At 41.7% G+C, this 72,089-nt stretch overlaps 1 long non-coding RNA gene across 1 annotated transcript; it reads left to right on the top strand.

Annotated features, from left to right (window-relative positions):
* The first annotated feature begins 25,466 nt into the window (after positions 1-25,466).
* On the top strand, positions 25,467-38,259 carry LOC113919236. The gene is made up of 3 exons (XR_003518903.1): positions 25,467-25,600; positions 36,506-36,663; positions 38,133-38,259. It is a non-coding gene; the product is annotated as an uncharacterized LOC113919236 (long non-coding RNA).
* The last annotated feature ends 33,830 nt before the right edge of the window (positions 38,260-72,089 follow it).

Here is a 72,089-nt window from a genome sequence, read left to right as displayed (position 1 = left end):
GAGGTTAGTAAGTGGCAGCAAGCCTTAAAACAAGCCATAAACTGGAAAGTTGAATTGGGACAGACTCGTATCCATGGGAATTAGGACCATATTGGTAAGCCTGGGGAGCTTGCAAATGCCACACCCTCGCCCAATGGCTTCACATTTCGGTAACTTTCACTTGTGGCATTCTTATTTTTGTGTTGATATGAGTAACATAGCCAATTTAATTTACTTCAAATTCATGCTATAGAGGAGATGCGTGGCATTCTTGGGTTCAATTTTTATTTCCTTTTGGAAGTCATTTGTGTTTTGAAGCAGTAGAATGTATCGATTCCATTTTAAGAAGAAAGTCAGTGGAAAAAAAAGTTTGCTATATAAAACCTTGCTTCACAGTTAACTTTCATATCTGTTTCACATATTGAGGATTTTTAAAATGTATTCTCCTTCCAAAACTTTTCTATAGATTTAGAGAATGTTGAGGATAGGAGAGAAAGAATGCACATTCTCTCTGGTGAAGCAATTAAACGTTTCTGTTTCCAATTATTTTCATAGGATTTCCATAAAATAGTTGAATAAGAAATATTTTTTGCCAATTCTGGTGTCCAATTTTACTAAGTAATATCAACAGAGTTGGGCTAAATCTTATTTTTCCAGGATATGTAACTAATTCTCATTGCTGTTTCTATTGGCAGATATTTTCCTTCTGAATCTGACTCTACATTTTATCTTCAAAGAATGAACTATTTTTCTGTCTACTAAAAACACTATGAGACAGAAAGGCATTTTAAAAAAATTTTCCTTTCCTTATAATCAAAGCTAGACCCTCTCAGGCTGCCAAAATAATTTGTCTCTTTCCTAAATTGATGTTGTTAAAGAGTTATACACTGGGCTTGTAGTTTTTCTTAAAAGTTTGAATAGCTAATTTAGGATTCACAAATCAATCATATAGTAAGTGCTACGAATATTAATAGATACCTAAAGGAGTACCACAGTTGTACAGCTGAATGTGAGGTCAAAGGAAAGATGCTAAATCGGGAAACGGTATATTTCCGAACTTTTGCAAAGGCACTCCTTACTTTGATTTAGGAAAAACATATTTATAAAATCAAGGTCAAGAGATATCATTTCAATTTCTGATTGTTCAGACTGACAATGCTAGTGTGCTTTGCTATAGTGGATTATTGAAAAGATTTCAATTGCTTAATTAAGACCAAGGATGTAAATCTGTTTCTCCTGTATCCTGGCAATGATTTAGGGCATCAAGCCCTTTGCAGTATCCTGGTGCCTAACTCAGTTCTTAAGCCTCAAATCTGTTTTTCATCCATTTTCCTTTCATTAAAAAATTTTATAAGTGATGTGTTTAAATATTTTCCTCCTTATCTTTTTCTGTTCTGCTTTTCCCAATCCTAGACTAAAACTTCCTTATGCTCGTTCCCTTTGGGTGTTTTCTATTTATTAGTTTTTTTCTCTAGTGAGATTCCTTCCAATGACTAGTTAAGGAGCTGCTGACTAAAGACATTTTTATAAATAATTTTTAGTGGTATTTGACTATGGTTTGGATTGGAGTGCAAACATAGGATTTGGAATTTTCATTAACGTTGACTCCCTTGTATGTGCACTCAGGGGTGTATGCTGATGTTTGAAAAATGGAAAATAGGGCGCCTGGGTGGCTCAGTTGGTTAAGCGACTGCCTTCGGCTCAGGTCGTGATCCTGGAGTCCCAGGATCGAGTCCCGCATTGGGCTCCCTGCTCAGAGGGGAGTCTGCTTCTCCCTCTGACCCTCTTCCCTCTCGTGCTCTCTATCTCTCATTCTCTCTCTCTCAAATAAATAGGTAAAATCTTTAAAAAAAAATAGAAAATAATCAGGCATATGGGAAGAATGAGGAGCAAGAGGAAGAGGAAGAAGGGGAAAAAGTGGTAGGAGCCTTCCTTCCTGGCTGTGTCTCAGAGTTACAGGCATGTTTCCCAATCCCAATTGCCTTCAAACAACCTCTAGCAACTGAGGTCTGATGATATAATTTTTAATTAGCCTCCTTTGCTTCACACCCAGAGGCATTGCTTAATTCAGACCTGCATCATTTCTCACCTGAATTTTTGCAGTAGCCTGTTAACTTGTCTTCTTGCCCTGTGGTCTTGCCCTGCGGCAAACCATCTCCTACGTGTCATCAGGAAAACTTGTAACAAATTTGATCATGTCCAGCCCCCTATTAAAAACTTCTTCAGGGATGGGTCGCATCTTCTACTTTCAACTGTGATAAAATTGTCTATTATACATGCTGAGGTAATCAAGAAACTGGTCAGAGAAGGTACAGCCATTTATTAAAAATCCTCAGCCCAGAAACAACCCATTACTTCTGATCACATGCCATTGCCTAGAACTTAATCACATGGTCACACTTCTTTGCATAGGGTGCTGGGAAATGTAGTCTATTAATGTGCCTGGTCATAGGAGATGAGGCTGTATTTGGGGGAGAGCTAGCCTTCTCTTCCAGAGTGTACTATTTTTAGAAACCCTTAGCCATCCACAATAAATATTCATTAGTTCAGAATTTCTCTCACTAGCAGAAAAAAGAGAACTGACATTTATTGAATGTTTACTGTGTGCTTAACATAGTTTTTCTGGGAGAGAGAGTTGGTCTTACTCATCTTTCTATTTCCTGAACTTAGCAGATTGCCTAGGACACAATAAACCCCCCAGAAAATCTTTGGTGAATGGAATTTCATATAAAAATATGAATTTTTTAAAAAACTGAGCTGTAACATCAGGCTTTCAGACCTTATTAATTTTTTACTTTTCTTCTGCTTTTCCCCCCCATCCCTGTATGTTAGTTTTTCCTTTTGTTTCTTATTGTGTTCACCTTGATTATTAATACAGATGGTTCCTGACTCATGATTGTTCAACTTATGATTTTTCAACTTTATGATGGTGCAGAAGCAATATACATTTCGTAGAAACCATGTTTCAAAATTTGGATTTTGATCTTTTTGCAGGCTAGTGATACACCATGTGATACTCTTGTGAAGCTGGGAAGTGACAGTGGCTGCAGCTCCTCATCAGCCTCATGATGACAAAGGTGAACAACTGATACACTCACCACCATTCTGTCCCCATACAACCACCCTGCTCTTCACTTTCAGTATAGTATTCAGTAAATTACATGAGATATTCAATGTTTTATCATAAAATGGTCTTTGTGTCAGATTATTTAGGTGTATCAAATGCATTTTTGACTCAATGGCATTTTCAACTCCCTATGGGTTTATCGGGGTGTAAACCCATTGCAAGTCAAGGAAAATCTGTACTCTTCTGTTCCGATGCTAATGAAAATGAGCTCTTCAAGATCACTTGAAGGCAAGAGTTACTATTCTTCAACAGCTGCCTCAAAATGACTTCTGCTTGGTTCTGCCCTTACTAGAAAGGTGATACAGATGAGCTCACAATTTTCACGATTGATTGCTGATGACTAGGGATGGTTTTTCTGAGTTATTCCTTAAGAAGCACGTTTAGAAAGAAAGGGAGAACTGAAGCCCAAGTCATCCGCCCTCTACGCAAGGAAATTTCTTTCAAATTCCAAAGGAATATGTGCCCACTCACTCCTCCTCCTTATTGTAAAAACAAACCACAGTCATTTAGAGTTGAAATGTGGCTCTGAGGCCCTGTTTGATCTTGATGCCTTTTCTGTGGAAGTGAGAGTGGGAAGGAGGGGAGGAGGAGTCTCATAGCTGGAAGGTTTAGAAGAGAAGTTGTATCTGTAGGCCACAAAGGGTTATAGAAGAGAGGATGCTGGCTTGGGAAGGAAAGAGCCTTCTCATAGCCAGCCAGGTGAGCCACCTAAGCAACCTGACAACCCCATCAACCCCGATAATCAGGGAAGAAATGGGTGTTGGAACCAAATCAACCTCACATCTCAAAGGGAAGTCTTCTGTTTCAAACAGTCACATTCATTCGGTGGTCAGAGGCTAGCCCCAATTTTATCATCAAGAAAGCCAAGGTCTCACATCTTGTTTCCCCTACATCAGTTTAATGCCAATGCCCTTTGTAATCTTGCCTCATGTTTTCTATCATGTTGTCTAGATTAGGTCAGGAGGGGGCTGATTCCCAGGTTTTCTGGGCTGAGGGATCCCAGAGGCTCCAGCATGCCATTCCCTAATTATGCCCACATAATGTGGTGTGCCCTGCTCATCCTTCTGCTGTTAAGCTTATGAGTGGCACCTCCGTGGACCTCTGAGGGCTCTTGAGTACCATGAGTGAGCCAGGCAAGACCGAATTTGCTTTGAACAAAGGTGAGACCCTCACACCTCAATACACTCACCAATAACTAGCCACTTTGGCCAGGGGTACTGGCCTTTACCCCACTTCTTTAGATGGAAGCCACCAAATTTCATGAGACTGAAAAAATTCTGATAGGAAAGTGCTCTCTTTCAATAAACTTTATCTACAGCAAATATCATTTTCCAACTAAGTTCTGGAACTATCTCTACCTTGAAACTTCAATACTAAATTGAAATACTTCAATTTCCTTATCTCTTTCTCAGAATGACTTAGCATTGTCTCAAGTGATTTATTCCCAAGATGCCAACATTTCTCTCTTCTTTTCTCTCATCTTTGAGGCAAGAATCTTACAGAAGGGCAGATCTCTGTAAAGCTGGATTCAGGTTTTTCTGTCTACACCTACCTCTGGGAAGCCCAGAAGGATTGCTTCCTCTGGTTGAGAATCATTGAGAAAAGCCCAGGACAGGGAAACGGGAAGCCCTGAACTCTGAACTCTATTTAGGGACTCAAGGGATAATTTTGGAGGTGTCATCATTTGCGACAATGTTGAACAGTTTGCTCTGAAGAACTCAGTGTAAGAACTAGCTATCAAGTAGTTATTTTCTTCATGTTTTCAATTGCAGATTTTTAAAGCCACTTTATAAGTGTTTCTCATGACTCCACATACAACCAATTAGTTCTGTCTCCAAGCTACACAGTAAATGTTCATCAGGCAGAGAGGTCACACATTACTCCCACTGAAGGATCTGGCTGTGGAATTGAAATGTTTCCATCACCACTACTTTGGACATTCCCAGAGTGACACTAACCACCTTGTAAAGCTGGATAAACTGTCTATATTTGAAATAGTTGGTGATAAAATTGGTCAAGGAATAATTACAATGATACCATATCCGGCAAACCTCTTGCAAAAGAAAGTACTTTTAGAGGAAACATAAAAAGGGAATTTTCAAATACTATTTGACTAGTACAACTATGGAAAAAAAATTTTTTAAGCTAACAGGAAATGCATCTGAAAGTTGTTTACCCTAACTGTCTGAGAAGGCATGTCGAATGAATGAGTCCTGCTGTTCTCTAGAATTACCTCACCATGGATGCTGGCATGGGTACCCACAGCAGCAGAGTGCTGGGTATGCATCTAGTGTGGGTGGCTGTCTCCCCTCTCCCTCAAGCTTGACCTGGAGCAGAGTTCTTCCTCAAATTTGTCAACTTTGGGGTCACTGTATTGTTTCTGTTTACCCTTTCGGCTGGTTTTTACCCCCTGAAGACTAGTCTCTCGGTCTTCAGTTTGACAAAGATCATTCCAAGGAAGACGATGAACAAAGAGTGAGGCATTCATATGACATTATGTAGGCTTTCTTTCTCTGCCTTTGAGGGGAAAAAAGAACAAACAAACCAAACCCTGAAGAATAAAAACCAGGTCAGTACTTTTTTATTTTCAAATACAAAGATGAGGTTACCCAAGTTGGCAGTGATCTCTTGTAGTGAAACAATCACAGCCAGAAAAACATGGAAACCAGATCAGGGCTCCATTTTGGCTTTCACTCTCACTAGTTGTGTGATTTTGGGCAAGTTGCTTTATCTCTCTGAGCCTCAGCCTCCTCACCTATAAAGTCAGGGGCTGTTAATGCCAATCCAACAATGTTATGGTGGAGATTAAATGAGATAATGCGCCTGTCAGAGGGTCCAATCAATGTAGTTCTCTAGATCCCTTCGTTCTGCATGGCCCTTCCCGAAACTATCCGAGCCCTCCTTCTCCTTCCCCTAATATTCATCCTGAGTCATGGATAAAAGAGAAGTGAATATCTGAGCAGGATAATGCTACGCTTTAAAAATGAAGAGCTAAGCTTTTTTTTGTATATTCTCTTTTAACTACGAGATGTGCTTTCATGGAAAAGCTATGTTTTATGCGATATACATCTGGCTCGAAATTACTGAAGTTTCTTGAACTAGCTTCAAAAATATAATTTATTTTTCCTCTATACACTTCTAAGCATTACTGACTTATATAATTTTTCTCCTCCACATTTTTGACAGACTTTCTTTCTCTACATGATTGAAATCTTTGCTCAAGTGGATGCCAGATTGTCATAGGTCTAAATAAAGTCCCCATTAATATACCTCACTTTGATCAAGGACTTGGCTTAATCTAATAGAGCAATCCTATCACCAGTCAACCGCTGGACTTCAATAAAGTCGTTATTAGGGAAAACCCGCATTCCCCTTTCTTCTCCCAACAAGGGGTATGTGTAAGTAGCCAAAACTGATGTCCAAGGAGGGCTTAAAATCTGTCACAGCCAGGATTCCATCCGAGCATCTGAGTTCCAATAACATTGGATCCCGGTTCTCATAACATTCCCTGAGCTCTCCACGGAAGCAATATGGAAAAGGATAATAGGAATCCAGAGCTCTGCTTACAGAAAGGTGACTTAGAATGCCTCCTGTGGTAAAGTGATTGAGAAAATGCCTCAGTTCTCCAACCTCCCTTGAATCTCTGCCCTTTGCAATGTGATTTTACCACTTTTCTTGTCAAAAGTATGATCTATTTTCCTGTCTCTTGAATCTGAGCTGTACTTTTATGTACTTTGGGCAATGAAATGGGGCCTCACCTCTGACCCAGGCCAGGCCTCATGAGGTCTGGCACACCTCTACTCTCTCATGCCTGCACCATGAGAGGGAGCCTGGGCTAGCCTCCTGGAGGATGAGAGACCATATGGAGCAAAGCCAGTCATCTCGGCCAAGACCATCCTATACTAATCGTGGAAGTTCCTGGACTGGCCAAGATTTGCTGCTTGTGGCAGAAAAGGAGAGATTCTGGTTTAATCTGTACTAGATGCTAGACCTTCATTTCCTGCTAGTATGCCTGCAGCAAGTCCTGTGGTTGAGGCTTAATGAGGATGTGGTCAACCTTTTTGTCCAGAGGGCAACTCTGTTGTATGAGAGGGCGGTCAAGACTTGGAGGCCTGGATTCTCAAGCTGGGGCACAAATAATCCAAACGTGGAACTGTAATGCCAGGGGTCAGGAAAAGCTACCCACTATGCATCATGTATCTCACTGGAATGTGAATTATCTTGAGGACTTGGGGGACAAATGAAACCTACTTTTAAAATCAAAGGGTGGGTGGGGCACCCGGGTGGCTTGGTCAGTTGGGCAGCTGCCTTCAGCTCAGGTCATGGTCTCAGGGTCCTGGGATCAAGCCCCATGTCGGGCTATCCTTGCTCTGTGGGGAGTCTGCCTCTCGCTCTCCCTCTGCCACTCCCCCTGCTGGTGCTCTCTCAATCTCTTTCAAATAAATAAATAAAAGCTTATCAAAAAATAAAATAAAATCAAAGGGTGGGAGATAAACGGGTGATGGGTGTTAAGGAGGACACTTGTTGTGGTGAGCACTGGGTGTTATATAAAAGTAATGAATCACTAAACTCTACCCCTGAAACTAACACTACACTATATGAGAACTAACTTGAATTTAAATGAAATCTTGAAAGAAAAAAAAAAAAAGAAATATATCCTAGAACAGAATGTAAGTTTCCAGTACTTTTTTTTTTTTTTTTTTGATAAAACACAACCATCCATTTCTCTCTCCTCTCCCAGCCAGGGGTTCACTCTCCTTTGACATCAGATTCATATTTTTTGAAAAGTTTGAAAAGCACTACTCTGGGCAGTGGTTTCCAAATTCTTCTTTTGTGTTTATTATTCTGCCATTATCAAAAGTTTTATTATGTCCTTGCCGTGTCAAAGAGACATTTTTTTTATTTTTTGAAAGATTTTATTTATTCATTCATGAGAGACAGAGGGATAGAGAGAGAGAGAGAGAGAGAGAGAAGCAGAGGGAGAAGCAGGCTCCCAAGGAGCAGGGAGCCCGATGCGGGACTCGATCCCAGGACCCCGGGATCATGACCTGAGCCGAAGGCAGACGCTTAACCATCTGAGCCACCCAGGCGCCCTCAAAGAGACATTTTAAACCTTTTAAACATAATCTGTGTTTGATGATTATCAAACTTTACAAATCAGGGGTTATTTAGCATTAATGTTTTTAAAGATTTATTTATTTATTTGAGAAAAAGAGAGAGAGAGAAAGCTCATGAGCAGGGGTGGGGGGCGGTAAAAGGAGAAAGAGAGAGAATCTCAATTAGACTCCACAATGAACATGGAGCCCAATGTGGAGCTCGAGCTCAAGACCTTGAGATCATGACCTGAGCCGAAATCAAGAGTTGGATGCTTAACCAACTGAGCCACCCAGGTGCCCCTTACAGTAATTTTTTAATAAAGCATTAGACACACTTTCATAATCCTTCTATATTCTTTATGGTCCAATTTATTCCCATTTAGAAAAAACAGCCTATCTAATGAGAAGGCTGGTATTTCACATTCCAGGTAATAGGGAGGCTGGAGCCAGTTAGTGGTCTGGCCCCGTGTTCCATTCGTGTGTTTCTCACCCTGACAACTGCTGGCAGAGCCCCACTATTCCACTCTTCTGGGAACCCAGATTGTTCCTTCAGTCCTTCAGCTGGCAATGACTTCAACGGCTATCACAAATGTCTACTCACTTGTTACGGGCTGAGTTGTGTCCCGGCAAAACTTGTACATTGAAGCCCCAATACCTCAGAATGTGACTCTATTTGGAGATAGGGCCTATAAAGAGGTGATTAAGTTAAAATGAGTCCTTTAAGGTGGTCCCTAATCCAACCTGACTGGTGTCTTTACAAGAAGAGGAAATTTGGACACATAGAGAGACGCCAGGGATGTGTGCACACTGAGGAAAGACCACATAGGACATGGCAAGAAGGCAGCTGTCAGCAAACCTAAAAGAGAGGCGTCAGGAGAAACCAACCCTGCAGATACCTTGATCTTGGACTTTCAGCCTCCAGAACTTTAGGAAAATAAGTTTCTTTTGTTTAAGCCACCCAGTCTGTGGTATTTTGTTATGGCAGCCAGAGCCAATGAATAGATCACTCTAGAAAAACAGCTCTAGTTCCTCAGCTGTCTATAATTTTTGGCTTTCTTGAATGTTAAGAAACAAAAAAGTGCCTCTTTTGTTCCTCATTGGCAACGTTTTCTTAGGTCTCCATTATTTTCATAGTCTCCAGGGATGACCCATTGTTGGCAAGTGTTTGTGACCATTTCATTGATCAAAGCATATTGCTGTTGGGTGGAGGATCATCTTGTTCTCAGAGTTCCTAATGATGGGGAGAAAGAGTCAAGGCTTAAGTAAACCCAAGCACACTTACCACAGTGTTTAGGAAACAATGACTGGCTGTCTAATCATTGTGTGTGTGTGTGTGTGTGTGTGTGTGTGTGTGTGTGTGTGTGTGTGTGTGTCTCCTAACAAACTTCCAGTGGCATTGCCTTAGGGATAAAAGAACAGTCTCAATATATTGAGATTTTAGCATGTTCTGAAGTGGGTTCAGGGAGGACAGTCATTGGTAAGCTGTGGAAAGAGGAAGTGAGCAGGGCCAGTCAGGGAAAAGAGCCACTGGCCAAAGGCCCATTGCTTTTTCATCCCTGCTCCTCTTTCACTGCTGTTGGCTTCTGAGCCAGGGTAGAAATCCAGGAGCAACAGGTCTGGGGAGTTTACTTTGAAAGTGGAAAGCAAAGAGAATAGGAGAACAAAAAAGTGACCAAGGTGAGAAATACCCTCAAGAAGGTTAGTGGCAGCATTTTATTTCAGGGGTTCTGGTCTCACTGCAATCTTTTTAGTATAAGTATGTCCCATGCAATATTTGAGACATATTTATGCCAGAATTATTTGTTGTTTATCTGAGATTTAAATTTAACTGGGCATGGGGTGCCTGGATGGCTCAGTTGGTAGAATGCACGACTCTTGTTCTCGAAGTTGTGAGTTTGAGCCCATATTGGACTGGAACCTACTTAAAAAGAATTTACCTGGGCATCCTGTGTTTCATCTGGCAACTTTATCCAAAAGTCAATTCTCCATATAGCCAGAGAGATATTTGTAAAATGTAAACCAGATCAAACTACTTCTCTGAGCTAATGCTTCTAGTCTGCCTCAAACTAGAGTTCTAAGTCCTTGCCATGGCCTACAAGGCCAGCTTATGCTCATTTTTCCAGCCTGCTCTTAGTACCCTCCAGCTTGTGCATTATAATCTGTTCAAGAGTCACCTCCTCAGAGAGGCCTTCCTTGATGACTCTCCTAAAATAACTGGCCCCATCTGATAATATCTAACTCCTCATTCACAGCATGTATCACTCCTGAAATATGATGTATTCATTTGTTATTGAATATTTAGCTTATTAGAATGTAATTCCTGCAGACCCAGGGGCTGCGTTCATCTGTTACAGGATACAAGAGTATTCTCAGCCCCTAGAACTATATCTGATATTTGATAGGGACTCAACAAGTAGTTGTGGGAAAAATAAATGAACTCAGTTGTCATAGTCAATATAGAGCAAAACTTAGTACTTTGTAGCCCACTAGCAATTAGTAAGCTGGCGTATGTTTATAATTCTTAAGTGGATTAAATAAAATTAATTTTGAGGACTGTTTATGTGTCCAGTCCCTTTGGAGAATCCACAAACACTGGAGTTTAAAAACTGTAGCTGGGGGAAATCAGTAAGGAGGATTGAACCGTGCATGACATTGCTGATGTTCAACTACTCTTTGCTGAATGCATATAAGAGTTTCTTGTTTATGTGTGTTTATATTAAAAATAAACTATACCCTTGTTTGTTTCTTCATTATGGTAACTTGTTTCAACTCTATTTTGTAATAGAATTTTCTTGTATTTCTATACATTGGGATAAACATAAAAAATCTATTTCTTATATTTCCAGATGAATAGCTCAAAGTTGACTTTCCACACCCTGTGCAGCTTCTGTATCTTTCAATGCACTTCTTTCTCCTTCCCTGGGCTGGGAAAACATTTCATTTTAACTTTCTCCAGTAAGAAGAAATTCACAAAAACGACTGTCAGATTCCAGGGGAAAGGGAAAATACAAGAAATATTAAAATCTATAATTTGCAAAGTAAGAGTAACTCTCATCTTTAGATGAAAGGGGAAATCAAAAGGCCCAGTCAAAGCAACATGGAAGAGAGAAGTCCCTTAGGTGATACGTTGCAGGAGAGCCTCTGGAACTGAAATCAAGATGAGCCTTCGTAAGGCAGGAAGTCTGATCGGGTCCCGTCTGAATTCTTGTCTTGGAGCCATTGACTGTAACCTTCAAATTATAGTGAATGAATTGTGTTGCATCACAGAGGGTGTGGGAGTGGGGGGGTGGTTGAGGATTTAGGGGAAATGTCAGCCTTGAGTGGGAGCTGAGCCAGTGATTGCATTCATTTGCTTCACACAGCTGAAGACAGCAACCAAATGGAACTGGGGATCCACTGAAAGAAACAGGGAATTATACAGTTCTTGTCTTAATTAAATGCTTCTCGTGTTTTCCTTCCTGGCCTTGACTGGTATTTATTTTTCTCTTCTTGTATCAGAGCAGCATGACATTCTCAATGTGGGGGATGGGGTGGGGAGGGAATGGAGTCTCTTATGGTTGTAATGGAAATATTTACTGGCAGCAGACAAGAATATGTTTCTCTAAAGGGAAGGCTGCATTTGTCAAAGATTTGCTTGGATTCTGCCTTCCTTGCTGGGAATAGTTATTTACTCTTAATTAGCCCTAAATACAATTGAGCAGAGGAAGGGCCTTATTTTAAAACCATCATCGATGTTTTAAATCTGACTGCAATAAGAAAGAAAGATTGACAGTGATTAAAAGGGTGGCTGATGGGCAAGTATTAGAAATCATTGTCAATAATAAAATCCGATGACAGGAACAACATGTATTTTATGTTCCCATAAACATAGATTTAGTGCAAGGAAGCCCACATAATAGTACTTGTGGCATGGGCTGAATTGCTCTGAATTTAATTTAGAACAGCATAAAAGATCCAGTATTAGCTGCAGGCTACTAATCTCGGTCTCAGCTTGGGGGAGGCATCTGTTCTGAGAACTAACGCAATTTCTGAGGTTGTACTGGGCCCTTCCACATAGGAAGAACCCATATCTGGGATTCTCTGAAGGTGATTTCACCTCTCCAGCATGTCGAGAAGCCCAGTAGATCCCCTCAGCTGCCCCATGGCTGTGTTTTGATCACCTTATCTCTGACACACACACACACACACACACACACACACACACACACACACACACGACTTCATGGCTAACTGAATCCTTTTATTATCTTCTGCCTGCCGACCTATATATAAACAAATTATCCCGGACATGCTTTGCCCTTAAGCCACTTTGGGGAATCAGGAAGGAAATGCCCGGGGATGAGAGTAGCTCAGTGATGGTGCTCCCGTGTCTCCAGTCCTTTCCGACGTCCCTGGATCACCTCACCAATCACTTCTCTGGGAAGAGGTACCAAAGCAAGTCTCTCATGCATCACTAGACCCCTCCACGCTTGCTTCCTACCACCTTGGGCCTGGGCCAGTGTCATATTGTTTTATATACGTGACTTTTTTAAACTTCCATACACTGGTTCACTGCCACTTTCCCTGAGCTACATCTCCAACTTGTCTGGATGTTTCTCTGATCAAGACTATGACCCCATCCCGTGACCTCTTTCCCTGAGCTAATAAGAGAGCAGAAGAAGTCCCTCTCCTTTTCAATCCCAAGGGATGCCCACGTTTCCGATCCTGGGATGTGTGACATTTCTTTCCATGGAAATGACCCCTACCACCCCCCACCTCCCAACCCTACCCCCAGCCTCCTTATAAATGCAAACCTCACCCGTGCAATTGCTAGCAGCCTCCATCTAGAGGAGCTAATGAATTTGCTATCATTTAAACCCGCCATTAGGTCAATTAGACCTCTATTCAGGAAAGCTGATCTCATCCCCCAAACCCCAGCCTCCCTGGAGGAAGGGAGGAAGGGAGCAGAACATTCTGGTGTTCTTCAACAGTTTGCCAGCCGGAGTCCCTCCAACACAGTTTTCCTGGGGTGGCCCCTGGCATAAAGTCTGATCCCACCAGAGTGAAGATCTGCATTTTGCTCCCCTGGGTTTTCATACTCTGACAACGTGTGAGTGGAAATAAGGTCATTCTTTTAATTTCCGGAGGAATTAAAAGGTAAGAATTCTTTCACAGAGACATTTTGCAAACAGTGATAATTTCCATATTTGTCTCTCAGTGGTTGACTTCAAAGCCTTAGAGAGAAAAAACAGAGCTGAATAGCTGGGGCGATACTATGTATCTTAGTTAAACCAGAATACCAGAACCCCCTCAAATTTCCAATGTGAAAGTTTTTACCATAATAATTGTTAGAGACTCGCTCTTTGCTACTTGCTGCATGAGATCCTTACCCCCAGGAAGTTTATGTGGAGATTTAGGTCAAACCTGCCACCCAACACAAAATTAACTGCAGGACACGCTTTCCCAAGAAAATACAGGGATGACGAATAAAATACAATCACTATTTTGTAGAACAGCCTCCACAAGTCTTGTTGCGCTGGGGAAATGAGCAAGGTGTTCTTTATGAAGTTCATCCTGATTAAACCAAATGTGTCCAAAGGAACTCTTATGCCTCTTCCATCTTTCTATACCCAAATTCCCGTGGATAAGACAATGCTGCAAATGGCCTAAAATTTACAATCACTATAATTTCAGGAAGTGAAATGTCTGAAATGGCCCTTCGGAGAAATTACAAGTCAAAATAGGTGACTTAAGTGAGAAGCCGAGCCAGTCAAGGAAAGGTTGTCTGGCAGTTATTAATAGAAGAAGTTTACAGAACTCAGCTACCTGGTCTCGCTTTGCCGAATGGCCAGAGGGATGAGGTCCCAATGGACTTGAAACAACGCTGGCTGCTTGTTCCTTGGAAAGTAAATTGGTCTAACTTCTGGAGCTCTCCGAATTGTCAGGGCTAAAATCCAGGATATGCAGTTCCTGAATGTTCATGATAGTAAGGTAAAGGGCCAATGCTCTATGTTACCAAGTTCAATGCTCTAAATTCCAACACAGAGGCATGTGATTTGCGGCAGTACCCATTCTTGCTGACAGCTGAAGTCCTCCCCTGAAATTTCTTTTTCATTAATTTATTCAACACATGTTAATTGTGAATTCACAGTGGACTGGGCACTGTTCTCAGCCCTAGAGAGACATCAGTGAACTGAAGGAAAAGATCCCTGCCCTCAAGGAGCTTACATTCTAGCTGGCAGAGAAAGACAGTGATAAAGTGAACATGGAACAGCTCACAGGTTGGTCACTGTGATGGGGGATAAATAAAGCAGGGAGAGGGACTGCAGACTGGTGGGGGTCAGGGGAACAGAGACGTGATGCAAGCAAGGAAGACAACCACGGGGAAGAGAGGCTAGAAACAGGCATAAAATAATATTAACCCCGTCTCTCATCTCCATATTGTTACAACAAATGGAGGGGCTTAGAAATTCCCTGATGATGATGATGATAAGCAACATTTATTAAGCCCTTAATACGCGATAAGCATTCTGCTAAGCATTTCTCATGCAGCTTCTCAATCAATCCATTCATCCACACAATAACACAGCATAAGGGAGTCCCAGAGAAGTTAGGTGATTGGCCAGAGGTCACAGAGACAAGCCAGTAAATGCTGGACTTAGGACCTGAACCTTTTCAATTAACAGCAAATTTGATAGAAATGGTAACAGTGAACATTTATATTGTGCAAGGTTCTCTGCATATATTGAATAGATGTTGGGGTTTGTAAGGGAAACCTACATCACACAGACATTCATTCCCCTAGAGCTTTCTTTGTTTCTGATAGCATGCCCTCTCTACCTTTGGCATATACTTCTCACAAGACCACGCTTTCTCCCCAAATTTTCCCAGTCTCACCACACAAGCTGTCCAACCGGCCATCAATGATGTACTCTACCTCTCCAGCCTCATCTCCTAACCCCTCCCTGTACTGGCCTCCTTTCAGATCTTTAAAAAATGCCAAACACAAAAAGCCTCAAGGCTCTTGAACCTGCTCTTCCCTTTGCCTAGAATGCTTTTCCTCGGATACCCACATGGCTGCTCCTTTCAGTCATTCAGTTCCCTCCTCAAACATGGTCTCAGAGGGATGCCTTCCTTGACCAGCAGATAGAGAAACATGGAGGCTCTGCGATCTGTCCATCCTTTCCATTTTCCTCACCCTGCTTCATTTCCCTTCACAGCTTTTATCATCTCCTGACCTATTTCACGTTTGCTTTCTCTTGTTGACTTTCTTTATTAGAAGCTCTGTTTTATTTACCTGTTTCCTCAGCAACTAGAACAAAGCCTGGCACAGGATAGACAATCAACTCAGATTTTTCGAAAATTATTGAATCACAGGACTGTACCTTATTAAGAAGACCTGTGCATCTGGAATACAATTGTTAGCTCAACAGAGAAAAAGGTGCAGCGACTTCCATTCTGTCACATTTCTCTAGACAAGGTTAATGTTCTTTACTGAGAGTACAATACAATTCTTTTGAGGCAAATATAAAAGAGAGCCATTTCCTTGGGCTCCTGTCATCAGAGAGTCATTGCAAGGTGGAAGCCGCTGGTGTACCCAGGCCAGGAGCTTTACCTCAGCATAGTCCCAGGGGTATTCTTAGATGATATTTGCAGGAATAGAGGTTAAGTGGTATGAAAGAGTCAAATGTCCACAGAAGTCATAGTTCCTTTTGCTGTCTACAAGTCAGGTGGCTACATGGTATTCCAGGGAAAAGATATTAGAGTTTTAGATGAAGGTGAATGAACAGATGAGAAGTAGAGAAATTAGAGGTGTATTTTGCAGGTGCAACCAACAGGATTTGCTAAAGGATTGAGGGGGGAGAACTGAGGGAAATGGGAAATACAAGTATGATATTTAGGATTTTAGCCTGAAGAAATTATTGACTAAAGTGGGGAAGGCTAGAGGAAAATAGGGGAAATCAAGAGTTATGTTTTTGAACTTGCTAAATTTGAAAACCCTATCAGATATCCAGGTGGAAATGTCAAAGCTTCAGAAAATGCTTTGGAACTGGACTAAGTCTTAGAGCCATCAGCATCAATATGACATTTTAACCCTATTAATGGATAGGTTTGTCCTGCAAGGGAGTCTAACGTGGGAGAGAAATCCCAAGACAGAACCTTCATGTACAGTCTTCTAAAGCTCAGTCATAAAATGCTTTAGCCTGGGTCTGTCTCAGCCTCTCTCCTTCTCTTTCTTTCTCTTTTTCTCTCGATGCTTGCCCTTGGAAACCATCATGTTTTGAGAAAGCCCCATATCCCCAGCACCTACTGCCAGACCTGCGAATAAGTGAACCTCCAGATGATTCTAGTTCCCAGCTTCAAACTGCCCAGCTGACATAAAGGGGAGCAGAGACAACTATCCCTAATGAGTCCACCCAAAGACCTGATTAGATTAATGAGCGGTTATTGTTTTCAGCCACTGAGTGGGGTGCTTGGTCATGCAATCTTAGATAACCACAACAAAGAAGTTACCAGGGAAATGTAGTGTTTGGTAAGAGTGCAGTGGTGGAAGAGTGAACAGGAGATGAAAAGATAGAAATGATGTGCAGACAACTGTTTCAAAAGGTTGAACTGGGAAAGTGAAGAGGGAGAGTGGTAGCATGAGGAAGATGTGGACATAAGCTCCTTTTTCCTTCTAATATGGAAGATCTTAGGATGTTAAGAATAATTCTGCAGAGAGATAAATACTGATTTATAAGACCAAAGAGGGATAGACCAAAAGACTGGAGTCCTTAGGACATTGTAAGAAGCAATTGTGAGAGTGACCTTCCTCGATGCAGGGAGAGAAGAAACAGAAGATGAGCATGTGTGGAAGTAGGTTTGCAGATGTGTTGGTGGGATGATGAGGGTTTCCATCCAGGGGTTTCTATTGTCTTAATGAGGGAAGAGGCAAAGCCATCACTGGAATTTGAAGGGGACAGAGAGGTGGTTTGGGGAGAGATGGGAGGAGTTGGAATTCTCTTAAAAGGCAGAAATATGGTAGAAATGGTGGTAGAAATGATGGGCGGTGTCGAATGCGCAATGGAGTTGACCTACTCAGCCATTCAGTCAGCAGTGTAGAGAAAGCTAATAACAAAGTAAAACCCAGTTGTTCAGAGTTTTCTTTAGAAGGTACATCAGAGAGAGGGGCATGGAATGTAAGAGTATTTGGAAGGTAGTAATTATAATAATGGACCAGGACACAGACACTAAGAAGAGAAAATAAAACAATGAGAAAGTGCTGGGGTCCCTGGATTGGCGGTCTCTATGTTGCCATAGAAATTCTAAAAAGTCTAGAAAAATCTGACCATCATAAGGTTGAGGTACAAGAGTTTAGAAGAGTGGAATGTCTCGGGTGAAGAGTTGTGGGTATTGTGTAGGGCAGCTACTGGGGACAGAGTCCAGGGACTTTCACTAATGAAGGAAGCCTGAGTACTAACAAGTCAACGGATTGGCCTCGATAACCAGACGTGAAGACTTTTCACTCTATTTTGAGAACGGATTGTATCACTTCAAATGTAAAACTTCCCTAGAAGACAAACTGATCCGAAAAATCCTTTGAAAAGTTCCTCTTGGGAATTTTCTTTTCCAAGTACTGTTAAAAAAAAAAAAATGAGTGCAGTGTTTCTTAAATATTAAGGTTGCCGGTGCCACTAAATGTAGAAATAAATGAAAACATGTTGGGAATCTGTGGAATGGAACTGACACACCTGTAGCTGGCTTACCTAATGAATCTCGCTTTGTTTCTTGGTATCCAGCCTCAGATAAATTGTTGATGTAGCCCATGCTCTGTTGCCTTCCATTTGCTGAGTCTTTGCCAGTATAGCTTCACAAATCTTGTGGAGACGAGTACGATGCTCGCCATTACTGCGACCGAACTGGGGCCAGGAGTGCCAACTTAGCACTGAATGCACTGTTTTTCTGTCGTTCTTTTGGTTTCTTTGTTTTGGAGGGGTTGCAGTTCAACAATTTACAAGTATCCGGTTTGATACATGCCAGGTGTTTGGGAGATGAACTGAAATATCGTTGTTCTGTTGAGACACACTCTGGAAAAACCACATGCGCATATCCATGTATTGGTGAATGTGGTTGCTAAACTGTGGGTTTCTACAAGAGTCAGCAAAACGAAAAAAGAAAAAAAACCTAACATATCAGGTGAGAGTTTATAAATATTATCTATGTCTAAACCAGAGGTGGAAGGGGATTATAGAGCTCCTCTTTCCTTCTGCTTCCTCTCTTCTCTTTCCAACCTATCATCCCAACACGGAGGCACCGAAGAGTCACATGGCCAAGACTATGCATATTTAATTTGTTACTGGGAGGGAGTGAAGAGTTTGGAACAATAATCACAGCTATCATATCTATACTTAAAACTCCATGGATTTGCTTAGGGTAATACTTTCTTGGGGAGTGAGTTAATCCTTTTCTTCAGCTGGTAGATTCTCCTTCCTCTTCCTGCTTATCCTAACTTCTGCAGATGGAATCAACTCTCCTTAGTAACAGCAAGGAACAGACAGAGCACTCGTGGGATCAAGTTGCTTCAGTTTCTAGTAACCCAGACCAAATCACAAAGGCACTATGCAAGGAGAATAAGCCTGGAGAATCCTAGGATCTACTTCCACACAGCAACAGCCATCATAGAGAGCAGGGAATCACTGTGGGTTTGCCAAAACTCCCAGTTGAGTGACACTACCTAGGACTATAGCGGGAGAGGAGACATGGGCTCATAGGATCCTAGATGTCAAGAGGCTTGCAGGCTCGGGACAATCTTGACAACTTCCAAGCCAACTTCGGCCCCTTGTCATCTCATTCTTTGTCAACTCCCCAACCCCTCCTCAGACCTTCTAGCAAGGCAAAACTAGTAGGCCTTGCATTGCACCTCTTCTAATTACTGTTTTCTTGGTTTGCAGAGGGGTTTTATGTATTTTATTTTTCTTAAGATTTCATTTATTTATTTTACAGAGAAAGAGAGCAAGAGCAGAGGGAGAGGGAGAAGCAGACTCCCCGCTGAGCAGGGAGCCCAATGCAGGACTGGATCCCATGACCCTGAGATCATGATCTGAGCCAAAGGCAGATGCTTAACCGACTGAGCCAGCCAGGCGTCCCTGAAGAGGGTTTTTAAATCATTCACTCATCCATTCACTTATTCATTCAACTAATATGGAGTGAGGATTGACTCTGCCAGGCAATACGTTCACATCTATAGATAGTGCAGTGAACAGAACAGAAAAATGTGTCTGTCCTCTCATGGCATTTACATTCTGGTGGAGGAAAAAAATAACCAATAAGCAATTGGACAAATAAATCGGTAAAGCAGACCTGAAGGGGGAGAAATAACAGCCGACACCATAGAAATACAAAGGATAATGCAGGCGATGTTATGCAGGTGATGTTTTTAAAAAGATAAAGCAAGATAAAGGGCTTGAGAATGACCGGAATGCTGTCTACCTCACCTATGGTGGTTGGGCAAGTTAGCTCGAGGATACTACCTTTGAGAAAAGACCTGAATGAAGTGAGGAACGAAGAAAATGGTAGCCAAGTGTTCCAGTGCAAGGGAACATCAGTTAGGCGGGATGATGTGCGAGGCCTGTTCCAGGAGCAGCTTGAGAAACAAGGTGAATGGAACAGAGAAGGTGGGGAGAGTAGGAAGGAACGAGGCTGGAGGCAGATGGGGAGCCAGATTATGTAGGACTTTGTAGGCTGGGAAGTCACCGGAACATTCTGAGCAGGGGAATGACACAAATACAACTCTAGAGTGCGGTGTGCCATCCCAGAGCCCTGGGCATGGGGTCCGCCTGCGTCCATGTCCGACCTTCTGTGGGAGCTGGGCTCCAGCCATGCCTTTGCATCACCCCAACTCAGCATTTCTTCTGCTTCCAAGAATAGAAACATTCTGTGGTCTCCCCTTCTTAATCTCTCACATTTCCCAGTATCTCCTCTGAATTCACTGTCCCTTTTCACTCTGGTAACAGAATGCATTTCCCACATTGAGAGAGGAGTGTGGTCAAACCAGCAAACACGTATCATTCACAGGACATACGTGTACCGTATAATTGTGGCACGCACGGTTCTGAACAAGGACCCAAAAGGCTCACATGGGAATTGAAATGGACCTGGCAGTTCAGGAACTGCCGGCCCAATACAGAGTTTCCCAATTGTTTCAAGTATGCAAGCCTCTTTTACCATAAAAAAAAAATCTCAATTTCCTGCCTAATAATACTTTAGTGTATTTAATAGTCATTCATTGAGGAACTATGTAATGACAAGAAGCTATTATACATTCAGTAATACTTTTATGCATTTTTTAAATTAATGCAATGACTTCTATGTAATAGTACGACATAACAGTAATTGTGTGTCTGAAACACTTCACCTCTTCAGTACAGTGGGAGACGTAAGTGTAGATTTGCCATAACCTTGTGATAATGCCATCCCCATGTTATACCTATGGAGCTGAGGAGAAGCGAGGGACTGGAACAGAACCCAGCTGAACCCCGCACCCCTGCTCCATTACTCTGATCAAAGGGACAGAGCTCAATATAGAGAAATACGTTTATAACTTCTATTACAGAAGCTCAGACATTAAGCTTGTCCCAAAGTCAATGCAAACTACCTACGAGAGTTGGCATGATAGCGGCCTCTGGGTTGCTGGGCTCTTGACTTGATTCCAAAATGTGGGGGAGGACCAGCTACATAATTTGCAGGACTCAGGACAAAATGAAAATGCAGGGCTCCTTGTGTGAAAATTATTAAGAATTTCGAGACGGTGACAGGAGAGAATTAAACCAAGTGTGAGGAGCTTCTGGGCATGGGGCCCTATTCGATCCATGAAATCAGCCCTGAATGGGGGCCTGGTATACATCACCGCCTATGCTGCAGACAGCGGACTTTGATGCTAGCCCAACACAATCTATCGTCCCTTGGCAATGGCAAATATAACAGTGGCACCTGCCCTGTGCCAGGCATTCCCCGAAGTCTCTTGTGTGTATTGTCAGATGTAACTGATAACATAGGTATTACCACTATCCTCATTTTGTAGATAAGGAAACCAAGGCCCAGGTGGCTTTAGTAACTTGCTTAGATTGTGCAGCTAGAGAGGTGCCTGGGTGGCTCAGTCCGTTGAGTGTCTGCCTTCGGCTCAGGTCATGATCCCAGGGTCCTGGGATCGAGCCCCACATCAGGCTCCCTGCTCAGTGGGGAGTTTGCTTCTCCCTCTCCCTCTCCCTCTGTGTGTGCACTCTCTCTCTTTCTCTCAAATAAATAAATAAAATCTTAAAAAAAAAAAAAGATTTTGCAGCTAGTTAGGGGTAGGTCCTCCTTAGTCTGACTTCCAAATGTTGGCCTTTAAATCCTAATGTTTCTCTAATGTTTAGATTGTTTGGAGGATTCAAAGAGAAAATGTGGGCAAAATGCTTCTTAACTTCAGAGTATACTTATTGAGCACCTGGTATGTGCCAGGCATTGTTCTAAGCATATGTTAGCTAATTTAATCTTCAAGGCTGCTGTACGATTGTGTATTATTATTAACTGCATTTTAACACTGAGAAAATTAAAGAACAGAGACACTAAGTAACTTGCCTAAGGACACACAGCAAGTGAGAGATTGAGTCAGGATTTCAATTGAGGAAGTAAAAAGTGAGAAACAAAAAACAGGAGCATTGGTTATTATATAGTTATATATATAAATGATATTATATGGTCATAAGAATATTTTGTGGTTCCTTGTAGAAGGGTTCTGAAGCCATTGTCTTTAAAATACTTCTCGTATAATAGAAAAGGAATGAAAGACTCTAGTTAGAATCAGAAGACATAATATAAGTAGGCTCTTGCTTAAGTGGTATCCACATTTTATGGAAAAACAAGCAGCCCTTATCTTTTCTGGGTCTGCAATTCACATCTTATTTATGATCTTGAAATTGATTCCCCAGTAGGACATAAATAAGGAAACCTCTAATTTTTCCCCATGTTCGTCCATTTTCACACTAATTAAATGCATCATCAGGGGAATCATTCATCTTCGTTGGCCACCAGCCACCCTCCCCACTCTGCGTTGTGCAGCAGTCCTACCCTGTGCCAACGCGATCTCGGAAGGCCACACCTGGGGCCAGGAGTGGTTTGTGTGCAGACAAAGAGGTCAAGGTTTTTTCCTTGTGAAAACGAACAGCACAAACCCTTCCTGTCTCCTGCCATGAAGCATGAGTTATTTAATTTGCTAAGACACGGGCCAGAAACCAAACCCCCAGTGGATGTTTTCACTTTTATTGCCCATTAGAAAGCATCGACGAGCTGCTGAACATTAGCTGTTAGAGATAATGGAATTACCTCCTTCTAATACCAGGAGTTGATATCACCCTACTCTTTGTGCTGCTTCCAGCATTCCTGAAAACCCCACCAGAGTGTGTTCATTTAGCAAATAGTGATTGAAAACCTCTTAATGCTTTGTGGGAGAAACAGAGGAATCAAACCTGCAGGGTTGGAGTCTAGTGTCGTGGGCATCTAGATGGAAGTTCAATCCCTTTTATCAGAGGTTTCAAACTAGAAGGAACCCATGCAGCAGTTAGGAAACCTCATGTCTTATGTGTCTTCTGCACTTCTCTTAATTTTCCTAGATCTTTATTAATCAACTTGAAGCTTATCTAAGTATTTTTAAATCAGATTAAAAAATCACTCATAATATTAAGGCATCTTATCTAACTTCTTCAGGAACCAGTTTACAAGAAGAGAAGGAAAAATCAAAGATCATAAGGAAATTTAGCATTATTAGCTGCCAGGTCTGAAGCCCTCTAACATTTAAATTCTCATGGTGACTACCATAGCCGGCCTCCAAGATAGCTGCCATTAAGGACTTTCATTCATGTGACTCATGCAATTTGCCCATTGAGAGATTGGGTCTACTTCTTCCCCTCCCTTGAATCTGGGCTGGCTCTAGTAAATTGTTTGAACAATAAAATATGGCAGAAGTGGTGTTCTGGGACTTCAAGGCTATCTCAAAATAAGCCCTGTGTCAGGAGATCTGTCTTTGGTGTCTTGTAAAACTCTGGGAGTGCTGAGCTACCATGGAAGAGATCCAATTACTTGTGACTGCCATGCTGGAAAAGTAAAGTTTAGGTCCTCCGATGACCGTTTCAGCCAAGTGCAGACCCTCTGGGCATCCTACCCGAGGCACCAGACGTGGGATTTCCGTCTTGGTGCTTCCAGACCAGTGCATCTGCCAGTTAAATACAACTAAGTGGATCTTGTCAACACAACATGGAGAGGAGATGTGCCCCAGTAAGGCTTGTGTGATAGTGATCAATCAGATCTCTTAAAAATTTTTGGTTTCACTTCATGTATATAAAACAGAATAGATGTTACATAAGTGTAATTGATCTCCATATTTTACAGATGAAAAAACTGAAATCTGAAGATTCAAATAACCATCCAAGGTTTCTCTTTCACACTTTCTCTTTCATTACTCTCTCTTTTCATTAATCTTAGTTATTCTCAGAACAAATTAGGAAAGTAATTAATTTTTGTCTCGAACCCATCAATAATGTGAACAAATCTGAAATGACTGGGAAAAGCAAGTGTGGAGGAGTGGAAAAGCTCTGCCTACTATATCTTGCACCTGGCATAGTGATCCACGCAATTTCGATCACTCAGTGAATTATCATTGAATAAGGGAATGAATGAATGAGGGAGGGAATGAGTGAATAAAATGAGCTATTCTCTGTGTGTATGAATGGAGAACTCCGAAACAAGGTGGCTCAGTGTGTGTGTGTGTGTGTTATTTTATCTACTTTGTTTTTTATAAAGAATTCATCTGACCCACCACCTTTTGACAGATGACCCCCAGAGAGCCAACTAGAAAACCGGTATTTGTGTCAGAATCCATGGCTCTCTACCATGGTTTTCTGGAGGCCAGAGAGGGCCTGTTGTCAGCTCCTACAGAGAAAATGGCTTTTCTTGGAGGCTATACATCTCCATATTGTGTGCCATGTTTGCTTTCTATGTTGCCTCTCATTTGGAGGCCCTGCTGGCTAAGGGATCATTCAGATAGCCATTACTCATTTTTTTCTCCTGTGAGTGCATTTGTTCTTTACGATTATTGTGTACCACCTTGGAATCCAGTTATTTGGATCAAAAAGCTTATGGGGACCCAGTGGAGAATAGGGTCCTGCCCAGCAACTCTGTTTGTGCCTGGTATGGTTGGTGACCTATTCGTGTGGTGACTCAGCACAGAAGCCAGGACAAGGGTCCTACTTGTAGGGAATTCAGGTTCCTGGCAGAGGAACAGACTGTTTCTCCAAGACGATTAGCCCTTTGGACGCTGAGCAGCACATATTGAAAGAAGCACAGAGTTCACTGGTCACTGAGCGAGGAGAGTCCCTCGCCCAAGTCACCCTGAGAGATGAGAGAGCTCCAAGCTTACGTTCATTTATGCCATAAATTGTACCATGTGCAACCTCAGAAGCAAGCAGCACCCACAGCCTGGGCAGGAAGCTGGGGTTAGGAGTTGAGAAGGGGACAATTATTTGGCTAGACTTCATGGATTGGGTATCCTTCAACCAAAAGTGACCCTTGACCTTTTGACCTTTGGCACCCCGGGAGCACTGAGTCTGCAGCTGTTGCATCTCCTGGACTCTCCCCCAAGAAGCAGAGCTCTGAAGGCCCCTTGTGAATAGACAATGTGCTCTTATCCAAGAGGGATGGGATTGCCTCTTCACAGGGAAATGGCCCAGAGCCCTTGTCTTTCAGGAAAATTACTGAACCACAGCCAACCCACAATAATCAGCTGCTAAAATTGCCTCAGAAAGCTTTTTTAAAGGAATGGGTAAATCACTTAAAGGGACACTGGAGTTTTTGGAGCCTGGCTCCCATCCCTACTGGCACCCCCACTGCCAGCGGGAGGCCAGGAGAAGAGCCAGTCCTGTGACTGCTATGATGGTGCTCCCCACAGGGTACAGGGACTTGGCCAGCAGCACCCTCACCCTCACACACACCACATCATCACACGGCCAGTGAAGACCACTCTTCTCATCCATGAGGTGAGTACTTACTGAAATCGGGACTAAATGCCAGACACTGTGCTTTGCTGTGGAAGATAGTTTGCCTAAAGAACAAATGTGGTTCTTGCCCTCAGAGAACTTAGAGTCTTATGGAAGAAAGGGACAGTGACCAAACAATCCTATGAACACTATGAAATGATAACTCTGATGAATGTCCAGAGAAGGGGATGTTCAGCCATAGAAGAGGATTGACCAGTTAGGGAGGTCAGGTGAGCCTGTTTGGAGTAAGAGAAATTTGAGCCGAGGTTTTAGAAAGTCTGAGGAGGAGTTAACTAGATGATAGATGGAGGGAGTATTATTCCAGCCAGAGCAAACAGTTGATGCAAAGGCCCTGTGACTAACAGAACATGGTGAGTTTAAGGGATGGAAGGTAGCCAAGAGGGTGGGATGGTAGGCAGAAGGGTGACCATGCAGAGGGAACCCTACAAGCACATTCACATTTGGGACATTTGGGAGTAAACATATGGTTATTCCAGCCAAGTACTATCTACAGATGGACCCTTTGCCCCTGATATAGCTCATGAGGAAAGTGTCTCTTGTACTTGCCCATGATGATTCTCTTCTCTATTCTGGATATCCCTTTGTCCTCTGTTCTAGAAGCAAGAACCTGGAAAAGCCAAAGTCATTCATCACACAAGGACTTTGGTAATAAATCCAAATAGAGTCAACACTGGAGAAAGATGTAATACTGAGAATTCTGACTTACTTTTCTACTCCGGGCTCCTCATTCCCGTAGTCCAATCAAAAAGCAAGGTCGCATCCTGCCCAGACCTCCAGGGTGTAGCCCCCATACAAGCCCTAACACTGTTCTTGTTCCCTCTTCCTCTGCTTTTCTGCTATACTCTTCTCTCTTACTGAAATCTCTGCCCCCTCATTTTCTTGGGAATGCCGACCTCCCTCAGGAGTCAGCAAGGTCCCATATCCTTGGGTTTATTTTTGAGGACTTCCAGGGTCTGCGGTGAGTGAACATCATTGGCTTCTCTGCTCCTGGGTAGAGAGAAAGATCAGCTTCAGATCCTCAAAGTTGGGAAAGAAGAACATCTGGACTGCATTTTGTAGTTTTCTCCACGAATCTACAAAACAGACACACCAAAAACAAGCAAAAAAGAAAACAAAAGAACAAAACAAAAAAAACCTCAAAAAAACCCCCACATTTCTCCCTGTGAAGATTAATGTCTTCCCAAAGATCTTACTGACTCTTTCCTATTTCTCTTTGTCCTCTACACTCAAGTTTGAGCTTATTTTGCTATAGGAGTTTGCCCCCATCCTGATTCTCGGCTACAAGACGAAACTTCTTCTTTGAAGTTGACAGGACTCATCCCCAAGGCTCATCCTACAGGTAGAGGGTTGTCCTTCCATATGAATGTGCCTCTCTCTTCCTCTCATACCATTACTGCTTTCTCTGTGTACCCAAGCCCTTCCCCATAGGCTGATCCTTCTCCTTGGGGAAATCTTCTTTCTTTTCCTTAAGCTTCAGTCTAAAATCACCTCACTGGGGACATCTCTCTTATCCCTCATGGTTCCTTCATTGACCATGATCACAGCACTCTAAGACATTTTTTCTTTCACAGCACAAATGAAAGTTCTAGAAATAATTATTATGTGACTAGTTAACATAGGTCTCTTCTATTTGATTGTAAATCCCAAGAGGGCAGAGCTTCTGTCTTCCTCTGTACCTGATTCCCACACCATTAACACAAAATAATCTTGGTTAACTATTGGTTGGTTATTAGGTACCAGGCATTTTATATAAATTAGCTCATTCAGTCCTCACAACATTTCTGTAAAGTAGGTACCTTATAGAGGAAAGAAAGGGAGGCACAGAGAGTAACTTATCTAAGATTGCACAGCCTTTATGGTGTAGCCAGGATTGGAACTCAGGAAGCCCGGCCCCGAAGACATAGATTACATATATATGGTGAAATGCACATATATATCACTTTTGAAACTTCAGTTTCTTAATATCAAAATAAAATGGATATTTGGGAGAGCTGAGAGTTAAGTATTATAGACTTTCTAAGTGGGTTGCCAAGCTTGGATATTTTCTCATTTTTTTTGTCTGATTTCTACATAAATTACAGTATTCTGAAACTACTCTTAAAATGTGGCTTTTGCTTCCTCGTTCTCATCATTGGTTTTTATTTATTGATGTGTCCCGTTACTGCAGAAACAAGCTAACTTAATAATTTGTTGATGTAAAAACTTATCTCCAAATGTGACAAAGATGGGATTTTCTCAGTGGTGAGATGGGCAAGATCTTAAATACTTAATGGAAATCATCTTCTTATACTTCAGAGATGCTCTAAAAATACGTGTGTGTGTGTGTGTGTGTGTGTGTGTGTGTGTGTGTGTGTGAGACTTTCCAAGATGAGAAGGTGTTATGAATTGGTGTACAAACTACCAGGAACTTCAGGATTTAAGAGCTGGCCAGGTCACTGGCCTCAAGGACACCCTTGGTCAGCTTACTTAGTACTCCAGAATGGTTGTCAGGAACTCAGTAGCCTCAGCCAGTTGTTTTCACAATAAAGCAAAGATTCTTCAACTCACTGTCACAGAAATAGATGATTAGAACATATTCTTGGCCAGATTGCCCAAGGGGATTCAATGTCCGTCATTTCATAAGGGGCTCCAGGTCGTTTTGCCCTTTTAGACTAAGAAATGTGTTTAAGTCATGAACATGTAATTGATCAGAGAGGCTCCACGCCACTTCACCACTGTCTTTGTTTCCTTCGTTCAGCGCAATAAGCCAAAAATGAGTATTAAGTTCATCCTCAGTGGATTTAAAGCTCACAGGGAAAGTCGGAACATCCTTTGATGTCAACAGAACATTGTTCTGAATAATTTTCTAAGGCAGCACTGGCGTGTTTTGTGAAAATGACAACTCAGAGGAGGAGGTTAGGGAGGTGTGGAAGCCCGGTCTTCCTTGAAAGGAATTGACACATATTAAAGAAGAGGCAGGAAAGCTGGTGCTTCGAAGCAAGGACACACCCCATTCTCAGTGCAGAACAGGAAAAAGAATGAGGCAGATCATGGGGGCAGGGTTTGGAGGAGAGATTTTTTTTAGAAGCAAGACTTGTGAAGAGACGGATCCCAGGAACCTCTTTGGGCACTAGAAAGAGAAGTAGAAAAAAAAAAATCTACTTTGGGAAATCAAACAGTAGCTGTACTCCAGAGCCCCTAACAATATTTTAAGGTCATTAACACAGTGTTTTGAGGGCCCACGTCACAGCAAATCTCTTTCACACCACCCTTTTTTTCTATTCTCTCACTCGCTGATCAAGTGTGGAAGAGCTAAATCATTAGAATGGCCAATGGGTGTAATCATATAATAATCCATTTTTATATGACTAATCTGGACATCGGTCCCATTGTGTGGCCTTTATGAAAGAATTCAGTGTCTCCGGAAAGGAAGCCTCAGAGCCCCTGCCTCATCCCGCTGAAATGGGTGGGGAATGGGGATGCTTGTTTTGAATTCAGATTATTTGAAGTCACCTAAAATTGACTGGATTGGAATCTGGGGTGGGGGGTGGGGTGCCACCAGGGAATTTGCATTTTAATAATTTAACTTTCTCAGGTGATGTTTATGCACATTTACTTTTAAGCTCAGAAAATGAGGCCAGATACTCTTTTTTGTTGATAAAATTCACGATTTATCTCGGTGACCTCAAACCACAGGTTACCCCTTGATAAACATCCTCCAATCAGGTTTTCCTTGTCTCCAGGGGTTTCCACTCCCTGGGCAAGGGAATACAGCTCACACCCAAGCTCTCCTTGGCCTACTTTACCCTTTCTCCCAAACAACAGAGCTTCTCCCTCCCAGGCAAATTCGTTCTCATACCCAATGGGCTAAAATGCCGTTTACACAGTGTATTTCACATTATTGATGTCTGAATCCCACAACTGCAAGTATGAAAGCATTAAAATTGCCCATATTTTAAATCTCATTATAACTCTTTAGTAGTTTCAATATAATAACATAATTCTATTAGCTTTAAAAGTCATAACATTTAACAATTCTCCTCTGGTCTTTTCTCAGTATATGTGATTTGCTTGAGTATTAAAATATATGACCCGGATAAAAGACAAAGTCAAAATAAATAGTAAAGCCCAGCATACATGGTCATGAGCTTTAAGGAAATGAATTTAGATGAAAAGTAGCAGCCTGGGCATGGATGCCAGTTTTGTGGATATGGATTTGTCTTTTCATTTCTAGCTCTCTCTGGCCTTCTTTCTTTACTGAGCAAATTTACTTTATCACACTTCAGTATAAGGTGTATCAAGTTTCCTGTTTTTGAACAATCAAGCAGTCTCTTGTCATTTTAAAGCAAACTCTCAGCTGGCAATTTGGCTTTGGTTTCCAGGAAGACATAGTTAATTAGCTTACGAAGATTAGAGTAAAACCAGGCATGTTTGAGTTTATATCTGGTTTCCTTGACTAGGGCAGGCAATATTTGAAATGAGGTTGTCGGGGTGCCTGGGTGGCTCAGTCGGTTAGTCAGTTAAGCATCTACCTTCTGCTCAGGTCATGATCTCAGGGGCCTAAGATCAAGTCCCGCATCGGGCTCCTTGCTCAGCAGGGAATCTGCTTCTCCCTCTGCCTGCCACTCCCCCCTGCTTGTGTTCTCTCTCTGTCAAATAAATAATAAATAAAATCTTTAAAAAAAAAAGAAAGAAATGAGGTGCTCATATGTTTTCAGATTTATCTGAGATGCTGTCCCCTACAAGATCACACAAATGTATTCTGGGAAATGACTATTAATGATGACAGTTAACTAAGAGGGAATTCAAATACCCTGTGTAATCAATCAAGATCTAGGAAATGCAAGTGTCACCAGATAGAACGAGGCCCCTCAGGATCCATCTTGGCACCCAACAGAGCACTGATATGCAGATAACATGGTAACGTCTTTAGAGAAGTCTCCAAGAAACAGCGGAGGAAATCCCAAAAAACTCAACATCAGCTATTTCTTAAACCAGAGTGGCTGGCCCCATCTCTTCCCTGTCTCAAATACTCCTTATCTCCTTTATCTGAATCTAAGCCATGCTGTCCTTCACCTCCTGCCCCTTCCTTTCATCACCCCAGTGTATCTGCCTGCGACAGTGGCCAAGCCAGCAGGGACTCTTGCACTTCTCCCAGACAGGGTCCAAGGCAACAGAGGGAGTAACAAAGCTTCCTTTTACTTTACTCAGATCTTTATTTTCAACAACTTAGCCTTATTTTCACCCTTAAAACTAAAAAAGTAGCATTAACAAGGTTAAAACTTCCATCACTAAATGGTTACTTTCCTGCATGGATGAAATTCATATTTTTAGTCCCCAAGTAATTAATTTTAGTCCTGAAGTAATTTACCTGTCCCCATCCTTATGAGAGTATACCAACACAACAGAAGTAGACTTTTCTTTCTTTCTTTCTTTCTTTCTTTCTTTCTTTCTTTCTTTCTTTCTTTCTTTCTTTCTTTCTTTCTTTCTTTCTTTTCTTTGTAATTTTAATGACATGAGAATGGTACCTGTTTTTAATGTTAAAAATTGCATTGCACAGAAAGACACCCATGCCATACTCTTTCAAAATTCAACCTGATAGTATTTATAGATGGCCAGACTAAATACCTATTTCCCTTGTCTTGACTGTGGGGGGCAGATGGGCTTGATGGGCTTAATGGCCTCATTTAGCTTGTACATACTTCATACTCCCTCCCCAGCACCCACAGCTGGGCACTGTGATGCCTGTCTCTCTCTTGAGTCCTGAGTGCATGTCTTTAGGGTGGTTCCCTCATTGCTAAGTTGGTGTGGTAGATTAGGTCTCTTCTGGGCTGAGATCATTTGTCCTTTTGGTGGCCTGAAGTTTCCTGACTTAAGGAAGATTGAACAAAAAGAACCTGAGGTCCTATAAAAGCAAATCTTCTTGCTACTGCAAATGCATTTCTTGGTTTCAAAAGACAAGGCATATGAGACTAAGTCACAAGGGGCATTAACTGAAACTACATCTTTACTAGTTTTCGTTAAATTAAGCGTAATGGATAACATTACGTTTAAGAAACAAAGGTTTCTCAAGAATTATTTTAATACTTCACTCTGCTTTTGTATAATACATTTGATATACACACAGCATGAACTAACTCAATCAAGGTTTAACTACAACCAAAATATAGGGGTCATGAGATCATTGTTCTATATTTGATTCATTAGGAAAACTACATCATGACCACAACCAACTTTAGTCCTCAGAACAAGTAGCCAAAGACAGCATAGCAATAGAGAAAGACTTCCTGGGATAGAAATTTTGAATCCAGGATTAAAAATAGGCTCTGTCACTCTAAAAAGCTTAAAGTAGAATAGGCTTATGAGCCCTTTATGGAAAGCTAGCCAGCAACCTCAACCTCTTGGTCTCCTTGGTGATCAGCATGAGAGGTTTGGGAATGTTGTTTCACTCCCCACTATGGGGGCTTCACTTACCTGGTCCTCTTCTAAGCAAAGTCAAGCTACTTGGGGGCCTCTCCTGTCTGTTTTGGTTCCTTCCTTTGCCCCTGTGCATCAGCCAAGACTCTTCAGGTCTGACTTCCTCCAAGTTCACACTGGCTGTAGTGACAAGGGAGTTTATTGTAAGAATGATGGGGATAGAACTCCAAATACAAAGAAATACCGAGAACCTATGGAATCCCGAGGGACCTCAGGGTCTGGATCCAGCATATGCTACTTTATTCTGCCTGTTCAACTGGCTTCATCCTCTACAACCCCAGACCGGCCTTCTCCATCTCCATTGGGAGGGACACAGCAGCTGTCCATCCCAGGAGTACATTGGTCTGAGCTGTAAGAGGAGAGTTCAGTACAGTAGGAAGACCTCACTAAGATTCTGGGCCATTTGTGTCAGAAGTCCATCCCCCAGCCAGTTACAGAGGCCAGTGGGATGGAGATGATACCATAGATAATCCTCTGGTCCTGCCCAACCCCTTTCAACCAGAAAAAGGGTTATATCTGTTTTGGGTATATGATTTGTTTAATCTTGCCAAAAGGCTCAGCTGTAGGTTCCATTATTGTCACCATTATCCAGAAGAGGAGGGAGTTTGAATATTCAGTTAGGAAGTAGTCTACCCAAGGTCACATAATTGGTGAAGAGAAGAGGCAATATTTGAGCCCAGACTGGCTAGCTCCAGATCTAGCCACTCAACTGCTACCCACCATACCTGCCTAGTTCTCTCTTCTCCCCTTTTCCTTCTTTGCCCTTCTTCCCCATACTGTAGGATGACTGACAGATGGAAGGCTTTGGTGAGGGTCAGGCACTGAGGTGAAATACTTTTTGCCCCTACTACAAGCCCAAAGCACTTCCTCTGATCTTTCTCCACTTCTTCTAGCAGTTTCTACTGCTATTTCTATTCTATTCAACTACCAGCTCCCAATTGGAAGCAAGAACTAGATTCAGATTTCCTAATTTAGATAGAAGGCAGTGTGTAATATTCTTCACTGAGGCAGAGAACAAATGCCCACTGAACACCAGAAAACAATTTTCCACAAAAAAAAAAAAAAACAACATGTGGCACTAAAACAAAGAAGAAGAAAAAAAGCCATAATATACAGGAATTTCTTCTAAATGATGAATCACTCGTGTTTTATCAGATTACTGTCATACCTTAGGGCTAAATATCTACTAAAATATTATTTAACGCTTGATTGTAAACAGTCTTCTCTTTATTTCACATCTGTGAAAGAGTCTTCAAGATCCAATCCAAATACCATCTCCTTGACGGGGCTCCCTGTCACCGCTTCCCCTAAGGCAGATGAGGGGAACGTTCCCATCTACTTGTTCTCAAAGTCTGGTACACAGGCAGCCCGTTGCAACATCGCTGCTGGTTTCCATAGACTTTTCTCCCATGTATGATTGTGATTTTTCTTAAGAATTGTAACTGGCTTGTGGGTCTATATTTCTCAGTCCTCCCTAATAATGCCTGGTACAAAGTAATTGAAGTAAACTTTAATTCACCAATCTCTCCTGGTCTCCCTTCAGCCTTTCTAGTACATTCTGCCTTTTCCTGCCTCAAGGCTTATGGACTTATTCTAACAGGTTGAGTGAGCATGTAGGACCCGATGAGGTGCTTTCTATTGAGAGCAACTCTACTCCATCCCTCCATTGCCTCTTCAAACCCGCTGTTCAGACCCACTCTGAACAACACCAAAATGAAATCTCAGGCAAGCTTTGCAGTTTTTCTGTTCAGTCTCAGGTAATAGATGAGCAATCTGTTTCAGAGGCAGGAGGAGGTTAAATTACTTGGTCAAAATCACAGAGCTAGTAAGTGGTGGAGCCAGAACCAGTATCCATTTGTCCAGGCTCCAGGCTCTAACCTTCTTGCTTCCAAAGTCATTTGTTGAGAAAAATCCCTTGTTTTAGGAGGGACTTGCCTGAAAAGTCAGTACCTTTAGAGAAGGCTTTAAATTTTAACAGAGCAAGAACCTGCTGAAGAGCCCTTTGGGGCATCTTGCTCTTTGTTGTGTCCGCTTCACATTGACAGCAAGTAAAATGTCAGCTGGCTTTGGTTCTGTCTGATCCTCGGTCACCCCTCAAACATACCATGCTGCCCCCTGCCTTTTCATTTACTCTTTCTGCTGGGGATGCCCTTGCGTAAGTTAGGGGCAACATTCCCTCTCTGTGAAGCTTTGCAATCAGGTCCAGGGACTCTTTCCACTGTGCTTTCATTGAACTCTGTTAGACCTTTGCCATAGTGTGTGTGTGTGTGTGTGTGTGTACGTGCGTGTGTGTGTGTGTGTGTGTGTTCCTGAAAACAAGGATCATGCTTTCTTATCTATACAACCCTAGCATCTAATTCAGTACCTGCTTTTCAAATATAAATGTCATTGAGCTCCTAACAATGTAGCAGGCCCTTGCAGCACACTATGGGTATACAGTAATAGTCTCTGCCCTCAAAAACTTTCAATAATGATGATAATTGTTGCAAGTTCCCCCTGTTCATTTCCCTCCTTCCCCCCACCATGACTGCATCTAGGTTCTTGGGGTCCTATTTTGTGCTGCAGTATTGGGTTGTTGGGCAGGGAAGGGGGCATCTCATCTTCCATTACTGTCCACGAAGGACCCCAACACATTGCTCTGAAGAGTCTTGTCTGGAAGGCTCCTTGAAGTCAGACCTTCTGTGTCCTTATAGCTAGTGCTTTGCACAAAGATTCATTCTTCTCTCCCAGCCCACCCACCCTGCTCTGCCCCAGGAAGATTTGAGAGGCTGACCAACACCTTGTCTACCTCTGGCCTCTATAGGGCATGTGGTAGCTGCTCTTAAGCCCCCCTAAATCTATTGTGTGTGTGTTCTTGTCATGCACCATACCCTCTGGATCATCCCCACCCTCCACCCTAAGGCACAGGCGTTCCTCTTTCTCAGGCTCTGAGAACGTCTTGGCCACCCTTCCCCACACTGAGGGAAGAATTTCCCTTCACAAGGTAGAAGGCTGTTGAACTCACCATAAGCTCTTTTTGCCTCAAAGCCTTTTCATTTCCTTCTGCTGCTGCAACTTCTCCCCAAAGCAGTAGTTTGTAATGGTAATGGCCGAAAGAGGAAAAGAGGGAGAGTAACAGAAAATACCAACAAAATAAATTTCAAAAATATTATTGACGAACAGTCATAGCAATAGCAGCTAATTAGTTCTTAGTTCTTACAATGTGCCAGGAACTACAAAGAGTAATTCATATGCCTTACATAAATTTATTGTCACAACAACCCACGTAGTTAAGTCAAATTGTTATCCTTGTGTTATAAATGAGGTGCAGGCAAGGTTGTGTAGACCCATGGAGCCCACAGGTGTTGGAGTCTGTTTGGAGCCCAGGCCGTCTGGCCCCAGGATCCACTTTTAACCACCACTCCTAAAACCTCCCTACATCTTGTGGCTCACCCTAGACCCAAAGTAGCTGACAACAGTGCAGTGCAACTGAGTCCTATCATAAGCCAGCACAGAGCAGCCACCCAATAAATACTTGCTGAAAGAAGGCAAATGAACAAACGCAAAAATTATGGTTAATAAAACCACACACGGGGGCAATTCATCAAGGAAATGGTTTGGGGGCTGTTCATCATATTCTCCAGTCAAATAAACATGTGATAAGTCAGACATTTTTGCATATTCTAGAAGAAACAATGACTGTTCTGAGCACAGAGCCCTAAATCCTTCTGTGTCCAGACATGTGATGGACCAGAGCCAAAAGCCAATGTGAATCTGAAAAGAACTCCCTCGAATGAATATATTTACATTTATTCCATAAACTTGTGCTTTCTTTCCAAGCAAGGACATCCATCAGCCACTCTTCAAAGTCACTCTTGCTGAAGTAAGAGAGTGGTCATGCTGGAGCTCTATTTGTAGCTGGCCTGTGGGTTGGGGTTTGCAGACATATTTACATATTTACATATTCTGTTTAGGTCTTGATATTTTTCTCTCCCCTCACCCAGTCTTGGAGCCCATGTTTACTTCATCAGCAGTTTGAACTGAAAATCTCGAGGGCCTCCAGCAGGCAAAATCAGTTTCAAGTGTTTTTAAAGCTCAGTTCTTGATAGCATTGGTGCTGGCTCATCATGAAGAAAATTAAGGTGATAATAAAGATTTTCAAGAGACCTCAAAGTGTGTTTTAACTGCATAAAAATTGGTTTTAAAGAACAGTGAGCCATAGGATCTTTAAGCTGGAAGAGATTTTTGGATTTTTTACCCTCAGTGTTCCTGCTTTAATACAGCATGAATATTCAAACTATGATGACTTTGTATAATATCTTATTGATGCGTGCCCAGCACTGTGGTGGGTTTGAAGAAAGAAGTGCTTTTAATAAGCATATGGACTTCTTGAAGGGGCCAGTGATGCACACATATGTGAAGCAAAACATAAGGCCACATAAGATAGACATGCTTGAGAGACAAGTGAATCTCACAGTGAGTGGGAGGTGGTTCCAGGAGGGAGAGATCTCCTGTTTACGGGCTGAGTTGTGTCCCACACCAAGTTCATTTGTTGAAACCTTTATATCTTGTACCTCAGAATGTGACCCTGTTCAGAGATAGGGCCTTTAAAGTGGTAATTAAGACAAAATGAGGTCATACAGGTGGGCTGTAATTCAGTACGAAGAGGAAATTAGGGCACAGACATTGAGGCACAGGGAAAGGCCAGGTGAAGACACTGGTGGGTGGTTGGGTGGGAAGATAGCCACCCACAAGCCAAGGAGAGAGAGAGAAGCTTCAGAAGAACCAACTCTGCTGACTTCTTCTTCTCGGACCTCCAGCCTCTAGAACCATGAGAACATAAAATTCTATTGCTTAAGCCACCCAGCCAATGGTCCTTTGTCCAGGCAGCCCTAGCAAACCAGTACATCTCCCTCAGCGGGAGCCCTGCAAGAAGATCCACGGAGGATGGAAAAATGGAAATGGGCTTGAAGGACAGGTAAGATCTGTAGATGGGAATGGGAATTCCTAGCACGGGGTAGGAGATACTCATTTGAACTCATTGAATTTGGATGAAGTTGCTGGTACCTGACCTCTTCTGGACCATATGGGTGACAATTTCATATGGTTCAGCCCAATATTAGCAATGGGCCTGGAGCAAGAGTGTGGCTCCCTGTCACACTGATGAGTGATGACACACTGTGATAGAGCCTCATGGTCACAAAGTACCCACCCCACTCTGTGACTGAAGACACGTTTCCTCTCACACCTTCAGTTTCTTCTTCTGTGAAACAAGGACAAAAACTTATACCTACTTCACATGATTGTTGGGAGATTAAAAGTAGATGATGCCTATAAGTACTTAGCACAGGGCCTGGGATATATTCAGAGAGCTCAATACGTGTTAGGATAGCTTTAAGGACTCCCCGTGATGCAGGCAATAAGAGCTAAATCAAAATAGCTTAAGGAGAAAAAGAGGATTGTTAAAAGGACACGGTGCCTCAGAGAACACAAGCAAAGAACTTAGCCCGGTGGTTATCTAATGGGGGTGGTTTTGCCCTTCGGGGGATATTTGGCAATGTCTAGAGATATTTTTCGTTGTCACAACTATAGAGGTGGTACTGGCATCTAGTGGGTAGAAGCAAGAGATGCCATTCAACATCCTACGAACCCCAGAACAGCCCCACAACAAAGAATTTTCTGGGGATGCCTGGGTGGCTCAGTTGGTTAAGTGACAGCCTTTGGCTCAGGTCATGATCCTGGAGTCCCTGGATCGAGTCTTGCATCGGGCTCCCTGCTCAGCGAGGAGCCTGCTTCTCCCTCTAACCCTCCCCTCTCTCATGTACTCTCTCTCTCTCTCTCATTCTCGCTCTTTCAAACAAATAAATCTTAAAAGAAAAAAAGAAAAAAGAATTTTCTGGTCCCAAATGTCAACAGTGTTGTGATTGAGAAACCCCCGTCCAAGAGCTGGGGAGTGACCAGGAGGTGAATCAAGGTTGATGTGTCCTGGCCTTTAAGTTTTTGTCTCCTGGCACCAAGCTCTCCTCTCCCCTCTTCTTTGTGATGCTGGGGTTGAGTCTCTGCAAGTCACATTTCTGCTTTGCTGCCATGTCAGGCTCTGTCAAAGGCAGGGATTGCTAGAGTCCGCGGGGGAAGGAGCTTGGCCCTGCCAGGTGGCTTGCTGCTCTGGGCTGTTTTTACCCCAGCACCCAGCTGGGTCCAGTAGTTCCAGTTTCTAGCTTTGTTTTGCACACCTGTAACCTGCCTCATGGTGACCGCTCAGAGATATCAGTGCCAGACAGCTAGTGCCCTCTCCCTGAGGTCAGCCCATGGAGACTTCTCGTGAATTCTAGAGGCACCAGCACTAACAGGACAATCCCCCTTTAGAGGTCTGAGTCACAGCTATGCACGGCCCTCTTCCAAACTTGTAGGTTCTGATAATTCAACTTCTTCCATTTGTTCCCTCAGCCCTAAGGATGTCAGCTACTTCCCGACATTATTCTCGTCATCTGATTTCAGCGTTCCCTTTTTGCCTCTAGAGCCTCCAGATATCTTTTAGCCAATGCTCATTACAGGCAGACCTTGGAGATCTTGCAGGTTCAGTTCCAGCCTACCACAATAAAGCAAATATCGCAATAAAGTAAGTCAAATGCATTTTTTGGCTTCCCAGTGCACATAAAAGTTATATTTATACTATGCTGTAGTTTATTAAGTGTGCAATAGCATTATGCTAAAAAAAGTACTACCGTAAATAAAAAATACTTTATCGCTAAAAATGCTATCATCTTTCAGTGAGTTGTAATTATTGATCACAGATCACCACAGCAAATAGAATAAAGAAAATTTTGGAAATATTGTGAGAATTATCCAAATGTAACACAGAGACCAAGTGAGCAAATGCTGCTGGAAAAAATGGTGCTGATACAAATTATGGAAGCAGCCCAGTGTCCATTGATTGATGAATGGATAAGGATGTGATATATATATATATACACACACACACACACATACACACACACAATGGAATATTATTCAGCCATAAAAAGAATGAATTCTTGCCATTTTCAGTGACATGGTTGGAGCTAGAGAGTATTATGCTAGGCGAAATAAGTCAGTCAGAGAAAGACAAATACCATTTGATTTCACTCATACGTGGAATTTAGGAAACAAAGCAAATGAGCAAAGGAGAAAAAGAGAAAGAAGAGAAATCAGGAAACAGACTCTTAGCTACAGAGAATAAACTGTTGGTTACCAGAGGGGAGGTGGGTGTGGGGGGGTGGGTGAAATAGGTGACAGGGATAAAGGAGGGCACTTGTGATGAGCATCGGGTGACATGTGGAAGTGTTGAATCACTATGTTGTATGCCTGGAACTACTATAATGCTGTATGTTAACTATACTGGAACTAAAGTAAAAAACTTAACCAAAAAAATAAATAAAATCAAATTAAAGAAAGAAAAAAGAAGAAAAATAACACTAAGAGACTTGCTCAATGCAGGGTTGCTACAAACCTTCAACTTGAAAAAAAAAATGGCAGTGTCTGCGAAGTGCAATAAAACAAGGTATGCCTGTATTAATCTTTTGTTAAAATAACTGGTGTGGTTTCTGTTTTCTTGACTAAACTTGGCGGACTGATAGACACACACATTTACTTCATCCTTCTTTTTCTACAGAAAAGAAGGGGCCTTACCCCATGACTCTACAGTGTAGATATTGCAGGTTCAGCCACCCGAGGAGAGAGAATCTCTCTTAATCCCAATTATAAATTCCCAGAGAAGGAAGACTAATTGGTTCCGTCGTGTGTCCTCCCTTGTTCAACAGCTGTGGAAGAAGGCAGGGCCATGTTGCACAAATCGGTAGCCCTTCTCCCCAATTCAGGTCAAAGGTTTAGTAGGAAGTTACTTCCCAGGTCTTTGAAACTCCAAAGTTTGTCCACTTACTTTAGTTATTGTTGGTTGTAGTTGTAAAGTCAAAAGGTGCCCTCAAAATGGTTCTCAGTAAACCAGTGTTAATATTGGGCTTTTGCATTTTCCCATTCGATCTTAGCAGGAAACAGGGAGGTGATACTTTTTAGGAAAGACAGTACAAACTCATTGGTACCCTAAGATATGGCACATGTGATTTACCTTGGAGCCCTCATCTTCCTCTTCTAGATCTAGCCAGATCCTAAAGCTACTCTAAACACAGATTTTAAAAAGACTAAATAAAACCTGGTTTCCAACAGACTGAAAAGTCCCAAATATTGAGTTTTTGAAAGAGTTCAAAATTTCAGGAAGAGCTAGTTAGTGATGAGTCCTATTCTAAAGATTTCCTCTGGCCTTGCGGGTTCACAGAAAAAGCTCTGGATATAGATGCTGAGCCATGGGTTTAATCCTGTCTCCGAAACATATGCCTCAAGTAATATATCTGAACATCAGTTTTCTCAGCCATAAAATGGGGATTTTACGCTCAAGCTCACAGGGTTGGTGTTATGATAAAATAAAATAATACTCGTGAAAGCTCCTAATAGAATGTCCAGAATTTGTTCTTCCGTAACTGTGACTTATATTCGAATCCTCTGCATTGGCCGTTTGTTCTTAAGCTAAAGTGTTTGAACACAAGTCAAGACTTCATCATAGCACCGAAACATAGGCCCACCACACTAAAGAGAGGTGAACTGTCCCCTGAACAGGGCCTTGTTCAGTCTCCAGTCCCCATATCCACAATATCAATGGGACACAGAGACTTCTTGGCAGCTGGGCAAGCAGGTGCACAGGGGCACAGTAGTGTCTGGCTAAAAACACAAATTCTGGAGTCAGGATGAGCTGGATTTAAACTCAGTGTTGCTATATACTAGCTATAGGACTTTGGGCAAATTATTTCCACTTCATCAAGAAAATGAGACCGATAATGACAGTAGCTGTCTATGAGATAAACCATGTAAAGCTCTTAGCTCCGTGAATGCCTGTTACTTGGGAAACATTCAATAACAGTTGGGTTAGCTTAGCTCTTATTATTTTCTGTCAGTAAGCCTTTGGGGGATTAGTAATTTGTAAAGCCTAAAGTCAAAACCGTTCCCATTAGATAAAGAAACCAGGAGGGTTTGAAGGCATATAGACTTCTTTAATTTCAGAGCTCATTCCATTTCTTAACACTTTTCTCCTGTAGCTGAAAAATCTTCCCACTTTTTCCCGCTGGTCATCACGGTGCTCCTTGACTACGCTCTTAAAGGGATCTGTGTTTGACATCAACAAAAATGGCAGGTTCCTCACTTGGCACCTTTTACTTGCCTTTTACTTATTTCTCTTCTTGTGACAAGCTCTTGCGAAAGATTCTTAAGTTTGGGTACCATTAATAGGAAGGTCAGTGCCTGTTTGGAGCCATGGGACCATTAACCCACAGGCCAGAGAGAGAGTCCTCCATGAACTAAGACCAGCCATTTTGAACATACTGCATAGCAGCTACACTAGGACTGCTTTAGGTTTGCAGACTGAACCTAAAATAATCCTCAGTGAGATGGGGTTAAAACATATTTAAAGGAGAAAGGTGATTTAAAAATCATGGCAAATGTTTCATATTAATTTGCAAAGTTAAAACTGTCCAATGGAAAAAAAAGTCTCTGCATATTTAGGATACAAATGACCCATCCATGACCACCAACAGGAGAATACATATAGATTGTGACATTTTCTTAAATGAAATAATATGCAGCACTAAAAATGAATCAACAGTAGTTTTGTTTTGAATATGGATGACCCTTAGAAATCTAATGTGAAGTGAAAAAAGGAACTTGCAAAAAAAATGTAATTCTTATAAAATGGTATAATACAATTTCCTTAAATTCACAAGCAAACAAAACTAAATAATATATTGCTTAAGGAAGCATTCATAATGCAACACATCTATAAAGAAAGTAAAAAGGATGATTTTTTTCCAGTTTGAGAAATCTTTTATTTAAAAAAATTAAATGGTGTGGTGCCTGGGTGGCTCAGTTGGTTAAGCGTTGAACTCTTGATTTTGGCTCAGGTCATGATCTCAGGGTCATGAGATCGAGCCCTGCATCCAGCTCCTCTCTGGGTGTGGAGCCTGCTTAAGATTCTCTCTCTCTTCCTCTCCCTCTCTCCCTCCCCACCCCTCTTTCCCTCTCTCTAAAAAATAAAAATAAAATAAATAAGAAATGGTGTGATATATTCATACAATGGAATATAATTTGGCAAGAGAAAGGAACCAATTACTGATGCTTGCAACAATGTGAATGAATCTCACAGACATTATTCTGAGAAAGAAACTTGTGCACTGTATGATTCCACTTACAATTAATTCAAGAACAGGTAAAACTAGTCTATAGGGATAAAAATCAATATAATGGTTACCTCACTGTGGAGGGTTGGGGTGGTGAATGGGAGTTTGAGGTATTAACTGAAAAATTCACTGGGAAAGAGCCTAAGGGAACCTCTTAGGTGATTCTATTTCTTGATCTGGGTGATGGTTACGTGGGTGTTTATATATGTAAAATTTCACCAAACTGAACACTTAAGATGTATGCATTTTACCATATGGAAGTTATACTTCAATTTAAAAAATAATTAAAATAATTATAATAGTAGAAGGTGATATATATTTTGACTTTAAAGTCCTTTTTGGTAACATAAAAAGTAAGCAATCTCACATATATACCAGAATTTATTTTGACATTATGTCAGCCCACGAAATCACAAAGAGAAACTCTGCTCTACCCTACTGACTTTTCCCATAGCACTTAATCCATTCTCCCTTATTTATATGACTTCTCTCCTCTGTCAGACTATAAAGACCAGGAGAATGGAAGCCATGTCCCCATGGTTCCCCAGCTGTGCACCAAGGCACCCTGTCCTGTGGTATATTTTAAATTTTGAGAGAAACACAGCAACATATCATCAGGCATGACACGAACTTATAGCTTGAAGTAGTTCAGCTTCACATTTACCGTTTACTGTCACGAAAGGCAAGTAAACATGAGATCAGTATGGGATGGGAAATGAAGCAGTGTCCAATCTGATTCCAAGGATTGAGAATTTGTGCAGCGCTCAAAAGGCACACACATCTCATTAATATGTAATTGTGGTTATTTAGAAATGAGATTAAAATAAGCATTTATGAAGTTGTTTTTATCTATTAATTAAACAAAGAACTATTAGTTAGTACTTTCACAAGTCCAGGGATGTCATGAAAATATTACTGAGACATTAAGAGTGCCACGAACAAGGAAGTTTGAGAATCTCTGCCATGACCCTTTATGACATACCCATAAACATAATCACATACCCACACACCCATAATGTCTGATGTATAATAATTTCTCAGCAAATGTGTTGAAGAATGAATGAATGAATGAATGAATGAATGAATGAATGGGGAAGCCATGCTTCTCTGGCCTACGTTCTCATGCTTGGAAGTGTAGTGAAGTTACTCAAATCATTGTGGCACCCCCTTAGTTGACCGAATCCCAGCATCCCGTGAAAAGGTTTGGGGGTAAGGGAATGGAACCCAAGGAGGTTCTAAGAGGACAACGCACCACCTGGGAGGCGTGTAGGAGGGTTTCACCAAGGAAGTGAGTGTTACTGAAATTGCAAGTGTAGGATAGAGAGAGAGGCTGGCGTCTGAGATGGAAAGTGTTTCTGCCATAAGGGTTGTCATGACTGGAAGCACCTGAAAAAATCCGAGCACAAATCTACAAGGGCAGCCGAGAAGGAGCCAAGGGAGGGACTGATCAAAAGGGGGGGGAGGTGTGATATGAAACAAGAACGGGAGGCACAGGCTGGCAGAAGCAGGGAAGTGACACATGGAAGAGTTGGGAGGTCAAGTCACTGAATCTGAATTCATTTAGAATGTACTGAAGAAAAAGAGCAGGTCAGATATTTAAAGAAGGGGCAACATGGTCAGAGACGTGGTAATGGAATGTAATTTTAGTGTCAATGCTTGCAATAAGGCATCGAGGGTAAAGAAGGCCACCTGGTTGACATGTGGCTTTGCAGAGCCCCCAGATGGGCTCCAAGCAGGGTTCTAAAGGTATTCAGAAGCATGAGGGAGCATGCAAAACACAACCCAGGGTAGGGTCCTTGGGGAGAATAATCAGCTATGTTAGAATGGTTGCAAATGAAGAAAAATGATTAATGTTCTCTCTTTAGGCTAAGAAGTTCCACACTGAACACATTCTTATGAATGTGTTTAGAGAACATGATCTAAATAAGTGTCACCTTTTGCCTACCATGGAGGCCAAGGGGGATGTGGTTCGTATATCAAAATCTGCTCACACGTGGATTGCATCCTTGGAACAAAGGCTCCGGATAGCTCACCAGGCCGGCAGTGGGGTCTGCCTGCAAGGCTCGTACCGTGTTTTGTCTTGTTCGGTCTTTAAGAGGGCTCATTCATTTTGTATGACAGCTCAGATTTTTATGTAGATCTCCTATCAGCGTTATCCCTACATCATCATACCATTTGAAATAAAATTTTTGCATCTGCTTCAACTTGGAACGTTTTATAACTTCATGTCAGAACTTCATTCCTAGTTGAGCCATTATTCCCTTGGCCCATGAGATACACTTATTCTAAAGTGCCAGTTATCTTTTCACTAATTCTTCGAGGTTGTATTGCATTGTGGTCTTCTTGATGCCTCTCTTGAAGCAATGGCATCTATGTAGTCAGCACCCTTGAGAAATGCCTGGGAGGCAGATGAGCTTTATGGAAATTCACTCAACTGGGAAACTTGGGATCAAATCCCAAGTTTATCACACATTTGCTGTGACCTCAGTCCAGTCGTGTTACCTTTTGGAGCATGTGCCTCCCCCTCCATCAGATGACAAGAGGCTGTATGTCACTGTGGGCAGAGCATGAGCTGCAGGCTCCCACGAGCATGGGTCTGAATTCTGGGTCCACCATCTGCTAGCATTCTGAACCCAAAGAGGTGACTCACCTGAGTCCAAATTTTATTGTATGTAAAATACAAATAATGATCTCTTTCTCATGGGGCTATTGAGAGAAATAAAGGCAATTATAAGTAGAGTTGCCAAATATCTTGCTTGGAATCTCACCATCTGGTATTTGAGCTCTCCTTTGGAGGGAGGTGAACAGGGACATTTTTTTTTTTTAATGAGGTTTTTATAGTTATATATACTGTAATGGTAAGCGTTACAGCTATCTTGTCATGCTGTGATTTAGGGGCCATTATTCCTGCTTACTCTCTAGACTTATGCCCACTCTGCTGATTTGCAAATTAGATGTTAAGTACGGGACTTGATTCTTTATAAATTCTGGTGCACAAGGCAGAATGGCTCTATGCAGCCAAGCGCAGTTCAGAGCTGTGATCAGGCAGGTAGCAATTATGAAATAATGCTGAACACTTTTATTTTATAAACTTACAGTGCAAGTCAGTCTTGGGTTTACTTTCATGTTATTTATTCAGCACTTTTATTTTCTTGAGTCATTGTCCTTAAACTCCATTTCTCTTTAAATTTGTTTAAGTTCTTACTTTAATTCCAGTTAGTTAACATACAGTGTAATATTAGTGTCAGGTGTACAACAGAGTGATCCAACACTTCCATACATCACCCGGTGCTCATCACGACAAGCGCCCCTTAATCCCCATCACCTATTTCCCTCTCCCCCCCACCTCCTGCCCCTTAAACTTCATTTCTTATTTTTTTTAAGATTTTTATTTATTTATTTGACAAAGAGAGAGACAGCGAAAGAGGGAACACAAGTGGGGGAGCGTGAGAGGGAGAAGCAGGCTTCCCACTGAGCAGGGACCCTGATGCGGGGCTCGATCCCAGGACCCTGGGATCATGACCTGAGCCGAAGGCAGACGCTTAATTTTTAAAATTAAAAAATACAGATGACTTTTTTTTAAAAAACTGTGATGTCAGAGATAACCACCACTAATATTTGGTTGTATAGATTCCTGTGTGTGTGTGTGTGTGTGTGTGTGTGTAGATACAGATGACTATAAATACAATTTTACTGTGAACAGAATGTTGCAATTTATTTTCCTTCAGGTAACATTTTTCTTACTGTAGCAAAATATACATAACATAGAATTTACCATTTTAGCATTTTAAAGTGTACAACTCAGTGTCCTGAAGCACATTTGCAATGTTGTGCAACCATAAGCACTGTCTGATTCTAGAACCTTCTTAAAACCCCAGAAGGAAATCCCATACCCATTAAGCAATCACTCCCCATTCCTCTCTCCTCCCAGTACATGGAAACCACTCATCTGCTTTCTGTCTCTGTGGATTTACCTATTCTAGATGTGTCATAGAAATAGAATCATAAATATGTGATGTTGTGAGTGGCATCTCTCACTTAGCAAAATGTTTTCAAGGTTCATCTGTATTGTAGCATGTATCAATACTTCATTCTTTTATCTGATTGAATAATACTCCATTTGTGTATATACCACACATAGACCTGCCTAAGGGACTATATTTCTAACAACTCCAATTCTCACAACAATCCTGGAAGATGTATGATCTTTTTACAGAGGGAAACATGGATACAGAGGATGTTATACAAGTGCATATGGTATTAATATTGGTGCCAGAGTCCGAACGCAGGTCTGTCTGTTCACAAAGTCTGTACATTTTCCATTTAAATTCTATTTACAGAACTATTTCCTTAGGAGAAAGTTCTAGAAGCAAAGTTTATAAATCACAGGACATGCAAAACTTTAAATTACTAATTGCTAAATTTTTACTTCTTTTTTTTTACTTTTCTTTGTTATTATGTTATGTTAATCACCATGCATTCCATCATTAGTTTTTGATACAGTGTTCCATGATTCATTGTTTGCGTATAACACCCAGTGCTCCATTCAGTATGTGCCCTCTTTAATACGCAACACCAGGTTAACCCATCCCCCCAGCCCCCTCCCCTCTAGAACCCTCAGTTTGTTTCTCAGAGTCCATAGTCTCTCATGGTTCGTCTCCCCCTCCGATTTCCACCCCTCTTCATTCTTCCCCTCCTGCTATCTTCTTCTTCTTTTTTTTTTTAACATATAATGTATTATTTGTTTCAGAAGTACAGATCTATGATTCAACAGTCTTACACAATTCACAGCGCTCATCATAGCACATACCCTCCCCAATGTCTATCACCCAGCCACCCCCTCCCTCCCACCAACAAACCCTCAGTTTGTTTCCTAAGGTTAAGAATTCCTCATATCAGTGAGGTCATATGATACATGTCTTTCTTTGACTGACTTATTTTGCTCAGCATAACACCCTCCAGTTCCATCCACATCTTCACAAATGGCAAGATTTCATTCCTTTTGATGACTGCATAATATTCCATTGTATATATATACCACATCTTCTTTATCCATTCATCTGTCAATGGACATCTTGGCTCTTTCCACAGTTTGGCTATTGTGGACATCACTGCTATAAACATCGGGGTGCACATACCCCCTCGGGCCCCTATATATGTATCTTTTGGGTAAATACCCAGTAGTGCAATTTTGGGATCGTATGGTAGCTCTATTTTCAACTTTTTGAGGAACCTCCATACTGTTTTCCAGGGTTACTTATTGCCAAACTTTTTAAAAGCGAGACACTTTTGGTAACTTCATTAAGCTTGAACCAAGAATTTTAAAGATTTAATTTAGTTCCAGAGTGCCTTTCAAAAATTTATGCTACGATTTTTTGGCATGAAGGCCATATTCAAATTACAGAAAAATGAGTTCTTGTTTATGCATATCATAAATTGACTGCCAAGACACCAATGTGAATTTAAAGAGTCTCAAATTCTAGAAGGAGTAGTTAGAATTCATGATTTCATGCTCTGAATCTTTTGCATTTGGCTAATCGTGATCAATCTTTTGATGAGTAATTCAAATCTGGAGGTTGTCAACATGAAAAAAGGGCTCTTTCCAAATTCCCTTTAGGAAGAGAGTTGGTATTAGGGACATGATGTTCAAATCCCTTGAGAAAACGTCATTCTTTGATAAGTGGGAATGTGTTTTCCAAAGGGAACCTGCTGCTCTGTGTAAAAACTAGTTTTGATAATTGCTCTAACTTCTGTACTAAATACCAGATTGAAAATAATTTTGGGGGCTATGAGTAATCTTGGTTTAATGGCTATAACAGAACCAGTTATGAGTCAGTAGAAACCAAAAGTTGGTTCATTGGAGGTTTTTAAAATACTTTTACTTACTTGGTAAGAAAGAATGTATTGCAGATTGTCATCATTAAATGTTCCGTAATACAAATATTTTTACCTGATAAATTGTTTCCATCTAGTGTTTTGTTAAAATGATATGACAACCTTATTCCAGTTATTAATTTCTATTACTTGTATTAACTTCAAAAAAGTTGTGATATGATTAAAATGTATTTACTTAGGCAACAAATGTTTACTGGAACCTACTCTGTTAAGTCACTAAAGATATATCAATGAACAAAACAAATAACTCTCTACCTTCATGAACATTGTAGAGTGATGGCTGGATGATACAAACCAGATAAACAAAAGTCTATACATCCAATGGTGATAAACCAAGAAAAAGCAAGATGAGGGACAAAATGTGCCAGAGAGGGTAGCTTTTGAACAAGATCCTAAAGAGAGAGAATATGCTATGCAGTAATCTGGCAGGAAAGATGGTTCAAGCAGGGGTATCAGTAGGAGTAAAGATCTTGAGAAAGATTTCAGTTGGAGGATTCGTGAACAGCACAAGGACCAGCAGAACCAGAGCAGAGGGAGTTGGGGGAGGAATGGTCGGCAATGAGGTGACAGAGATCTAGGGCCATGGAGGTCTTTGTAAGGATTTATCTTTTCCTCTGAGTGGGAAACTATTGCAGGCCTTGAGTAGATGTGATGTTCTGATTAAAAGGTTAACTCTGTTTGCTATGTGGAAAAATGATCATAGAGAGGCATGAGTACAAACAAGAAGAACATTTAGAAGTCTAATGCAGTAATCCAGGCTAAGATGGTGGTGACTTGGGTCCAGGGGAGAAAGGGTTAGATTCTGGACTTATTTATGAAGATAGAGTCAGTGGGATTTGCTCATAGATTGGATGTGGAAATGACAGAAGAGCACACTCAGGGATGATTTTGAGGTGTTTAGCCTGCAAAAATGTCATTTATTTAAAAGGAACATTTCAAGAATAGGTTTTTTTTAGTTGTTTTTGTGATTGGTTTTTGCCATGGGATTGATGCATAAGCTTGATTTGGGACATGCTACACTCAAGATAGACTGGTTGGAAATGTCCAACATGTCTAGGAGCCAATTGGATGTACAAATGTGAGCAGAAGATACACACTAGGGATAGAGCAAGTCTAGAGTCAGAGTAAGTCTAGATGGAGAAGAGAGGAAATCTAAGGACTGAGACCTAAGGAGCCCCAAAGGTTTTCAGAAAGAGTGAACAGAAATCTAGAAATAAGACTGACAAAGCATAGCTAATCATGGGGAAGAAGAATCAAAGAATAGTGTTAAGAGAAAATTAAGAGAAGAAAGTGTGTCCTGATGGAGAGAGTGGTAGACTGTTAAATGATGCTGTAGGTCAAGTATTATCTCAGTCAGCTCAGGCTGCTATACCAAAATACCGCAGGCTGGTGGCTTAAACAACAGACATTTATTTCTCACAGTTCTGGAGGCTGGGAACTCCAAGATCAAGGTGCAAGCATATTCAGTTCCTGCTGAGAGCCCACTTCCCAGCTTGCAGATGGCCACCTTCTTACTTTGACCTCAGATGGCACAAAAGAAATGATGGTGTCTCTTCCTCCTCTTGTAAGGTCCCTAATTCCATCATGAGGGCTCCACTTGTATGGTCTCATATAAAGCTAATTGCCTCTCAAAGTTCCCACCTCTTAATATCATTACATTGGTGGTTAGGACTTCAACTTATAAATTTTGGGGAGACACATTCAGTCCATAACAGGCATAATGTGAAGAACTGAGCATTGGGTTTGGCAACATGGAAGTCACCGTTAATGTTGAAAAGGGTAATTTTTGTGGCATGGTGAGACACACCCAATTAGAGCACATGGGAGAAAGCAGGGCCGCCATGAAGAGAATGCACAAAGTCACCCCACTCTGGGGCAAGTGAAGATCAAACTTTCCAGCGGAGCTTCACTGGTCAAGTCCTCCACGCTGGATGGGGTGTCAGCCCAGAAGAAAGGATGATTTTTTTCTGTAATTTGTCTGCCTGGAGTAGACAGAATTCTAAGACTGCCACCCAAATTCTGTTCCTGGGCACACTACTATGTTCTCCCAGTTATTCACTCAATCACTGGTATAAGTACTAAATATTAAGGTACTACTGTGAAATTTGCGGTTGTAAGTAAGTTCTCACATCAGTTGGCCTTTAGGGAGAGTATTTGGGTGGACCCTGCTTAATCACTTAAGCTCCTTAAAAGTAAGAGTTTTCTCCCATTAATAGAAAAGAAGAAATCAGAGAGACACGCTCCAACTTGTCCACATAAAGCAAACTGCTTATCGGGGCCACAGGGAAGGAACTGTGGGTACCTCTAGGAGCTGAGAGAGGTCCTCCAATAATGGCTAGAAAGGAAATAGGATCTCAGTCCTGTGACCACAAAAATCCTAATTCTACCAACAATCAGTGAGCTTGGAAGAGAACTCTAAGCCCAGATGAGACCACAGTCCTGGCCAATACCTTGATTTCATCCCAGTGACCCTCTGAACAGCAAATCCAGCCATGCTATGCCTGAATTTCTGACCTACATAAACTGTGAGATAATTCATTTGTACTGTTTTTACAATCTCTTTAAAATTCACACCATAAGTGCCAGTAGCAGCCCTAAAGGAGAGGAAGCAGAGAAAGCCGGTGTAGACAAATCTTTCAATGTGTTGCTAAAGAGAGAACAGAGAACTGATGATATATAGAGGAGGGGGTCAAAACAGTGCTGTTTTGTTTTAAGTTGGGAAATATTATAGTATTAAATACTGACAGGAAGGACACAATAGCACAGGAGAGATAGAAGTGTCTGCTACAGGGAGAATAATCATAATATAATGGCCTGGGAAGAGGGATGGGACTCAGGAGATATGAGGAGGAGTGGGTTTAGTCTTCCGCAAGAACAACCTCATCCTTCCATAGTACTAGAGGGAAGGCAAAGTGTCCTCTATGTGCACAGAGAGAGGCCAGTTGGTTGCTGACTGGTGGGAGACTCCTGATTGCTCCATCTTTCGGTGAAATAAAAAGCAAGTATATCAGGCAAAAAGAGAGAAAGTGTAATAATCATCTAGGAGTGAGGGTGAGTGAAAGACCAGAGAAATAGGGTGGGCTGGCTTGAGTCATATGAATTTATTGGCTAGGAATTTTAAATCATCAGGTTTAGCTTTCAAAATTCAGAGAGTTGTATTAGGCAAATTGGGAGTTTTCAGGCAAGTACAATGAAAGAAGAGAGACACAAGATAGTCTAGGATATATGCAGGGGATTGGTCATGACGCTTGTCATGGAATCTAAGCCCAGGTTAAGAAAGGTATGAGGAAGCAGGAGAATGAGTAAAATGTGGTAGGACCGTTGAATTATAGGTCCTCATGGTAGGCTGAATAATGCCCATCCCCCAACAATGTCCCTATCCTAACCTCAGGAGCCTGTGAATGTTGCCTTCTGTGGCAAAACGGACTTGGTAGATGTGGTTGAGTTAAGGATCTTGAGATGGGGAGATTATCCTAGAGTATCCACGTGGACACAGTGTAATCACAGAGTCCTTAAATAAGGAAACAGGAGGGTCAGTGCCAGAGAGGGAAGCAATGTAATGATGTCAGGGGCAGAGATTGGAAGGATGTACTTTGAAGATGGAGGAAGAGGCCACAAGCCAAGGAACATGGGTGACTACTAGAAGCTGAAGACATCATGGAAATGCACTCTCCCCTCAGAGCCTCTGGAAGGAACTAGTTCTGATGACACCATGACTTTAACCCAGTGAAACTGGTTCTGACTTCTGTGCTCTGGAACTGCAAAGTAATACATTTGTGTTGTTTTAAGCCACTAAATGTGTGGTAATTTGTTACAACAGCAATTGGAGCCTATTGCAATCCCAACAGAATTGAAGAATGGTTGAAGCTGAGATACTCGAGGGAGCGAGTGCAAAGCTAGGAGTATGTGATCAGCAGAGGAGGTACCTGAGTTGAGCATATGGGATTGTACAGTGAGCGGCTGTGACCAGGTGACAAGGCTAAGACCATGAGATTTGTAGATGAGGTGTAGTAAGGCACAGTCATTTGAGAAGAGACCAAGGGCCTCAGAGACTAGGGGTTAGAAGAATTACCTAAGTGGGGAACAAAATCCTCAAGGATCGTGATAAATGCAGCATTGGAGAGTGACAGTGCTCTAGAAGCCAAACCCTTCTAGAAACGAGGGTGAGCAACTCTGGAGTTTATAGGTGACTGTAGAAAAAAGCATTAGCGAGTGAGTTAGTCTGATGGAATGAACCTTCCAAATGGGAGAAGTGGAGGGAAGAGATAAGGTGATGGTTTGGAAGAGGAATAATAGGAACAAGAACAACGCCAGGCGCCCACTCCGGGCTCACTGGCACGAAGGGCCGAATGAGCGAGAACAGCCATCACCCCAGAGAGCTATGGGGCACGCGGTGCCCTTGGGGTGCATCTGGGATTCAGAGAGCATAAGAGGATGAGGGAGGTGAGTTCCAGGGGCTTCCATGAGTAGGGTTTGCTTTGTTGGAGGGAGTGGGAGATGAGGCCACAGAGAGGACGAATAGTGCCGTATGTGGGGGAGAGCCCTAGCTTCCGAATGGTGGCTGATGAAATTTGTTCCGATGGCCTCCTGGCAGATGGTAGTAAAGAAGTTGTGAGGTTTGGGAGGTGAGTGGGGGTCATCATGCTCTAGACACCCAAGAAAGTCCTTCATGCCTTCATCCTCTTCATCCTGCTCATGGCAGCAGAAGGAAAAGGGCCACTGAGTGTGAATGTGCTTTGTGATACATGATGCAAAAAGGAAAAGATTACATGTTCATCTGATAAAAAAGCGATACATAAGAGAAAAGAATTTCTTGCCATGGTTGGATTTCACAGCAGCATAGCTAGGCATCCACCCCAGAAGTCTGCAATGGCTGTCAGGCCTCCAACAACTCCCACTGCAGGCTGGAGCCTGCCTGCTGAGAAGTTAGAGCACCATCTTTCAAAACCCACATCTCTGGCCAACACCAAGAAGGTCCAAGAAGAGACTGAGCTCCTGTCATGTTCAGGGGGTTGACCTTAAACTTTGCAGGTTTGGTGCTTTGGGCCCGTTTTCAATATGCTCCTAAAATAATAGCTTTATTATAAACACAGAGACCCAGTCAAAGTGTGGATCATGGGGGAAATATCTAGCACCATGTGATTTATGGAAATGTTTGAATTAAGAATAGAAACCTGCATGGCAGGATCAACCTTTCAAAGAGAGTGTCACCGCAAGTACATGTCGGCAGGTAAAGCTGAGGCAGTGGGGAAGTGAGTTGCCAGAGGTCTTTGGGGTTTTATATTATGTTGAAGTCACAATAGCCAAAGAGAGAAAAGGCTGTGGACGTCCAGGGATTGAGGAGCCCAGTGGGGCAAGAATTGAAAGGGCATCTTACTGTTACCTAATATTCACAAAGAGGCCTTACGCAACCGTGTGGGTTAACTTGTGATTCCTGCATTTCTGCTGTCAGGATATTCTGGGGCCTTTTAGTTGATGCTGCTCACTATGTAATGGGTATAATGTACCATCCTGTAAGTCTGGTCTTCATCTAGGGTGGTGTATCCTGAACAACGAATAACTGTGGGAATACCAGTAGTGTTCTCAGTCATCAAAAATTGGTTCCATTTTGCTGATTACTGAAGGGCACCAGAAGTGGGATCTGGGGGACACCAGCACCAGTTCTTCTCCATTTGCCTCATGGTGTTTAAGCCCTCTCCTCAGCCCTTAACACACAGCAATCATCAGAGCTACCTCCTTCTTCTGTGAATTGGCAGGGGTGCTCAGAGATGGCAAACCAATTTTGCTATCAGTCCAAGAAAAATACACTCTGAAAAATTACTTCTGACCCTAACATTCTGTGATCATAAAACAAACCTCCTGGTACCCCCAATCAGAGTGTGTATCTTTAAATTAGGTTGGATTTGACTTTGAATGACCCATGTCACACCTCTCTCTTTCTGAGTAGGAATGATCAAGAGGCCACTCTACCCATCTCTCCACCATCCGTGAACGTTCATTCAAGAACAGATGACTGCCACTTTGCTTAAACAGAATATGGTATGCAATTATTTTTTCCGAAAACACTTTGAGATGATAGATTCAAGGTGACACTGAAAAACTGACTTGCTGTCCTCATCGGCACTTTCATCTTTATTCACCAGGAGTTAGACTTTGAACATACCAAGCTTCTGGGGTTAGAGTCTTTCATCAATTCTTCATTCTTTTTTTTTTTTAAAGATTTTATTTATTTATTTGAGAGAGAATGAGATAGAGAGAGAGCATGAGAGGGGAGAGGGTCAGAGGGAGAAGCAGACTCCCTGCTGAGCAGGGAGCCCGATGCGGGACTCGATCCCGGGACTCCAGGATCATGACCTGAGCCGAAGGCAGTCGCTTAACCAACTGAGCCACCCAGGCGCCCAATTCTTCATTCTTCTTAAGGGAAATTATTGAGTTCCTTTGCATCTGGCCTCTTACTAAGATCATCAACCAACAGAGTGGGTGGCAAAGAGCTCAGGAAGTGTGGCACTCTACAGGGAACGTATGAAGTAACCAGTGCCACAAAGGGCATCCACTTATTAGCTTGCTTTGCAAGAGACTGCTCTCTTGGCCTAAGTGAACATGAGGATATTTGAATTTGACTTGGGTCTAGGGTGAAGAAGGTGGAGGTAGGAGAAGGATACATTGCCTGTAAAGCATCAGGTTAGGAAGGGATACAGAGGCAGTATCTGGAGCATCTGTGGAGCAAAATGAGAATCCTGGGTACCTGTTCAGAGGAAAGCGAACGTGAAGGAAGACCAAGACAATTTTACCTGCTTTTCTATGTTTTCCTAATTTAGCACGATTGCTTCCCTATTATGCAAGGGGAATAAAATTTTAAAGAAACCAGGAAGCATTTTAAGGAATGCTTGGTTTTTAATCTAGTTTCCTGGTCTGTTGAAATAATTAAATTTTCAACATCAGCCATCAAACAGAGAATGAGGTTTCTCTCAACTCATCTCATTGGTTTTACACAGGGGTGGTGTTTTTTTGGATCATAAAGCATTTGCACACACTGGAGGCCTTTGCATCTGAGAAGGAGATATCTGGGGCTTCTCCCTCCCCCTATCCCCTTCAATCCTCAGCCTGGGCTGCAGATCACAACCACCAAAGCTGTCAGAACTAGAATCTCCTGGGTTGGGGCCTAGAAACCATATTTTCAAAATTTCCCTGGGCAGCCGGGTTTGGGAAGCACTGAAAATTCCCAAGAACAATAGAAAAGATGGAAGGAGAAGAGGTGAGGGGACCAGGGGGCAGAGGTCATGTGGGAAGAGGACCCTGGCTGTCTCTCTGCTTTCTTCTGCAACAGAAAACTAGTACTTCTTGTCCCTTGTTGCTTCTTGTCTTCCCACTAGCTGCTGGAAAGAATGAGGGGAAGCTGGATGGGAAGACCTTTGGCTGCCCTGTACTAAGGATATCTGCATTTGGGGGGGCCATAACAAGTGGGGTCAGACTGGCTATTTGTGAACTTCCTGAACTACCTAAACTAACCGAGCCTCAGTTTCCTCAACCAATAGGACTCAGTAAATGGCCACCATCATCAGCTAATGGGCCTGGGGGCTAATCCAGGGTAGGTCATGATTTAGAGCCTCCAAACAAATCCTGACATGGCAGCTCTGGCATTCGCAGGCACCAAAGACATGCCAAGGCACTTTTGAGGGGATTTTAAGTACACGCTGGCCCTGATGGAGCCTTGAGCCAAACTGGGAATGGGCCCAGTCTTTCCCAGTCCTCTTACATGCTTCTCCTCCCAGTTTTGCAGACTCGTAGCTGCCAAGTCCCATTCAAGCCTGCCTTCTCCCAAATGAACCCCTATCTTTTTCCTCCCCACTACTATCTTCTTGTAAACTGCATTCCATTGCAACTGGCCACTGCTAATTTTGGGTCTGATTAAAGCAATTATCACCGTCTATATTGTATGGATGATGGATGCATTTGCAACTTTTCAGGGAGTGTTTGTTAATTCAGACACATCTCTGAGTGGTAAAATGTTTTCAGGAGATGGATTGTTATGGTCTGGAGGCTCTTCTGGGCTCCTTGACTATTCCAAGAGGCTCCTCACTCCAAGACAGATCTGGCAGCCTCAGATTTGCCACCCCAGTCCCTTCACTCGTCAGTTTTGCCTCTACACCACACCAAACTGAGTTAAATATGTAGACACTCCTGGGAGGAGAGAGTGTTGGCCAGCGTAAAGAATGTGTGACCCCATCAGAAGCCATGAGAGCATTCGCCAGCATTCTTTATCTTCAAATGTCAGAGTCTTCCTATGATATTTGTCTGAAAATGCTGTCTTTTTAAATAAAGATTTTATTTATTTATTTTAGAGACAGAACAAGTGGAGGGAGGGGCAGAGGGACAGGGAGAAAGAGAATCTTAAGCAGACTCCCCCACCTGAAGCTCTATCTCATGACGCTGAGATCCTGACCTGAGCCAAAACCAAGAGTCAGTCACTCAACCAACTGTGCCACCCAGGCACCCTGAAAATGCTTTCTATTCTTTTTTTTTTAAAGGTTTTTTTTTTAAGATTTTATTTATTTATTTATTTTAGATTTTTTATTTATTTGAGAGGGAGAGAATGAGAGATAGAGAGCACGAGAGGGAAGAGGGTCAGAGGGAGAAGCAGACTCCCGCTGAGCAGGGAGCCCAATGCGGGACTCGATCCTGGGACTCCAGGACCATGACCTGAGCCGAAGGCAGTCGCTTAACCAACTGAGCCACCCAGGCGCCCCTATTCTTAAGTTCACTTTGCTGTTTGGAGATCTTTTATTCCACAAATCTTAAATGAGTAAAATCTTGAATAAGTAAAAAGGTTATACTTTCAAGTCCAGGAATAAGGTTAAGATACTAAGAATCTCATAATTTGGGAGGAATGTTGTATAAACTGCCTATATTTCTTATGACTAGGTTTGGTTACATATGACCAAAAAAATAGTTTCAACAAGAACTCTAATTCTCTCTCATATAAAAGTCTGAAATAGGTGTCCCAAGACCAGTATGGAGTTACAAGTGTCACTGACCCTGACTTTCTGTCTCCTTGTGCTTCCCTCAGTGGCCTACATTCATTGTTAGTTCGTGGTCCAAGATGGTGGCCCCAGTTCCAGTCAACATGTTCACATTCCAGCCAGAAAAAAGGAGAAAAGGGAAGAGCACACACTCTACTTAAGGACACTTGACACAAATTTAACACACAGTTTCCACTGAAATCCTGCTGAACAGAGTTCAATCATATGACCACACCTTTTTGCAAAGAAGGCTGTGAAGTGCAGCATTTTATCCAGATGTGTTTTCACTTCTAGGTTATTGTGGGTTTTCCTCAGCCCTCCTGACTTCCATGTACCTTAGCCCTGGCAGCATCCACATGCATGTCACTGCCAAGAGATGCTGCTTCCTGAGGCATAATGCTGTTTTCCTGCCTCAGCTCTTATGGCACCTGCAAGGTCATGGCACATCTAGGGGATGATCTGGGACTGAGTCCCTGGAAACATTCATCTTTTATTAATTGCTCTAAGGCATGGCAGAAGACATTCTCTGTTGACACTGTAGCGGAAAGTGGGGAAAAGCCCCTCAGACAGTTCATTCCATTAATCAACAAAGATGTTAATGAGCCCTCTGATGTGCCAAGTACTGGGTAAGGTATTGAAGATGCAGTGACAAGAGGCCCAGTCTCTGCCCTCAAGAAGCTGCGAGGCCTCTGGGGAGACAGGCATAAATGTGACGTCAGAAGGGAGGGTATTCAGGGAGCTCTGGGTGAGGTTACCTGGACTGTCAGGGCAGAAGGAGGCTTTAGAGGAGAGAGACTTTAGAGGAGGAATAGGGATTAATCAGGAAAAATGCGAACATGTGTTCCACAAAAAGTCTTAGCATTACCAAAAGGAAGGAGAAAGAAAAGAGGGTGGTGTGCTCATGCCAAGTACATGCTATTTGGCATTAATGGAAATGCAAGAAGAGGGAATTAGAAAGGCAGGGAGGCAGGTACCCAACTCCCAGACAATCCTGTATGTAATGTGAGATAAGTTTCATTTCAGATTCATGACAATGGGGAAACCATCAAAGGGCTTCAGCCCATGGCACAGTCAACTTTGTGTTTGTAGATAGAATACTCTGGCAACTCTGTGAAAGAAAGTTTCAAGGAGGGTTAAAGAGATGTGGGGAGACCAAATAGGAGCCTACTACATCAATCAAGAGACAGATAACGATAGCTTGAACTGGGGTAGGGGAAGGGAGATGGAAATGGAGAGAAACATCAAAGAAGTAAACCTGACAGGTGTGATGCCTGATTGAATGGGAGAAGGATGGAAAGAAAGCTACCACAGATGACACTTTGCTTTCTAGTATGGACTTAGCTAGCTGGTCCTGCCAATCAATGAGAGCAAATGTGTATGAGAAACAGATTTAGGGAGGACACTGATGTTATGTTGTAGACAATTAAGGGTGCTCTGTCTGGAGATATCCAGGTGGAGAAGTCAGATAGATTGTTCTAGGAATCTGAAGCTTCTGGCCTGGGAGATCTAGGTGGCCATCATAAGCATATAAGTCTCAGTTTCAACCATGAAAATGTAGCAGATCACCCAGATAGGGCTTGTAGAGTGAAAAGAGCAGTGATCCAAAAGCAAAGCATTAAGGAGCTTTTCCAGAAGGAGGAGCACCACGGTGGAGGGATGCCATGAACATCAAAAGTTGAAAGAGCTCAGTAAGAGGGTGTGGTCCATGGTGTCCTGTTGGATATAACAGAGAGACCCTAGATAAATAGTACTCAGACAGCTTTTGTGGTAAAATAGGGATGCTGTTGGTGACCTCAATGAGAGTTATATCAAAATAGCAGGAAATGAGCCACATCTCAGAGTAAATGGGGCAGGAAGAAGGGAAATGCTGGGTTCTGACTTCTGTGTGGAGTAAAGATGTTGGACAGTTCCTAGCGGTTTTACAATGTAAAGGAAAGTTTTATTGTTTTTGTTTAGGATCAGAGAGATTTGCACGTTTCTCTTGGCTGCAGGAAGGGAGCCAATAAAGAAAGAACCTTGATTTCAAATTTCTCAGTAAAGTAAGAGGCAGGAAATCTGTGATTCAGGAAATGGAAGTGAGCAGTGACCGTTGGAATCATTTTTGAGGGGAACAGAATGGAGGATGACCAAAACCAGTAAAGGAGTTGATGGCACTCTCTCTGGGATCAGAGTCCTATTCTGATACCTTAAGAATGGAATTCGAGGGGTGCCTGGGTGGCTCAGTTGGTTAAGCATTCAACTCTTGATTTCGGTTCAGGTCATGATCTCAGACTCCTGGGATCGAGTCCCGGGTCTGGCTGCATGCTCCATGTGGAGTCTGCTTGGGATCCTCTGTCTCCTTCTGCTTCTGCCCCTCCTCCTGCTTGCACCCTCTGTCTCTCTCTAAAATAAATAAATAAAATCTTAAAAAAAAAAAAAGAATGGAGTTCAAACTTGATACTCCACTTTCGGGATTTCAGTGTCTTTCCGCCTCAGTCTTCAAATATAGTTTGCTCATGGATCCGTCGCTGGGCTCTATCCACTTACTGGTGCCCCTTTGTCCATTGTGTGACCTCCTCCATGTCTTGTTGACAATATTCTACAGCTGACACTGTTGTCTGTTGTCATCTCCTCCAGACATTTTGCTCTTCCTGCCAAACTTGAAGTTTCTCTTCACCTTGCACACAGGCTCACTCCACCCACAACCTGACAGTCAGTGATTAAGTTCCAGTCTTCACTTCCCCTGGTCTGAGTCAATCAGTCTACCACAGCAAGTTGGTTCTGCAGACAGAAAAATGTAAGCAATGGGTGAATAAAAGTGTGGTACATAATTTCTAAGAAAGTCCCTAATGATCCTCACCTCTTGGTATTCACACCTTTGTGTAGTCCCCTCCCATATTATACCAGAATTAAAATGAGGGACCACAGAGTATGGGGGAAGTGATGGTATGTCACTTTCAAAGCTATGTCATCAAAAGACTTTGTGGCTTCAGCTTCTTCTCTCTGTATCATAGGCTCCAGGGAAGCCAGCTTCCGGGTTTTTAAGACACTTTAATAGCCCTATGGCAAGGTCTGTGTGGGGAAGAACTGAGGCCTCTTGCCAACAGCCACAGAAATGAGCTTTCCTGGAAGCACATCATCCAGCTCCCTTGAACCTTTAAATGGCTCTAGCTCTAGCCAACCTCTTGACTGCAACCTCACGAGAGACTGAGAACAAGAACCATCCAGCTGAGCCAGTTCTGAATTCCTGACCCCCAAAACTGAGATAATCAATGTTCATTGTCTTAAGCCATGACTTTGGGGGGTAATTTGCTATGTGTGCAACAATAGATAACTAATATAAAAGACTTTCCACCATCTTCCTCATTCCTCTCTCAGAAGAAGTAATGCTAATATGATTGGCCAGATTTCAAGACATTAATTAGATTATGTTCACTGGTGAATGTGGTCACTGGCAACTGCTTAGCTAGTACTTGCTGAGCTTCTATCAGGAGCCAAGCACTGTTTTAGGTTCTGGAGATACCGCAATGAATAAGACAGAACCCCTGATGTTCTAATGAGAGGAGGCAGGCAATGAATACCCACTTCGTGAATGAGTGCTACCAAGAATATGAAATAAGCTCCTGTGTGGAGAGGGCCAGGAATGAGGCTTTGGCAAGGATGGGTGAAGAAGAGCTTTCGGAGGAGGTGACATCTGAGTTATGACCTGAAGTTGAGGAGGAAGCGACTTTGTCGGGGAAGATCATTATGAACAAATGTAAGATCCAAAGAGAGGGAAGAACTTGGCCTATTTTACAGATGGAGAGAAGGCCGGCAGTGAAAAAGCAGCAGGCTGGAGGAAGATGGATCACAAAATCGTGTACCCCCTGTTTCCTTTCTTATTGCAGCTAGCTGGGTCAGGAGAGGCAGAGCCCGAGTCCTTGAACAGAACTAGCCATCTTGTGCTCTGGCCTTCCCCACCTCTGCACTCAGGGGCAGGGAGGGGTGACTTCTGAGCCTTTCCAGAGCACTTCATTGTGGAGAAATTGAGCCCTGGGACAATTTGTAAAATGGTAAATAGGTTCTCATCTGTCTTGTTCCCTGGAGAACCCTGTGGGAAAAGGCATGCTTAAGAAGCAAAGAGAATTCAGCAGATTCTTCAGATACTATCAAATACCCACCACCAGTGCTTGCCATGTGAAGTTGGGAAATGATTGATAAAATGTTTATATCCAATGAACACCACAAGCTTAGAACAAGGGGCACAAAGGGGTAACGGGAAAAGAGTATCATCTAATTCCTACCTCAAGTGCGTCATGTACAAATTTCCTGAGCTTGCCTTACACGCTTGTACATGGGAATTAAATTCTCAACAGCTTGTTTCATGTGTTTACAAATATGAACATTTCCAGAATGCTTCTTTTTTAAAAGGTGTACTTGGCAGACCATGGATGAGACGTGATGTAACAATCCCCATTCATAAGTCCGGGCATCCCTGGGGAAGGTGAGGGGTTGGGAGGCATGTTAAATCAGCAATCAGCAATCAATTTGCTTTTGAGAGCAAGGAGCCACACATCTCTATTCAGAGAATGGACAAATATCAGAAAACATGTCAGGAATTCCAAACTGGATGACCTCGGGAAGATGCAAGACAGCACAGGAAATAACAGGAAATGAAGAATAGAAAAGTAACTTAGCAGATGCTCCTGAGAGCTTCAGCAGGGAGACCACAGCGTTGTTCTTTAGCATTAACCAGAGAGGACAAAAATAGCCTTAACTTCCAGCAAAGGCTCTGGGTGGGCGGCCGAACTTGGGGATAAAATGAGGTGAGAAGAGGTTTCTGTGACCCCTATCTACCAAATCACTTTGAAGGCACAAAGTCAGAAAACCCTGTAGATTAGAAATAGAATAAGAATTACTTCAGGGAGAAGATTGAAGAAGTAGCTGGCTCTCAGAAGATTTCTAAGCCACATGAAAATGGATAGACTTTTTAAAGTTCAATGATTTAAAAAAAAAAAAACAAAAATGAATCAGCCTCATCAAATGAGTAAAAAATCCACTACTTAGAGAAAATAAAGAACTTGCTTAGGAAAGATTTCGTATGTTCTGTTCTTCGGTCTTCTTCCTGTTTTCTTTATAGTGCTTTGTTTTGCATGGTAATCTGATCTCACAATGGGACTTTGATTATATTTGGGGCTAATACGTACATCCCTTTAGTCTGCTGATAAGGGAGTGGTCAGACCCAGGAGAGGGCAGAAGAGCAAGGAGGGAGGAAAGTGAGGGCAGGCATTTTTGCAAGATGCAGTGAATACTAATGGAATTTGGTCATCTAAAAACCAAGGAAATATAAAACAGAAAGTCCTAATGATTAAAATCAGTGGATGACGTTAATTTTCCTTTTAATTTCAACCTCCCACATCCCACCCCGGTTTAACCCATGGTCCCTTTATTTGTTCATGCACAGATAATGTAGGATATGGCCCATTCTGACATGGAACTCCCATGGTTGCTTGCCTGTAGTCCTCAGGACAGGCCTGGATTGGGAAGACAGTCACTTTTAATGCTGACCAAGGCTATACTCAAAGCTCCCTGTGGCAGGCAGAATTCTTTTTTTATTGTTATGTTAATCACCATACCTTACAACATTAGTTTTTGATGTAGTGTTCCATGATTCACTGTGTGCGTATAACACCCAGTGCTCCATACAGAACGTGCCCTCTTTAATACCCATCACCAGGCTAACCCATCCCCCCACCCCCCTCCCCTCTAGAACCCTCAGTTTGTTTCTCAGAGTCCATCGTCTCTCATGGTTCGTCTCCCCCTCCGGCAGGCAGAATTCTAAGAGTGACTCCCCAAAACCGTTGTCCTTGTATTATCCTTTTCCCTTTGAGTGTGGGGGAAGCTGTGAGTATGATGAAGTGTCACCCCGTGACTATTCCATTTATGGCCAAGGAAGGCTGTGCCGTGGACCGGACCCAATCACGTGAGCCCTTTGAAAGCAGAACTTTCTCCAGCTGCTCACAGAAAAGGAATCTATGTGAGGTGATGGGTGTATTAGTTAACTTGACATTAGTTAATCTCTCACATGAATGCTTGTATCAATACACCATGATATATTCTTAAATTACCTTCCTATTTTAAATGTCAATTATACCTTAATAAAGCTAAAGTTTTATTTTTTTTAAAGATTTTATTTATTTATTTGACAAAGAGAGAGACAGCGAGAGCAGGAACACAAGCAGGGGGAGTGGGAGAGGGAGAAGCAGGCTTCCTGCAGAGCAAGGAGCCCGACGTGGGACTCGATCCCAGGACCCTGACATCATGACCTGAGCCGAAGGCAGACGCTTAACTACTGAGCCACCCAGGCGCCCAAAGCTAAAGTTTTAAAACCATGGATGGAACTGCAGGGCATGATGCTAAGTGAAAAAGCCAGTTAAAGATTTCACTTATATGTGGAATCTAAAAGACAAAGCAAGTGAATAAACAACAACAACAAAAGAGAGAAACTCATGAATATAGAGAGCAAAGTGGTGGGTGCCAAAGCGGAAAGGATGGAGGGATAGGCAAAATGGGTGAAGGGGATTAAGAGGCACGAACTTCCAGTTATCACATAAATAAGTCACAGGAGTGAAAAATACAGCATGGGAATATAGTCAATAATATTGTAATACACTTATCCCGGTGAGCGTCTTGTAATGTATACAGTTGTTGAACCGCTATGTTGTTTGTATACCTGAGACTGAGTTAATATTGTATGTTGACTGTACTTCAAAAAAAAATCCTAATTACATCTGCAAATTTCCTTTTGCCATGTAAGGTATTCACTGTTTCCAGGGATTAGGGTAAGGACATCTTTGGAGGTCCTCCTTCAGCCTACCACAAGAGGCTTCCCTCACTTGGCTCTATTTTAATATCTAACACTTTTGGCTACTTGAGAAGAAGTAAGATACCTCAGACTTTCCCAATCACCCATTCATTTGCTCAATATTTTTTTCAGATGCCCATTTGGCGAGATTTCCATGTTGCACAAAGCACTAACCTATGTCAATGATATCCCCACGGATGCTGTTCAGTCTATACGAACAAGTGAGACCACTCTGCTGATGCATGTTAGACACTGAGATATAACAGCAACTAAGGAAACAAATCTTTGCCCTTCTTTATTTACTGCACACCTGCAGGAAGGCCAGGATGACATCTGGGCATGTGTGTTTATTAAAACTCCTGTTATTTTGATGTGCACTGAACCATAAAGACTCACCGAAGCCCTCATTTCTAGAACTATCCAGACCTACCGAATTAGAATTTTTATGGGTGGGTAGAAGCAACTGTCTTTTCTTTGCTGTGTAATTCTGATGGGCACCAAACCTTGGGTTTGCCTACTTGAGACATAAGGGTTCACTGACTAGAGCCTGGAGGGGATAGGACACACAAAGTTGAAAGGTCAGAGAGTGGTAAGCAGGGGTTTGTGGGAAGCCAGTGAGAGGGAGCAGAAAGAAAAAAAAATCCCCTCCTTTCTAGTAGGAAGTGGAGGCTCAAGGCTAGAGGCATATGCATCCACCGATCAGCATGGGCTCTTAGGTGTTCTTAATAGTGTAAGGGGCCATTTGCAAGGCATCTCAAGGTCACATGGAATCTGTCCTCAGAAGGTTAAAGAAAGACATGTCAACTGAGGTTATCCAGATGGACTGTTTATACCTTGTCACAGCTGTTGTCAGCTAAGAAAGAATTTTTAGAAAACTACTTTGGCAGAAAATAACATAGGTGGATGGAAGGTCTAGTTCCCACCATCAAGAGTAAAATCCCCTCTGAGAAGCACCTTAGGGCGAGAGTCAGGGTGGGAGGGGAGAAGGCAGGATGCATTCTATTGGGTGAGCTGGGAGGACACCCACGCTGTGGCCTTAGGGCTCTGAGCAAAAGCAAAAGCCTCTCAAGGCCGTTAGTAGGAAGTGACTTGATTCCAGGTAACAAGAGGAAGCCAAAGATCAGAGCTCTGTCCTGGAGAGGAGAACAGTCTGGGGCGCCTGGGTGGCTCAGTTGGTTGCGCGACTGCCTTCGGCTCAGGTCATGATCCTGGAGTCCCTGGATCGAGTCCCACATCGGCCTCCCTGCTCAGCGGGGAGTCTGCTTCTCCCTCTGACCCTCCCCCCCTCCCATGTGCTCGCTGTCTCTCTCATTCTCTCTGTCTCAAATAAATGAATAAAATCTTAAAAAAAAAAAAAAAAAAAAGGAGAACAGTCTGTGCTTCAGCTCAAATCCCCCAGGCCAGGCAGGAAAATCCCAGAGTCTGGTCAATGTCATCTCATTGGCTCCCTGATGAACGCCATGTTGTTTATTGTCAAGACAACTTTACAACAACATTAAAAGAATTTTTAAAGGAAAATATGCACCCATAACACCACCCACCTAATGTAACTGCTTAATGAATGAAGTCTTTGGGAATGACTCTTTTGAGGACCAACATTCATGCTTAATAGACATCAAACCCTTATTCTGATTCAGAAATTAGTTATTTTTTTAATTTTTTTAAAGATTTTATTTAGTTATTTTTTTAAATATCTCACTTTCCACATCTAAGGTTAAGTCGCAAAAGAAGAAACGAATATTAGATTATGACTAAATTGCAAAATAAAAGTCAAGTTAAAGAACAAAAAGAAACAGTTAACATTTTTAAATCTTAAACATTTTTTTCTTTATAAAGTGATGCGTATCTTTCACAGGGCAAAAACTAAATTTGGATAGGTGAGAAAAAGAAAACAAAAAGAACTCCTGATTTCACTTTGAAGGAATAACATTAATATTTTGTGTCTTTGCATATATTTACACTGGCCTCTTCTCCTAATGAGATCATACTGTACATATCATTTGTTAACCTGTGTGTGTGTGTGTGTGTACACACATCACTCTATATAGGTGGAACATCTAAGTCATGACATGTGCTTCTGCCATATCATCTGAATGCCTATTTCATAAAATACTGTACGGATGTTGGATTTCTCCAGCTCTCCATAAGCAGAGGATGCATTTCAGAGTGTCGCGGCTGGGGGCCTTGGTCAACTACACTCCCTGGAGTCAGAGAATTGTGAAGTTCATTCTCAAGGCCAGCAATGATGTATAAACATTTATTTAAGCAGTAAGGTGATACATAAGGTGGGTGAATTGTTTGTTCTTATTAAAAATGCTGTAAAAATATCTCTCGAGTTAAATTTATTTTCTTTTCACATCATGGAATATCTTTTTAAATTAAATTCCCGGAAGTATAAAAGCAAGGTCAAAGGTTTTGTACATCAAATAGATATTAAAAATTTGCAGGTGGAGTCAATTTATACTTCTGCCGATAGTTTGGGAGAGGGCCTGTTTCCCATACTGGTATGGTCATTTAAAAATCATGAACATGGGGAAGGAAAAAAAGAGAGAGAGAGAGAAAGAAGGAGGCACACCATAAGAGACTCTTAACTATAGAGAACAAGCTGAGGGTGGCTGGAGGGGAGGGGGGCGGGGGAGGGGCACTGATTGTGATGAGCACTGAGTGTCGTATGTAAGTGATGAATCACTAAATTCTGCTCCTGAAACCCATATTACACTATATGTTAACTAACTAGAATTTAAATAAAAACTTGAAATGTAAAACAAACAAAACAAATAAAAATCATTGCCAATTTGAGATGTGGAAAAATGCTGTCTCATTTTAAATCACATCCCTTTGATTACTCATTAGATTCATCACCTTCTTCCTAGTTTTTGGCCGTTTATATTTTTTTTCTTTATGAGGGACTTCTCCGTAATGCCCTATGCCTATTTTTCTGGCAGAGGTGTTAAAGTTTTATTTATTGATTTACATTTACTCACATACCAGATTTGTTTATTGTATAATAACAGCATTGAGATTATAATATATTCTTGCTCTACTACATAGATAATATATGATAGTATAAGAGATATAATAAGAGTATAATACACCTTGGTCTGCCTTAGAAATTGCAAGTATTTTCTTAGTTTTTTTTTATCTTCTATTATTGTTTAGGGTAGGTTGGTTTTCCTTTTGCTTTGTTTATTGTGTTTTGAAGTTTCAATTTTTGAAATATAATCAACTCTATCCATATTCCTTTCCCTTCTAGTTTTCTTCCTGTTTTTTTATTTTATTTCTTATTTTTATTTTTTTAGAAAGGCCCACTCTACCACAGATCATTTAAATATTGACCTATATATTCTTCTCCAACTCTTATGGTTCCTAATGCAGCTGGACTTTATTTTGGTGTAGACTATAAAGACAGGATCTAATGTTTATTCCCATATACTTAGCCGTGGTCACAACACCTTTCTCCAAACAAATCATTACGTTCTCTTGCTGAAAGTGCTACTTTTTTCCACCAGATAATGATAGCTCACCCTGGGGGAAGGGTAATTGTGTTCCAGGAACTATGCTAGTGCTTTTCATGTATTAACCCTTTCCTCCCCACCCCAGGAGTTCTATTATTGTCTTCATTTCACTGAGAAAGAGGTACAGAAGCATTTTGTGACTTAAACAAGGTCACATAGCAAGCCAGGACTCAAACCCAATCAGGCTAGCACCAGAGCCCAGACTCTTTTTTTTTTTTTTGATTTTTTTTTATTAACATATAATGTATTATTTGTTTCAGGGGTACAGGCCCGTGATTCATCAATCTTACACAATTCACAGCGCTCACCATAGTACATACCCTCCCCAGTGTCCCTCACCCAGCCACCCCATCCCTCCCACTCCCCTCCACCATTCCAGCAACCCTCAGTTTGTTTCCTGAGATTAAGAGTCTCTTATGGTTTGTCTTTTTCTCTCTGGTTTCATTTTGTTTCATTTTTCCCTCCCTTCCCCTATGATCCTCTGTCTTGTTTCTCAACTTCCTCATATCAGTGAGATCATATGATACTTGTCTTTCTCTGATTGACTTATTTCGCTTAGCATAATACCCTCTAGTTCCATCCACATCATTGCAAATGGCAAGATTTCATTTTTTTGATAGCTGCATAATATTCCATTGTGTGTGTGTGTGTGTGTGTGTGTGTGTGTGTGTGTGTGTGTGTGTGTATACCACATCTTTATCCACTCATCTGTTGATGGACATCTAGGCTCTTTCCATAGTTTGGCTATTGTGGACATTGCTGCTATAAACATTGGAGTGCAGGTGCCCCTTGGGATCACTACATTTGTATCTTTGGGGTAAATACCCAGTAGTGCAATTGCTGGGTCATAGGGTAGCTCTATTTTCAACTTTTTGAGGAACCTCCATAAGGTTTTCCAGAGTCAGAGCCCAGACTCTTCAAGTACATACTACCCTAGCCTGTCTCTCTAATTTTTTTCCATATCCTTCAGTTTATTTCTATTCTCTTTTTTGGTATCTTCCTTAATTATGTCATAGAGCTTTTACAACCTTATAATATATCTCACTATGCAGCTGGGTGAGTCCCTGTGAGTCAGAGTCTGTCCTTATGGTTCCTTAGCTTGCTTTATGCAGTAAAGATGCAGTTAGCAGGAGCACATAGCTATAGGTCTATGTGCTGGAACTAGAAGCTTCTCCTCCTGTACTACTTCAGTTAGACCTTTAAGTTGGAAGCATTAGGGGCATTCCGCTCAGCATCACCTCCACTTACTTGCCAGAGGGGCTTTGAAACTCAGTTTGTCAATGCTTGTACCATCGAGTTCGTGCTCTACCATATCTGCCTAAAGTTCCTTGACCTTTTGGGGACGCAGATGCTTCCTTCCCTTGTTCTGATACAGTCACTCAATGGTGATTGGGAAGTAAATGCATTAGCTCAGAACAGTCTTGAGCTGGACCACAGTTATAATGTTTTTATATTCGTTTCAAATGTACAAGATAATAATGCAATATAATACTTATTGTAGTAATACAATAAGTTTAGTTAACATCCATTGCTACACATACTTAAATATTTTTTCCTTGTGATGAAAACTTTTAAGATAAGTATTACTAACTTTAGTCACCACACTGTATATTACATCTCCAGGACTTACTTATATCATAACTGGAAGTTTGTACCTTTTGACTACTTTCACCCATTTTACCCACCACCCATCCCTGCCTCTGGCAACCACCAATCTGTTCTCTGTATCTATGAGTTCTTTTCTTTATTGTTTTTCCACATATAAGTGAGACCATATGGTATTTGTCTTTCTCTGTCTGACTTATTTCACTTAGCATAATGTCCTCAAGATCCATTCATCTTGTCCCAAATGGCAGGATTTCCTTCCTCTTTAAGGCTGAATAATATTCCACTGTGTATTATATATATTTTATATATATATATATATATATTTATTCATATTCTTCAAAACATTCTACCATGTTACTGAAGCAGGATGTGATTCATTCCCAAGGAGGAGACATCTCAGGTATACATACCAATAAAAGAAAGCTTAGGCCAGATACAACAAAACTGCAAACAACCACTCAAAGGGTATATTTCTTCATCAAATATCCCCAAGGATATTATGCAGATATGTAGCCTTCTACCTCCATTTTACTTAATTAAGTCTGTGGCAAAATTACTTTCTATCTTTTGAATTCCAATCAGATTGCAACACTGTGGGTGCTTGGGGGTGATCTGAATAGAGATAGAAATGTTGTCTGAGACCTTAAATTTCTGATGTGCTTAGTCACTCCCACAAGGTTGATGATTAAAGAAGAAAATTGATAATTAAAAGGAGAATATGCTAGAATTTATGGGAAGAGCTTTCCAGGAATTGCCATCTCTGCCAAAAATAAGCAAAAAATACCCCACAGCAGTTACCATGGTGCCTGGAACCCAGTGGTCTCTCATGAAATGTTTCTTTAGTATGGAGAGAGAATATATTTTATAAATTCAAAGGAAGTCATGCAGGCCATGTAAAGTTTATGGTTAAGGACCTAACATCTCAGGCCTGATGACTTTTGAAAAAAAGTCATCAACTTTTGATGAAACTAACTGGGAAATTTGGGGCTTCCTTGGTCTTTGTATTATGTTTTAGGGAAGAAACTAAATAAAGAGAGAAATCCAAGTGCTTATCTGGAGCTTTATGGAACTTGTCATTTACATAATTACTCTTTAAAAACCATGTCAAGTCTTTCAAGACCTTAAAGTCTCTTTGCCTATGTGCAAGTCCATTTCTTTCTACTTGCTATGAAATTATGTTAGATAATTGAGGTTGATTGAATGAGGCCATTTCCCTCATATTCTACTTTTCGTTGACATTCCTCTACCACCAAAACATATGCACACTCAGACACACACACCCAACATACCAATGTCTCTAGCAGGGTATTTTTATGAACATATTTGATTGGACCCAACTAAATTTTCTTCTCTTTATAATTCAGTTTGAGAATCTAGATATGGCCAAGATCAAACCCACTCTCATTTTCATTTATACTCTGTTACATTATTTAGTAGACAAAGGACTGTTGTCTCCTATTGTAATCCTGAGTGAGAGCAGGGTCACTGCCAGGGTACAAAGAGGGGAGAGCATAGCATTCTCAAGTGAAGTTTCTTCCCTACCATATGTTAAATCAAGCTTATGCCTAGATTTTGAAACATTTTTTTCTCTCTTTTTTAAAAATTGATAATTATCAGAGAAAGGCAATATCATCTACACAGATAGTATCTCAAGAGCTCTCACCACCCATTTTCAAGTGACTTTTCTTGGCAAATGATCTTTCAAAGGAAGATCTGTTCTATTTAAACTTAATATGGTTATGAGGACTCAAATTTGTTTTTTTTTCTGTAAAGTTTGTGCATTTTAAGCATTGTTTAACATCAACAGAGTCAAAGACCAGACTTATTTTCTCTTTCTTCACTCTGAAATTGTACAGGTTCTGATGATTTCTGATGTCTTTCTTAGTTTTATTAGAATTGCTGGCTACAGTCCAACTATTAAAAGCCTTGACTAGACTCTGTGTATTTCTCACATGTTCATTTTGAATTTAGTTCTATAGTATCCGTCTTTCAAGCAGTAAGGAATTCAATAATTCCTTGAATTTAACCCCTAAAAAATTCATAGCTGGGGCTCTTAAAATAGAGTTGCTTTGCCACAATATCATTACCTTTAGTAGAATATTTTAAGATTTTAATATTTCCAAATTCAGAAATATAATATCCCAAAAGACAATTGTGGCAATATGTAAACCTTACTCAGTAGAATATTCTTAATACATTTCTTCCCTGAAATATACATCTTCATTGACCCCACCACTCCTACACAAGTGCTACCATCCTGCTCTGGTCACAAGATTGAGCGTTAGTACCAGGACAAACCATTGCCTGTTGGAGGACCCTGTTAATGATGAGTAGTTCCGGAAACATCTGTGTGAGTCTACCCAGCAGACTTGGATATTATTTGGGGTGTGGTTTTTAGATGGCTGGTCATTCCTACAATGACTTAAGGACCAGAAGTATAAGGTAGTTTGGCTCCATTTATTGATGAGCTTTTGGCTTTGGTTTTGGTTCTACTGGTTAAGCTCATTGGCACCCATAATCCCCAAAATTAGTGTTTAAAAAGAACACAGAAGAAGACCTTGATGGGAGAGGGCCAAGATGACACCCAATAAAGTACAAATACTTATGAAGCCAAATGACAAGACATTGTTTCTGGAATTCATATCATCTGATTTTATTGATATTTAGACAGAAATGCATCCCTTCATCTCCTGCCACAGAAGAAAAACAAGGGTTTACTTATTGCTTTGAAGTATCTCTCAAGATTATTACATGTTTTCCCTTCATTCACGCAGACAGCAGACAGGAGATAGGAGAAAATGAAGTCCTTTGGTTAGAGAAATTTTTTATCTGATCCAGTGAAACAATTTCGTTTTAATTTTTCTTTTCAAGCACAAATACATTTATTATTGTTTTTGCACCTTTGTTATTCTCCCGATGTTATTTGGTTTTGAATTTTTTGTCACCATTTACTGGCCAGAAGAGGGCTCAAAGGTGATGGAACTTCAATAGGCAACTCCTGTTATTTTCTTTCTCTTGAACTGATTTGTATATATTAAAAATTGTTTGTGTAAATTATTTCTTAGGATCTTAGGTCTCACTTTTAGCTAAAGTTTTTCTCTTTTTTATACACTCCCAGGATAACAGTATTCAGTTCTGTGCAACTCAGATTTTACGGTTCAGTAACATTTTTTCTAATTACAAATCTCTTGTGTCTTTTATGCAGTGAGTCAATGATATGTTCAGAGTGATTTGATTAATACATTTTTTTAAATAGTCAACAAAATTCCATTCATGTTTCATAG

This window comes from Zalophus californianus, chromosome 3 (assembly GCF_009762305.2).
Source record: "Zalophus californianus isolate mZalCal1 chromosome 3, mZalCal1.pri.v2, whole genome shotgun sequence".
NCBI lineage: Eukaryota > Metazoa > Chordata > Mammalia > Carnivora > Otariidae > Zalophus > Zalophus californianus.
Note: the sequence above shows the minus strand (reverse complement) of the source record. Positions and strands in the feature narration are given on the sequence as shown.